Below are 72089 nucleotides of genomic sequence, written 5' to 3' on the forward strand. Positions count from 1 at the left end.
CGAAACCCCACCCCCCTAAATCTTACCCAATCTAAATTCCCAAGATAGAACTTTGACTTCTCACCTAGTGCGAAGCCTCTCAAATAACAACCCAAACAAACAAGACCATAGCACCAGAAAAAAGAAGAGGTTCAATTGGCAGCCTCTGACGAAGCACTAGCTAGATAAAGGTTTAATTTTCAATGCAAATTTCAACTTCTAGATACCCCATGTGAAGTATCGTAATGCTGATAACATCTCGACTCTAGTTCTTGGGGACCCGTAATTCTAGAGAAGTCTAACTTGGAGCTAAGCATGAGGTTTGGGGGCGGTGCAGTGTGTTAAGTGGACCAAAGCAGTAGTTAACTGTGGTATGGCCTCTCCCCCTCTTGCCGCTGCCGCCATCGCCGGCGGTGGTAGCGGCTCGCTTCCCATCAAGCGGCGGTGGGGATGGAGAGGTGCTGCCCGATTGCTTCTCTCGGGAGTTGGGGCGTCGCTGGTGGGGGCACAGAGCGGCGAGGTAGTCGCTGGCCGAGGCCTAAGGTTATCCTTCAGGGGTTGACGAGGAGGAGGCGGTACATCGGTGGTGCGACTTTGGCAGGCACGGCGGTGATCTGCGCCGTCGGGACGAGATCTATGCTATGAGGCCCGATCTTGACTATATGGGTTCAGCCAGGCCGGTGTTGTTTGGTCTATGGCTATCCTCGGGACACCGTTGACTTGCTTCCTAGCGCTGTACTACCTCATTCCTCTTCAGTTCCATCGAGGAGACGACTAGCGGCATAGGGGCCTGCCAGTATCGCGGATAAATGCGGCGGTCCTAGGGTTTCTCTTGTGCGAATATGAAGAACTGTCTGAGGCTTGTCATTCTTGATCTAACTGGACTGTTGAGTTCCGGAAGGCTCCGTCGACAAATGTAACAGTGCACATATTGCCTGGAGTTTGCTGGATCGGTTGGTACGTGTGCACCCATGTTTTTATTCCGACAGTTTGGTTCTGCTGGGAGCGGCACAAAGCTCTGTTCTGTGTTGTCATCAGATGATATTCTGGTCCATGGTGAAATCAGAGGCGGAGAATATCATGAAGGCCGATGTTGAGGAACTTGCTTGGTGTTCTTGGTTTTCGCAGGTGAAACCAGAGTCTTACCTTTCAGGGTAAAATTCCAAGTTCAGTCTTAATTAGTTGTGTTTAACAATAGACTTGTTGAAGGCATTGTCTTGAGAGTGGAGACTATCTTCAGGGTGAAACCTAAGATCTTTTGATCGGGCAACGACGGCGCTTATGCACTATTCCCTACTTGGAGGTGTTTCTTTTGGAGAGCTTGGAGTTCAGGTGATGTCTTGGTGGTGAATGCATTGTTGCTGCTGAGGCTGGAATACGGTAGCGGGGTACTTTTTTTTAGTTTTCTTTCTCTTCGTTGGTTGTGTGCATCCGTACTAACATTAGGGTATTGCGTTGTTGCAAATGCTGGGTGTAATTGGTATCTCTCGATATTAATATATTCCCTGTATCGAAAAGTTAACAATGGTAAAGATTATTTCATGGTTAATAACATTTCAGGACCTTATTTTGAGCTGAAGGGCCTAAGAAAAGAGACCCTTTCTCTCGAAATGCACTTTTGATCTTAGATATATGTTCCTACCATCCAAAAAACATTTAAATATTAAAAAAATCTGAACAAAAAATTCGCGCATATATGTCAACATTCTATGTGCGCATACCAAGTTTTGCGGAAAACCGACATTTTTTCGCCTCGTGTAAAAAGACAAGAAAATGTCTTATGATGAGCGTATATTTAGCACTATATTTTCTTTTTTACACATGGACAATAAATATCGATTTTTCGTGAAACAAATTTGACAACACATAGAACATCAAGATGTATGCGCAGCATATTTTATCAGAATCTTTTGACATTTTATAATACGTTTTAAAATTAATGTAAAAAACCAAGAGCATATGCTCCCGGATGCAAAAAAAAAAAACGCCATGTCCCCCCTTCTCTCCCCATCTCTTTAATATTTGAAGTTTTGGTTGTGTTAATTAAGAGAGCTCAAGATAATGATTTAATTACTGGTTTAGCAACTAATTTCTTGCATGATTGAATAGCTATTATACGGTATGTGGATAATGCCCTTTTCATGTTTGAATATAGTTTAGATATCGCTAGAAACTTTAATTTAGGTTGTGTATATTTGAGCATCTTACTAGGATGAAAATAAATTTTCATGAGACAAAAGATTTTTTTGGTGACGCAATAAAAAAGGAAAATTCCCTTTTAGATATTTGGGGTTCCTTATGCATTATAAACGTTTGTGAAATAGTGACCAGAAAGATACTGAGGATAAAATAGAGAAAAATAATTCTTGTTGGAAAGATAATCTTACTTCGATAGGCATTAGGCTTATCGGGGTTCCCTATGCTGGCGTACTATATCTCGGTGGATTAGCTCTCCCTCCTGGTTTGTATCCAGAGCAATGAGGCGTTGCTTGGTCCATGAGACTGGCTTGCTTCCGACAAAAGGCGCCCCATCAGGGAAGTAAAATCCCCAGTCATCTTGTGGCTTCACGCTAATGCAATCGTTCTTGGTGATCTTCTTTGTTCTGGACGTGTGTGTGGTGGTCTCCTCATAGTTACATGCATCATCTTGTGGAGATCTCTAATGCTTTGGTAAAGGGTAGTTGGTGTGATGATCTTAACAGTCTCCACACGTCCTTTCACGTGCTTTTTTTTTTTACAGTTCTACCGTAAGGAAACCTCTATGGTGTGATTTTTATATTAAAAGAAGGGCACAAAGCCAACACAGTATAAAAGTTTACACGAAGGGTGCAAAGCAAGGAAAAAGAGAAAAAAAGGAGAGTTACTCTATTTTACAGGAAGAGCTAACAGCCAATCGGAGATAATTTGGACCAAAGGCATCCTAACTCTGAATTTATGGAGAAACATATCACTCTCGAACCTGACCTTTCACCTATCAAAAGAAGGAACAATCCCTTTAACAATTTGCTCATTTCTTTCTCTCCATACGTTCGAGGCAGCACAAGAGAAGACCTCCAAAAAACATGGACCTTGGAACCGATCATTACCATGTGAGATTCTGGATAAGATTGGCCTTGTAAGATCCCATTCAGTACTTAAAAAATCCCAGCATTGTTTGGCAAACTCACAACCGAAAAATAGATGATCTGTGGGTTCTCTTTGTTGCTCCTCGCAAAGCACACAGTTTAAACCCCATTCAACATTCCAGCTTTTTCTGTCCATGGTGTCTTCGGTATTTATTTCCATAAACAGAAGCCATGAGAAAACTTTCACCTTTGGCATTTCCTTAGACTTCCATATCGAGCAGAGGGCTGGCTCTTTCGGAATAGAGATGAACACAAAGCGATAAAATCTGGCAGGAGTATAAGCAGCACTTCCCCAGACAAAGTTTCTCTTATCCGTAGCTAATGGGTCTAGAATTATGTTGTCACATATGGCGTTAAGGACTTGGAGCTCATCGTGAGCTTCTACCGTAAGAGGCAAAGAGAATGTCGGGGGTTCTCTCCGGCAATTCCCACCATGAGGGCCTTAGGGTTGACGGAATCCTGCAGGCTAGCACGAGACATCGATGATCAAACAAACGTGGAAAGAGATTTACCCAGGTTCGGGGCCCTCGGTGAGGTAAACCCCTTACTTCCTGCTTGTATGATCTTGATTATCGAAAAGTATATCGGGTTACGATGGGGTAGCCGAAGGACTACGGTGGATTCGCTGAGAGGCTAGGGTTCTAAACTCTAAGCGATGCGATGGTTCTATGCATGTAATTTGTGTTCTGGAAGATTCTCTCCTGGCCTTTATATACTAGGCCAGGTTCCAAGAGATATGTCCGGATTTGACTAGGATACATAGAGTCATAGTCTAAGGTTTCCTTGTTTCGTCATCGTCTTTCCTTGTCCTTCAAGTATTTTCCTTCGTGCGAGTCCTTTCCTTTGACGTCGACGTGTAGGCCTTCTTCCGATATTCGGCAATCTTCATGGGCCTCTGGTTGGGCCGGTGGAGGTAGCCTAATATAGGTTACCCGCATGGTAATGCCCACATCAGTAGCCCCCGAGTGACTGGCCGAAGCGAAGCTTTGGGCAGGGACTTTAATTTCCTTCATCTGAATATCTTCATTTGTCAAAAGAATGTGAATCTTCATGCCCTTTTGTCGTTTCCAAGTCATTTTTATCGGGTGGGCGTCCATCGCTCCCGATGAGGGTAGTGACGAGGGATCACCTCGCCAATTCCTACGTATTGTAGACTTGGGTTTCGGGAGAGAGCGACGATGGAGATTCCGAGAGCGAGATTAGGCACACGACGTACCCAGCTTTGGGTCCCCTCGGTGGAGGATCCCTACGTGCTGCTAGCAATCCAGTATATGATCATATGTCTGTTTACATGGTGTCGCCATAGGCGGAGCTATGTTGTCTATCTGTTATCTATCTATTGGCCTCTTTCTATCGGGTGCCCTAGCTGGCTTTATATATGCAACCAACCTAGGGTTTTACAAGAGTCCTAGTCGACTACTCCTTCGGGTTGCCTTGTTGGACCTTCTCCATATTGCGCCTTCTTCATATTGGGTCTTCTCCATATTGGGCCGAGCCATGTATACTAATAATGGGTACCCAAAGGGTATACCCATGTTAGTAGCCCCCGAGTGTCTAGGGAAGTCGAAGACTTGCGTAGAGACTCCAGCATAATCATCTTCGAAGTCGAAGAAATACAAGGCGAGGTCCATGTCGTCGATCATGCGTATCGTAGATGATGTCAATGATTCCTGAATTTTTTTTTCTATCGGGTGCGCGTCAGCGCTCCCGATGTGAGTAGCCCCCGAGTCTATGGGTAAGTGTTTGCACTTAGGCATAGACTCAAGTTGTACTACTCGATGAAGAACTTGACTATATTTCTAGGCGCAACCCCTCTTTTTATCGACTCCTGTTAGAGGACTTAATAAAATTCAGCACTCCCGATGGGAGTAGGCTCCACTCGAGTCGCAGAGTCGAGTTGAGTCTACAAACCTTTATATATTTACCTTCAAGACAAAAACACGAAAACTCGGGTCGAGTAAACTATTTTACTATCTTGTCTTTTTTATATACATTTTTCTTCATGAAGCCGAAGCTTTGGGTAAACAACTTTTCTATATTTATTTGAGTCGCAGAATATGATGAAATCGGATGAAATCTCGAGACTTCATTTCTTTGTTTTTCATATATTTTGAGTGCACGAAAACACTATATTTTTCTTGACTTCTATATTGTACAGGGATATTGGTAAATAGGGCTGGTTCATCTGAAAGCTCGGGTACCAGTTAATCTACTTGTGGCAATCCGTATAAACATACTTCAAACTCGCGTCCCCGGACACGAATTCAGGATACTAGCGTAATTCGACATGTGCCGCTTAAGGTCTTACCAGATGCCAAATTCCAGTCATGCTTTATCAGGTACCTAACGCGTCCGTTAGGATTTTTCTTCGTATCTGTTGATACGGAAAAAAGTAGCAAACCGTCGTCAGAGGCGGTGCCACGCCGCGCAGGACGGATCCTGGGTACTTACCTTCGTAAAGTATTGCGGCATTCAAAGATAAATTCGCGACTGAGGCGCTCTGAGAATATATTGTCGAGTACCCGTTTTTCCGGGTTGCTATCTTTTGTCGAATTGGATCTTGAAGCTCCTTCTGTATTGACTTGCTATATTGATTTCATTTCTTCGGGTGCGCGACCAGCGCTCCCGATGGGAGCAGCCCCCGAGGCTACAGGCGAGTGTTTGCACTTGGGTGTAGGCTCAACTTTCTTTATCGACTTCCTTGAAGTATGCTTTTCATCAAATATGCTACTGGAATAAATGACGAGTATATGGACTCGAAGATTTTTCCATTCTCTTTTTTTTTGTCGGGTTCCTCCTTAAAGAGATTTTCGTCGAGTTCCTCCTGGAAGAAAATTTCTTCGGATCATCCTTGAGGAAAATTCTTCGGGTCCTCCTTGAGGAAAATTCCTCGGATCCTTCTTGAGGAAAAATTTCTTCGAGTTTCTCCTTCAAGAAAAATTTCGTTGGGTCCTCCCTGAAGAAGATTTCTTCGGGTTCTCTCTTGAAGATATTTTTGTAGGCACAGTTCTTCTTTTGTCAACCTGAGATGTATAGTGAAGAAGTATGGCGCAGCCCCCGAGTGTCGGGTACGGCGAAAGTAAATGATAATCAACTTTTCGTAAATTAAACCAAATACTTAGCTTATTTGGTACAACGGAGTTAACGGAGGTATGCCATGCAGCTAAGTCAATGAAGCCTAGGAGTGCAGCGAAGAAGTCAAGCCGAATTAGAAACCACCAAATAGCGAAAATAAATGGCACCAAATTGTTGATGAATAAATAGTCGAGCCCCCGATCGCTGCTGGGGTGACATCATGATTGTTGTTTAGACGCCGTGTCATAGTTGTTACTCGGGGCGAAGTCGTTGTCGAGCCCCCGAGTATTATCCGTGTCACTGAAAGAAGGCCATTAAGGATGAAATACTGAAGATGAATCCGAGATGAAGTACTTGAGATGAATCCATATTAAAGATTACACCATCAAATATGAATCATATATTGAAGATGAATCCGCCGATATCATAGAGGATCAATCCATTGACCCGAAGAATCCAGTAATAACCATAGAAGATGTATCCGAAGATATCATAGAGGATGAATCCATTGAGCCGAAGAAAATAGTTCCAGTAATAACCATAGAAGATGAATCCATTGACCCGGAAACGCATCGGCTAATACTGTATAAGTGAACCAATAATAACCCAAAGAAAACCAATCCAGTAATCCGAAGAAAATAAATCCACTAAGCCGAAGAAGATAAAGCCACTAAGTCGAAGAAAATAATTTCACTGAGCCGAAGAAAATAATTCCACTGAGCCAGCAAATATAATTCTACTGAGCCGGAGAAAATAATTCCACTGAGCCGGAGAAGATATATCCAGAACCGAAGAAAATAAATTCACCATGTAACCGAGTATATTTGTGGTAACGAAGTAATGGCACATCCACGAGCGTTGGGTGTATTTGCTGCAATGAGGTAATGACGTAACCCCCGACTATTCGGGTGTGGCGAAAGTAAATGATAACCGACCCTTGGAAGAGGTACACTTAGCTTTTTTATCGAATGTGGCGGAGCCGATATGGAAGCAGGTCATATGGCAGACGCAGTCGATGTGGTCACGCGACGCCTGGCTGGGAGTAGTCGATGAAGAGGACGCAGTCGATGTAATGGATCCTCGACGGACGAGCATCCAAATATATTGAATCCGTAATGTAGGGTCTGTGACACGCAAGCCCCCGAGTACGGCAAGTGTGCGACAGCGGGCGCAGTCGGCCGAACAGAGTAATCGAAGTTTTGCTTCAATCTGCAGTTATATTACGGCGCAAAAAAGTCTGCGCGCAAATAATAGTATGAGCCAAAAAATATTTAGCGAAATAAATTTCACGTAATTGAAAAAATAGCACCTAATATTTTTGTATCGGATGTAGGGGAGTAGCGGTCGATGAAGAGGGCGCAGCCGAAATAGTCACGCGGGGCGCCTCGCCTGATGATCTTTGTATCCGAGGGCAAGTTCGTAATGGCAAAGTTGAGTAACCAATGTGGAGCAGATGATCGGAGTTGGACGTAGGGATTCTATAGCCTGTTTGTCCTTCCATCTTTGATTTTTTTTTTTCAAATTGGATCGCTTGGTTTATTCCTCGCAAAACAGGGCAAAGCCATCAGGTTATCCTCCATTAAACGTACTAGAATTAGGCAAAGTTGATCGTACGGAAACTGGGTAAAGTTACTAGCAGTAGACAGTAGTTATTGTATGGATCAAATAAGTAACTTGCAATCGTATATGGAATAATTTAATAGTAGTGGGTACGACCTGATTTTGCCAATGGAGAAGGACATGCCTTTACGTGATGGAGTAGTAACCAATCTCAACTTTTGCTTCGTAGCCAAGAAACTACACCAGTTGGTATACCAGAAGGAAATGTTAATGAGATTGAAGTCTTTGGGCGCACTCGCGAAAAACCGTGCTGACGCTGGCCACAGTAGGCGCTGATTTTGTCGCTGGCTATGAAAGACTTTGCTTGTAGATGTTGTTGACGAAGATTTGATCTTAATTTTTTTTTTCTGGAAGTGATCTGTCTGCCGACGCAGATGAAGTTTAAGGGCGTCGGCGCAGATGAATCAACTGATGATGAGCTTGACGATGACGTAGAGGAATCCCGCCCAGATAATAAAATCCAGTCGCCGCAATCCCCACGGTCGGCGCCAATTGACGAGAGATCACCTCGCCAATGCCTACATATTGTAGACTTGGATTTTGGGAGAGAGCGAAGATGGAGATTCCGGGACCGAGATTAGGCACACGACGTACCCAACTTCGGGTCCACTCGGTGGAGGATCCCTACGTGCTGCTAGCAATCCAGTATATGATCATATGTCTTTTTACAGAGTGTCGCCATAGGCGGAGCTATGTTATCTATCTGTTATCTATCTGTTGGCCTCTTTCTATCGGGTGCCCTGGCTGGCTTTATATATGCAACCAACCTAGGGTTTTACAAGAGTCCTAGTCGACTACTCCTTCGGGTTGCCTTGTTGGGCCTTCTCCATATTGCGCCTTCTTCATATTGGGTCTTCTCCATATTGGGCCGAGCCATGTATACTAATAATGGGTACCCGAAGGGTATACCCATGTCAGGTAGCCCCCGAGTCTAGGGACGGATGCTTGCAACCGTGCGTAGACTCAAGTTGTACCGCTCGTAGATTTTTGCTGTCGATGCTTTTCTTGCTAAAAATTCTTGATATCGGGTGCGTGTCCAGCGCTCCCGATGGGAGTAGTCCCCGAGTCTTGAGACGGATGTTTGCAACCTTGCGTAGACTCAAGTCGTTCTACTCGAAGATTAAGATGCCGATGTTTTCTTTAACGTTAGCAACATCTGATATCTTTTTTATATCGGGTCTTCTAAGTCTTCGAATGCAGTTTCGATAGTACATAAGGGATAGGAGCAACGTGCCCAGATTTACTCGATAGATAGATGTTGGTTAACTGCCGATGACAAAACAACGTTGCCCTACTCAAGATCGAGTCTCAGGGCTCGATCCTGGATTTTTTCTGATCTTCAGATTTTGCTCTTCTCTGTCTTCATAACTTTTATCGGGTGCGGGTCCAGCGCTCCCGATGGGAGTAGCCCCTGAGTCTAGGGACGAATGCTTGCAACCGTGCATAGACTCAAGTTAAGCAACCCAACCTTTTGAATTCTTTCAGATGCTCCAAAAGTGTAGAGTCGATACTTTTGTTGACGTCATCAGTGACGCGGCCTCTACGGCGATTCGATTGACAGGACGTGACCCGACGGGCCCACCCTACTTCTGCGCGGTCAGTTAAGAAATGACTAGTCTTTGTGTGTTCACCGAGGCGCCTCCTCGATTTCCGCGCGTAGTGGGGGTAATGGGCCGTTGGTTTCTCTCCCTCCTTGACACGTGTATGACCGGATCTTTGTCCATCTCCCCACGATGCAAAGCTAATTGCCACGATCTTCAGCCAATTCTTGTTATAAATGGAGGGACACTTAGGTTTTAACCTTTTACACCTCCCATACTGCTCATCTTCTTTCTCTGCTTCCTCCTCGCCATTGTCCCTGCATCTACGGGCTCTCAAGCAACCATGGGCAAGAAGAGGGGAACTGCCAGCTCCGGCGCTACTACAAGCACACCCAAAGCCAGCCTTGATTCGGCTACATCCACCATTTCCAAGCGCGATGAGAAGAAGATGAGGTCGCTGGGACTCATCTCCTCGGTAGAATCTGACTTTGTTCATTCAGGTTCCGTTTCTCGCCCAAAGCCCCCGAGGGCTTTATTTTTTATGTTCATTGCCTTTCTACAGCGTGGGCTTTCCCTTCCAGCCCACGATTTTCTTCGTTTCATGCTCTTTTCCTACGGGATCCAGCTCTGGCAATTGACCCCAAATTCTATTCTCCACCTCTCCATCTTTATCACTGTGTGCGAAGCCTACCTCGGCATTGATCCCCACTGGGGTCTGTGGAGGAAGATCTTTTATGTCAAACTCCCACAGTGGAAATGATGTCCCTCACATGGTCGGCGGCGTCGGTTTCATCGTCAGGAAGGAAGTCAATTACTTCAACTTTCCGATGAGGGAGTCTGTCCAAGGATGACGGCAGAAGTGGTGTTATCTTCGGGACATCCCGACATTAGGCCGCCGATCTAATCTTCCACCGTTTGAAGATGTTCTTGTTGCTGTGCCGATAAAGTCTTGGCAAAACACCCTGACTGCTGAGGAAAGCAAAGTAGCCAACCAACTGTACAAAAAGATCTTAGATCTGAAGAATGCAGGTGGTCAGACGATGTGCGGCACAGAAGTAGCTGCATTTTTCCTGAAGCATCAAGTGCAACCAGCAATGTCGAGAGACCATCAACTTCGTGTCCTTTCAACTGGTGCCAAGGATAAATCGAGAGTCGGTCCGAACGATTTTTTGAGGAGGATCTTCGGGACAAGGCGAGGCGTCTGACTTGCTATAGCCAGAAGGACATCATAGCCATGACTTCGGCTCGCCCTCCTTTTGATTTAAAACACCTTCATTCCAAGTTAATTACTTAATTTCCTTTGTATCCGATGTCATTTTTTGCTCCTCAACTCAAAATTTGTCTTTTGCTTTCAACAGGCTTTTGCCATCGCTCAATGCTATCATCCAACACCCGAAAGTGGAGAACTTCCGGAGGATGATGATGCTTCCAAAGAAACTGAGGACAACCGGAATGCTCTCAAAGATAGTGATGCTACGGGTGATGAAGCCCCTGAAGATGATGCACTTATCGATTCCAAGCGTCGTAGAAATATTAATGAAGATCTAATTACAACCATGGAGTCGAGTCCTAGCGGATGGGATGACAATGATGCTGATGCAATTCCTTCTCCTGCACCTTCCCGAGAGACTTCGGCTCCTTTGGTCACAAAAAGACCATCAGGATTCTTCGCAGAAGTCGATGACTTAGTTTCAATTTCGTAAGTTCCTTTTTTCCTTCTGGTTCTTTTTACTTCTTCTTGGTTTCTTTTCAGCTTACTAGAATCCATATCTGCCTTGATCAGTTCCGAGGAAGATGACGATGTTCCCCTTTCTAAGAGGGCAATAATAATTTTTGATAAGACAAAGTCAGCAAAGGAATCGATGCCTTTACCTGCCAAAAGTGATCCTACTGCTACTCTGCCAAGAAAAACTATGGCCAAGGTCAAAGCTTCCATATTAGCTCCTTCAGCAAGTACTTTCATTCCCCCTCTGTCGGACACTCATGTGAGTCTTCCTCCTTGTAATAGTCTCATCTCGGAAGCCCCCGAGTCAATGTTTTATTTGTTTGAAGCCAAATCGTCGATTCATGATATTCTTGTAGCATGATCCTTTGATTTCCTTGTTGCAGCCAATTCGCGCTGCAGTTGATATCATGGTTGATTTTGCAGATCAATTTGTTCGCCTGGAGGTGGAGAATGCTCAAATTCGCGAGGCTGTCAAATCTTTGTCTGATCAATTGCAACAGGCAAAAAGTTTGGCAACTGATGCTCAGAATGAGAATAAGGGCCTGAAGGAAGAACTGAAGACCTTGAAGAAGAAGCTAAAAGAAGAGCAAGAGTCCAAGCTTAAAGCTGATGCTGAGGCAGACAAGAAGGAAGGCGCCCTTCGTAAATCCCTCGACTGCCTTCTGAGTAAGATTTCTTCACTTCGCTTCTCCTCTTTTTCTAGTATATTATTGGCATAACGAATTTATTCTCCCTAAAACTCCTCAGATGCTGCCGACATGCCCATCGATCGTACACACAAGCTTAGAGTGGATTCAATGTCGGATGCCTTAACGTTTGCTGTTGAATCCTGTGAGCAAATTGAAGGACTTCTGACGAAGGCCAAGGGAGCATTGTCGAAGCTTTTTTCGTTGTTGTTCCCAAAGCTGGATCAGAACAAGACTCTTGGAGACATGGAAAATACTTTCTACGTTGAATCCTCCAATGCCATCGAAGTATTGAAGCGCCGTTCTCGCCTCTATGGAGCAGTCCTCACTTTTCAGCTTTTTAGTGGGGCATGGATTTGGTTCTGACCTGGAGCAACTATCCAAATCACTACCAATGGATGCAAATGGTTGCCCTGTCGACCTTGACCCTTTCAAGCAATCATCACAAGTGTGCGCCAATCGGCTCCTTAAACTGTTTGACGATGACAAGAAGAAGGCTGCATCTGAGGCTGCACCAAGTTCATCAGCACAGACTTGATTGAGCTGGGCCTACTAATTTGTTTAGTTGTAACTTGAATAAATTCATCCCATGTTCTATAATGAATTAAGCTGAGTCTGTTGTCAGGACTCAACTTTTATCATTGCCTTTTGAATGACAGTGCTTTTCTTCTTGTCAATCCTTTCTAAGTAAGGGTAGTTAGCATAGATAGGGGTTGTAACATCCCAAAATTTACCAAATTTTGAAATGTTAAATAAAATAAAATATGTTGATTGAATTTCTTGTGTTTGTTGAAATTTCTGAGGAAATTGAAACTTTTGAGGACTTGCTTAAACTTTTGTCAACCATGATCAAAAGATTATACATGAGCGGATTAAGATGACTATCCAAAAGTATAAATCTTGGTTGAGTAAACTTTATACAAATCCAACTTGTGTATATTTGTCTTGTTTCCAATCATTTTTTTTAGTGTCATTTAAAATATATTTCCAAACCATGTTGAATTATTTAGAGAGGGAATAATATGACTTTCCCAAGAGAGAGGAAATAACATGACATTTCCAAAATATATAAATGGTCTGGGAAGTATTCGATTTGTGGTTTTATTTGACATTTATTGCATTTTATATATATCTTATTTCATTTCTAAAACAAAACAAAGTATTACGAGATGGGGATAACATGACATCCTCAAATATAGAGTTGGAAATAAATTAAATATAACACATGTGCATGTTGTTGATTTATCAAAAATAAATTATTTGTTTACAAGAAGGGCTGGAAATACCTTTTCCTAAAGTCCAATATAACTATTTTATTTTATTGGAATTTTCTGGATTTGGTTTGAGCTTATATAGAATCAAATCCTAAATAGAAAAAAAAAAACTAGGCAGCCCACCACCGTGTCCTCCCTCCCTCTATTTTTTCTTTTCTTTTCTTTCTTTCCTTTACTCCCTCCTTGGGTTGCATTTATTCCTGGCCCATCTAGGCCGATCGACACACACACCACCGGTTCATCTTCCTCCTCGAGAACAGGTACAAGCTGCACGTTACAAACCATGGCTGCCCTGTCTTCCCCACCTCCTCTAGGACGTTCTAGACCTCTAAACGCCTCTCCTTAAACACAAAAGTTACTCTCCATGAACCCATTGTTCCATTCAGGAGATTAAAACCCTGTTTTAGTGCACATTAAATCGCCACTTATGGCTATCGTGGACATTACCGACCTGGGTTGATCCCCTTCGTATCCTCATTCTCTCGGCCTCCCGATTCTATAAAAGGGCGCCCAGAACTTGCCCTCCTCACCCCGCACCTTTCTCCAACTCCACGCCAACGCTTCAACTCCGTGTGTGGAGTAGTTTGTCGCTGAAGTTCCGCCGATCGCAGCAACGGCGGCATCGTTTTCGTCGGGTACTAAGGGATCAAGGCCCTGTTTCTTCTTCTCTCTTTCGGCTTCTCATTACATCGTAAATCCGTTCTGAGTACAGAACTATCAGATTGTGCAGCTGGCGATCTACCACCACGACCACCAGAGGCGACTACCGCTAGGTGCCTACGACGATGCTGCTAGGAAAACACCCAAGGACGAGCCCATCATCTCCTAGGAGACGCATGCTACATCTTATTATATGCCCCACACTCCAGAAGTCTCTTCCTCGACGAGTACTTCAAATCCCATACCTGCACCGCCGTCTTCTATATCAGCGTCAATCATCTGCGCCATTGTCGGGTAAAGAGTTTCCTCTTGGTTGAATATCTTCGTGGACATTAGAATTAGAAGAGAGCAAAACCTGTAAGCCACGATATGATTTTAGATAGCATGTCCCTGATAGTTCAGTTATCTGAAACTGTATTTGCCATTGAACATGCCTCGTGGCTAGCTGTATATCATGTTTGTGTTTTCCGTCACTTTGGACTGAAAAATACCATGAACTTCCAAATATAATATCTTGAGTTCTATTCATCAAAATTTTGCAAGTTTGATATCCATAAAATTCTTAGGAACTATATAATCCAAATGAACCATCCGTTTCAAGTTTTGACTAATTGTAAAATATTCGAATTTCATTTGAGAAATCTTGAGTATTTTGTCATAACTTAAATTCTACAACTCTTTTCAGTATGATTCTTTTGGCAACGTTGACCCTCATGTTGATACCCATCTGTTAGTACCCTGACGCCTTAGTTCCAATCTTGTCCATGACCTTGTGCATATTATCTTAGGATACAATCTTAACTTTCACAAAATTCTAAACTGGAAACTACGCAAATTTAATTAGGATTTGTCCGTAATAAAATTAGTGTTGCTAGTGAATACTAAATAAAGTAATTTGGTTTTATTTGGAGTTTATTTATATTTTCCATATTTCATTTTTGTTGGATATTTCCTTTTGAGACGTGTGTTAGTATTCTTTCCTTTTCGTTGCGATAGATTTCACAAAGAGTGACGGGATAGTTTATCAAGGATATAATATGAGTTGCTACGTTCACAAGATAACTACTCTTCGCCAAAGAAAGGCAAGTTACACATGACATTTTGTCCTAGTATTTTTGATATGCATGTTTTACAAATATTGTCGTAGAAATGCACATGTAGGAAAATTATGCTTTGCTATCCTAGTAGAGAGCCATAGGAATTCTTACCATGTTCCTTGTAGCCATTTTATTAAAATGCGTATATTGTATGAGTGCTTAGCCAATTGCATGGTAGACGTGAGATATGGGTTTTCGAAGAACAAAACCTTTTATGAAAGTTGACATGCGCCCATTCTGGGGTTGTATGGTGAAAATATTTCTGAAATAAAAACTTATCAAAATGTTTTCCTCTGGGCGGAGTGGTATGTTGGGAGCGTCTACAAGAGCTGCATCCAGTGAGTGGCTCTGCAGACTCAGGTTTTGGTGGGGACCGCCGCCCAGGGTCAAAGAGATCTTCAAAGTTTCAGTTGAGGAAGCTTCCAGTACAGCCACATGCTATATGGGCTCTGGCTTACTCGTACATAGAGGGAAACCCTTGCATCGGTACCGCCATTGGAGAGGGGTCTTCGGATCATAGTTGCGGGCGGACTGGGATTATGTATAGGGGGCTTCTATGGAAAACTTCGTCATGATCCATGCCCGGTTAAGCCAAATGAAGGATACAACAAAAAGGATGGATTGTGACATGTGGGGAAAGTGTACAACCTCTGCAGAGTGTATGATCTAATCGATTAGCCGTGCTCCCGGATATGAGCAATTTGAGCAACTGAAGATTGAAGCGGATGAAGGATCTCCTATGTTTTCAAAACCTTTTCAAAATTGTTTTAGCATGCTAAGTTTATCCAGTGAGTGGCTCTGAACTTAGGATTGTCTGAACTATTTTGCAACTACTACTTTCATCCAGCGAGTGGCTCTGAATTTAGTGTTGCCTAAAAATTTAATGCATGCTAACTCTATCCAGTGAGTGGCTCTGGAGTTAGTTTAGCTTGTTTTGCGGATGGGATGTAGGATGGTGAACCTTGGTGGATTCCTTGTGTTTGTCCAGCCCTATATTATTTTGTTAAAAATATATAAAGACAAAGAAAGTTTCTAAAAATGATTTTCATGAAACAAAATTGGCTTTACGCAAAATAAACCCTGAGCCTTCCTTTGACATACCTTTGCATGTATATAATTATAAACCACCTTTGCAACTTGTGTAACTTGCCAATACATTCAAAGTATTGACCAAATGTTTTTGGCTGTAACTTTACCTATTGCAGATGATGAGTGAGGACGACTAGGATCATGGGTCTATACTCAACAAGCCCTGTGGCGTTGATGAAGCCCAAGACGTGCCTTTATGTTTCTGCTGTAATGTGAGCCAGCCACTATGCTTTGCAAGGATGTAATACTCTGGATCTTTCGGTTGTAATAAAATGACGTATGTTATCTTGATATTCATTTGTTACTGTGTGTGCTAGCTACGATCCAGGGATAGCACTGTAAGCACAGAGATTCGAACCCTACCAGGTTCGGGTCGCTACAGGGGTGTGGGTTAGTTTTTCCGACGGTTGAAAATCAACTGTTAACAGGTTTAACTTATCCAATTAGCTAGCAGTTAGTATTTTATCGGCGAGGTAGATGACGGTGAAAACATCTTAGGGAGGCTTCCTACGCTGGGTTATCTCACTAAGAGTGTTTTTCAGACCGAAAGGCTAGGAAAACATACATACAACAAACAGATAAAGGATACTCCAGGCAGCACACTTAGGGAACTACAAGAAATCATCAAACTAGACAGGGTACCTTAAGTACCCATGGATGCCTAATACGCGGGGGTAACTTAATCAAAGTGATTGAGTTTGTTCTTTCGATCCTATAGGTCCGGGGTTGGTCACATATGTTGTCGTCTTTATTTTGTTCTTGTCGACTTCAACATGGATTTACGGAGCATTTGGAGTAGGCCTAGTGTTGAGTCATCGATGTTGAGGTGGAGGAAAAAATGGCATAAACTTATGGTCCCAACATCCCTAGGATGTGAGGTCTGCAGAGGGGTAGCTTATGAGGTACTCCCAAGATCTTCTCGTGGCTGGCCTAAACACTACTAGTCAAGAAACTGAGGACTTGATCCCTGACGACTTCAAAAGGGCAAGTCCACGGAGGAACAAGGTCAACTCCTTGACAGACTTTGGTGACAACCAAAGACATGATGTTATTATCCATTTATGTGCACGACTAAGTCGGCATCCAATCTTCAATAGCTGCCGTTAGAGATACTCGAGTTATCCTGAAGGATTTATCCATCTTTGAGTTCGAGTCTCCAGTCTGAGTTGGGGACATCGTCCAATATATTGGTTTGGAAGAGGATGAGGTAGTAGAATCAAAAGCTTTCAAATTCTTTGGAAATTCGAGAGAGGGAGAGGTAAGAATTTGAAGTTTTGACGGGATAAGAGCATTGGAAGCTATTCTTCTGTCTACTCAAGAAATAATTTGTTTCATAAATAGTTTTTCCCCAAGTATTTGTTTCCTAACTAACGTCCATGCTAACTAAGATCTCCTATTGTCAGGATGGCTCTGATACCAGCTCTATGGAGACCCCGAACTAGCTGTCCGAAATACCCGTTATGTATACAATTCACGATCCCATGATCAGTGTGCCATGAACACATAACCGAACCGATATAAAAGTTACATCATCCATTACAAAACAAAATAAGAATATTACAAATAGGTTACATGACCAATACTTACACAATAGCCTCAAAAGGGCCTAATTTAACATCAGAGTAGCGGAATCACTTCAACAGCGTAGAGCCCAAGTCATCTGCCATAACCCTATAGGCAACTGACTGGGAGAACGTTCCTAGCTCGCATAGACGTCGCCAAGTCCTTCTTCATTTTTCGTATTCCTCCATGTATGGCAATGTAAATAGCAAGGGACAAAGTCGTGAGTACATTGGAATTGTACTCGCAAACCATCAAGAAGATACTTTGCAAGAATGCAAGATAACAAGTGCTAAACTAAGTTGACAAGAGGGAAAGAACTAGTTTCTGTTGTGGATATAACATGTGGGAGAGAAACAGTTTCTCTTGTGGATATGGCATCCCTATATCTTTGTTGAAGAAGATACTTCAAAAGAGGGTCTACGACATCTCTATATCTTTGTTGAAGAAGATACTTCAAAAGAGGTTCTACGACATCTCTATATCTTTGTTGAAGAAGATACTTCAAAGAGGGTCTACGACATCGATATATCTTTTCTGAAGAAAATACTTCAAAAGAGGGTCTACGACATCTCTATATCTTTGTTGTAGAAGATACTTCAAAAGAAGTTCTACGACATCTCTATATCTTTATTGAAGAAGATACTTTAAAAGAGGGTCTACGACATCTCTATATCTTTGTTGAAGAAGATTCTTCAAAAGAGGTTCTACGACATCTCTATATCTTTGTTGAAGAAGATACTTCAAAAGAGCGTAAGACATAAAACCACTAGGATGGGGTGAACCTGGATTTTTCCTTTCCTGGCCATCTCCATATGACCAACCAAACCATTCCCGTACCCTTCTGGTACTCCTAAAACAAGTCCATTTTTCCTTTGGTAAACACTTTCTCAAACAAAACTCATCAGGCTAAGCAACGGCCATTCTAACCGTCCATGACCACGGACGCGGCTATTCGAATAGATTTGACTCTGCAGAGTTTGCACACTTTCCCCACAAGATCCGTGAGTTTATCATGTGGGAAACTTCCCCCGCATATCAACTATGCCATGACAAAAACTCGGACATAACCTTTCGCCTATTCACCTTAACATGGGAACCTACCCTATGGAGTGTGTACCTCCCCGGCAAACCATGGCAGCTCACCTCACTTTGAGAGTGACTCCATTGCCAGGACGGGAGACCCATAGTATTTTTCGGACGGGTAGCCCCAAAGGCATCCCATTATACTATTGTCTCCACCAACGACAACTCGAATTCAGGGGTAACCTTACCCTTATATAGTTGTGAGTTTCCCACATTAATTTGAACAAACAACGAGTTAAGCCCCGTGCCCATGTTGGGGTAATGTGGTCGCGCGAGTTACTTTGCATGGGTGAATACTTAGGCGCCAAAGTTTTCGAAAACAAGATTTCTCCTTCCAACCATATTTTTCAAGATCCTTTCCTTTCATAAATATACACTTGGGTAAAACCAATTCACCCAAGGTTTTGAAAGTTCTTTGGTTAGGAGCACACAACATTGGGGCGTGCTCGATGGTGCTAGATGCGGCTATATAGACATGTGATAGGCATCGCGGAAGCGTCGCAGAAAAAACAAATCATATTTTTTGACATAAAATTTCATCGGGAAGACAAGGGTGCGCGCAGGCGGCGTGCAAGGCAAGGCATCGATATGACCGGACGTACTTATTTGGGGCAGGTGAAGCTGCTTGTTGCGAGAACTCAAAGTCCTCTCCATCGTCTCTCTCTCTATCTCTCATTGTTGAGTGTACCAGCGTGCGTTCATATGCTCTCAAAGGATTTTGAATTTTGACGGTCAGCAAGAAGAGTAGCAGCCCACTCTACCAGAAGGGGATTCTCTGACTTTGGGTCATTGACATCTGGGTCCCCCATCTAGTGGGCCCCACATTTCAGTGACTAGTAAGGGTAATGTTAGAGACGCAAAGTAAGAGAATATTTGCCCTGCTCTGCCTATATATACAAGTATAAAGCCACTTCACTCTATCCTTAGAGATCCTATCCTTATCCCCTTCCCATCCACAAAGTAAGATTCCATTTATAACAGTTGGGCATGGAGTTTCCTGGTGGAAACGGGGAGCCAGCTCAACGATCTATGTTTAGAGCTTTTTCGACCCGAATGAACTGAGAAGAATCTTAAGCTGCAGTTTTTGCTCTCAATTCGTACAACGTCCAATATACGAGGTTAGTACTTTTCTTCACTAGGTCCATCTAGCTGTATTGTTCTTTGGGCCAACAGTCATGTTAATTTCCTTGTATTAAGCAGTGCCTTGGCAAGAATGGGTACACGCACATTGCATGTGCAAGCCGCGCTAGAAACCTGCCAGGTGGCCAGTGCCCGGGATGCGACGACGTCTTCCAAGATGAAAGTCTTTCGTTTGAAAGAGTAGTCTCTGTGCTTAAGATGGAATGCGGCAATGATGGTTGCCACATGAGCGGCGACCAAGTTGAATTCTTCGAACACGAGTGGACGTGCCAGCATGCGCCAACAGGATCATAGGTGGTTGTTCTTTCCGGTATCGATGGAGAAGAACCGATTTCCCATATATTATTCTAGACATGTCGTCTATTTACGTGTGCGATGTCGTATCTTCTAGTACCGTGTTTAGTTTGAGTGTCCATGTCCTGTACAAAACTTCGGTATGATGTAATTGTATGTTTAATTGAAATTCGACCATGTGCTATGTGGAATCGGTTCAAATGGAAATGTGTCAAATTTTGGAATCACTAGTGTTTTGCTTATGTATTTAGTTGTATGTGGGCTCCACACATGCAAGCTAGTCTCTACTCATTCCAGCCTTTCTCTCTCACATTTCTGCCAAAGGCCCCACGCGTACATGCAAAGAAGCGCACCATGAAGGTGGTTCGTTTTTATTGTCATCAGGAGTGCATGAACCCGTTCCCTACTATGTGTTGAATCGATTCTTTGGCCTTTTTGAACCGCTTTTCGTGTACATACATACTACATTACTAGTACGTAGCACGTGCTTTGCACGTTAGCAGATAAAATTGGGGACTGACATCTTTTTTTAAGCGCCACGTATTAGTAAGTCCAAATCTTGTAGGACGATGTGAACCCAAACTTGATCTGGTGCATACTAATAGTTTCTGTGTCCTGTGCCTTTTGGTTACCGCACTTACTACAAGGGCACCAAACTATTATAGGTCTGCTAGGGATGGCAAACGCCCTATCCACAAACTGCTCGGTCTTTTCTTCCCATTCATCAGTATAGTTCCACTGACTGATTCTGTCATCGTACATCTAGCCACAATTATACATCCTCTAATTAGCACCAAAATAGACAAACATAGTATTTATATATCAAATAGGAAATAAATGCATCATATCTTTATTTTTCTTACGCGTGCATCAACCTGAAACGCTACTAGGTGGGCTCCTAGCAGCCGTCGGATCCGTAGATTGAGTACGTTCTCCCTGCTCTACCCCGATCCGAGAGAGAATTTCAGCAGCACCTCCCCGCTGCTCTCCCGATACACGTCTCGGCAAAAAGCCGAGAGGGGTGTGCATCCGGAGAACAACGGGGAGGCGCTACCGAAATTCTATCTCGGGTCGGGGTAGAGCAGGGAGAACGTACCCAACTACGCATCCACCGGCTGTCCTGATAAATGTCATAAGAGTTACAGTTCATAATATGTGAGACCACTAATGCATATTTATCCGTGTAACCCTTACGGTCGGGAAGAGACGCCTAGGTATCGCGACAGACTTGGTGATCTAGACACACAAAAAAACTAGGTACAAGAGAGGCGAATGGATTCTCAACCTCGAAGCGTGATCGACAGCCGGCGAAGAAGACCAACGACCCTCCGGCAAAATCCCCTCTAGTAAAACGGTCCCTCTGAGCAACGCTACTCAAGCACCCGATGACGCCGGCCCCTGTGTCCACCTCGAAAGATCGTCTGCATAGCGAGAAAAATAATTAGTGATAAAGACCTTTTTTATAAGTAGCATTTGACTGCTCAGGGTTCTAAAATTATAAATGTTCCGTCTGATACTCGGAATTTATTTATATAATCATGAGATCTTCAGATTCACATCACAAAACATCATTTGGGGCACCGCACAATTGCTAGCCTAACAATACTTATCTTCGAGCGTGATGTACAAATCCAAATAGTTCGTGTGTCCGGGATCTCCTCTAGTGAACGAATCGCCCAACCGAATACTATTAAGCTCTACCCGCATCTGCGCTAGCGGGACACTCGCAAAGCAGCTTAACGAATCGACCGGACAAATTCGAAGCCTGTCCCCCGACAACACGGGTTCTCTCGCGCATTAGATCAAGCAGGCAAGCTACACGACAACCGCAGTAGCTAGGGATTCTCGGTAGGCCGAGGCGAGAGAGGAAGCAGAGCACTTACCTCGGGTGCAGCGGCAGCGGGGGAGAAGCAGCAGCAGCGGTGGGGGAGAGGCGGCGGCGTGCGGGCGTGGCTGGTGGCAGTGGGGACATGGTTGGTGGCGGGGGGAGAGGCGGCGGGGGAGAAGCAGCAGCATCGGCGGGGGAGAGGCGGTGGAGTACGGGCGTGGCTGGTGCCGGTGGCGGCGTGGCTGGTGGCGGGGGAGAGGCGGCGGCGGCATGCGTGCGAGCTAGCTCGATGCGAAGAGAAGAGAAGATCTGGCCGGCCGATCGGGGCGCGATGCAAAGTTAAGATCTGGTCCTTTGCCGTGCACACTCCTTTGCCATGCGGCAAAGGTCCTTTGCCGTGCAGCCAGGCCTTTGCCGTGCGCAGGGGCACCTTTGTCGTGCGGCTGGACTTTGTCGGGCGCTTTAGGGCCTTTGCCGTGCGGTAGGGTTCTCTGTCGTGCGTTTGTGCACGACAAAGGTTTTTAAATTTTTTTAACATTTTAATTATCAAAAGCATTTAGTTTTATTTCAAAAATATATTAATCCTCTTTTTTCAACATGTGTATTATTTAATAATGTATGTATCACGCTTATCAATTTCAAAAAAAATCACCATTGCACAAATAGCTCCCCGGTACCCTAATTAAACCCTAAATTGGGGAGGCGGGAAGGAGGGGGAGAATGAGAACTGCAACACCGGAATCCCATCATAACCCCTAACCCTAACCCTAAACCCTAAAACTATACCTAACCTTGACCCTAAACCCTAGCCCTACCCCTAAATCCTAACCCTAACCCTAAACCTAAACCTAACCCTAACCAGTAGATCAGGCACACGATTGTGTGATAATGGCTCTAGTTGCGGTATGCCGGAGGCTACCATGTGCCAAAGGGTCCCAATCTTGGTTCTCCATGTGTATATGTCCTAAACAAACCTAACACAATGAAAAGGTACATTGGTTCACCCTCGCGCGGAGAAATCTAGGGGTAGACCCACCGGGGCACACATACCGCTGTTTTTGGGGGAAGGAGGGGGAGATCGATCGCCGGAGCACCGGAATCCCACCAAATCTTGCATGTGGACCTATGATATGTGTGAAAGTGTGGTGGAAGCTGCAATCGTGCAAAAGTAGCTCCCCTAAATCCTAAACCCTAAACTGAGGAGGCTTCGAGCCCTAAACCCCTAGTCGACCCTAAACCATTAACTACACGTGCTGACACGGGAGCTGCAAAACCCTTCATCATAAACCCTAACCCTAAACTCTAAACCTATATCTAACCATAAATACTTACCTTGACCCTAAACCCTAGACCTACCCCTAAATCCTAGCCCTAACCCTAAAGCGAACCGTAACCAGTAGATCAGGCACACCCTCGATCGTGTGATAATGGCTCTAGCTGCGGGTATATGTGCCAAAGGATCCCAATTTTGGTTCTCAATGTGTATATATCCTAACCAAACCTAAAACAGTGAAAAAGTACATTGGTGCACCCTCGCGCGGAGAAATCTAGGGGGGGTAGACCCGCCGGGGCACACATACCGCTGTTTTTGGGGGGAGAGGGGGAGAACAACCGCCGGAGCACCGGAAACCCACCAAATCTTGCATGTGGACCTATGATATGTGTGAAAGTGTGGAGGAAGGTGTAATTGTGCAAAAGTAGCTCCCCGGTGTGACCTTCCTCACATTTGGGCGATAACACTTAGCAGATTTTTTGAAGCGTGGATTGCTCCGAAACCCTGATATATGTGGGGGTGAACATGGAGAGTAATTTTGTATTGCACATTGTCTTAAGTAACACTAATAAATAATCATAAAAAAGTAAAACTAATTAAAAAAATAAATATAAGTATTAGATGAAATAAAATAGAAAAAAAAAGTATGACGGCGCACTGCAAAGAAAGGAACGCATGGCAAAGGCGCCTTTGCCGTGCAACTTGTCTGGCCGCACGGCAAAGGGTGTGCCACGGCAATGTCCAGAGCCTTTTCCGCTAGCATTTCTTTGCCGTGCGGCATGTAGGGTCTTTGTCGTCATCGTTTCTTTGCCATGCGCTTTGGTTGGACTTTGTCGTGCACAGGTTCGTTGTCGTGCGCCACTGCTGACTTTGTCGTGCGCTGCTCTCAGACTTTGCCGTGCGGTTTGTACTTACCGTGCGTGCTACTTGATGCTCACGGCAATGATTCGCTAAACAGCAATGTCGTTTTCTCCCGTAGTGATCTAAACAAAATTATATGGTTACTTTATTATATAACTAGGAAAAATACCCGTGCGTTGCACCGGGAGAGAAACATAAACCTCTGGCCAAATATTCGAAACTATTTGGTTGACGTATTCGTCGTGTGACCCTCCAGGGCGAATGCAACTGCTTTTCACCTTTTCAGCTAGAATTATATTATGGAAATATGTGTTACTACGCCTTAAAGAAATGGTCAACATTCAGTGTCTCGGAAAAAATCTGACAAACAGCACAAACCAAAATTAAAATCTTGAACAAAAAATAGTGGATTTTGTTATTTTTTTAATTAAAGTGGAACCAAATTGAATGAAAAATAAAAAATACTGAATTTTGTTAATTTTTTATTAAAGTGGAGCCATATTTAAGAAAAATCAAATTTGAGTGGAGAAAATTGTAGTATGCGTATAGCAGAACCAATGCATCTAAAAGAAATATACAGATGAATTCTATCTTGCCATGGAGAAGGTTTATATAAGTGTCAGAAGATAATATTGTATTTCTTGCTTCTTATCTCATTTAGATAGTCTATGAACTTCGGGGATCGGTGTTTTGGAACATGGGTCTATATGCTTTCTATATTTCGAAATGCATCTTACATACATTTTAAATTTTAGAAAAATTGAAACTAAAAGTTCGCATGTACATCTTCACGTGCTACATGCTCACAAAGTCGTTTCATAAAAAATCGACTTATCATGTGACGTTTGTAAAAAAGACAAAATCCAGTGCTAAAAATAATGCTTTTCGCAGGATAAACTTTCTCTTTTTTATATAGACCACACAAAATATTAGTTTTTCGTGAACTTTGACGAACGCACGTATATTATGAAGATGTGCATGCAGAATTTTTTATCCAAATTTTCGACATTTTGAAATATAATTTTTTAGTAGAAGGAGCATACGCACCCGGGAGCCGAATTGAATTTCCGATGCACTCTGCCCCCACAATATTCTGTTGCATATACAACCTTATGAAAATTGATGCGTTTAGTGAAACATAAGATACATGCCCGACTGATTTCAGCCATGGAATCTCATCAATCTTGAACCAAAATATACGAGGATTATTATCGGTAGCTTTGTTTATCCACGTAAACTGGAGGCTTGGCTGAACCCTAGTGCTCCTGTGTTGTTTCATTGTGTGAGTGCGTAAATTATTTAACTATACTGAACCCAACTGTCCATTAAAGAACAATTAATTCTCTTCTCCCTTCTCGCTCTGGCGGTCAGTAAAATATTATGGTTGAACCACCAAATCGGGAAGACGATGACTACACGGAGCTGGCACTTGTCAATCCGCTATCATGTATGTTGCCGCGATCCTCGAGTGTAGGCACCGGTGGATGGATTGGCTCGCCGTGGGGCCTAGACTAGTTGTCCGAAACACACATTATGTATACAGATTCACGATCCACTGGTGGAAAAAAGGTCTTTTGTCGCGGTTCGCAACTGCCATTAGTCGCGGTTGCGAAACCGCGACCAATTAAGCGCGACTAAAGGCCCCCCTTTAGTCGCGGTTGCTTACGAACCGCGACTAAAGGCCCGTTTACGTGGGCGCCAGGCGACCGTCGGGGCGGAGGACCTTTAGTCGCGGTTCTTCTGGCCAACCGCGACTAAAGGCCGCCGCAGGTTTAGGGTTTTAGGCCCCCCTAAATCTGCCCCCCCCCCCCCTAAACCTGTTTTCTGTTTAATTTGTATTGTTTTATTTTTTTTGTGCTTTATTGTAATTTTGAAGGAGTTTCACATATTCTAAGGTACTACATATATACATGCATATGAATGTACAATTTCAAACAAATTTGAAATTAGAACCAAAAAGAATTCAAGAGGAATATACAATATATATTCAATATCATCGGATGACCATATACAAGTTTGAACAAGTTTCCATACATAATTTAATGCATGTATAGTTCTACGTCCTCGCAATGGTGTTCTCCTTTAGGATCGAGGACTTCCCTCCTGAACCATCCAGCTAGTTCCTCTTGAAGTGGTCGGAAGCGAGCTTCTGGACTAAGCATCATCCGGAGGTTATTCCTCTGAGCATTGAGATCACTCGGAACGCGCTCAGAGGTGTATCTCCGGATCATCTCACAGACATAGTATCCACACAGATTGGTTCCCGGTGGCTGAATATCGCCACCATTCTTAGCCTTTGACCGCATGAAATGTAGCTCTTTTTTGAATTCACCGACCTTTGTATTTGAGAACCGTCTCCAAACCCTACGAGGCAAAGAAAATTAAATGAATAAGAGAGTTATTAGTTAATTACTTGAAGCTTAATTAGGAAATGAACGAAATAGGCCGATCGATATAGAGCGCAAATGAATGAAAACAATTACTTTTGAATTATTTGTCTCATGTCGGCCCAAAGCGTCTTATCCATATTCAGAGAGTCGTGGACGAGACATTCTGATTTGTCAACTTTAATTACTAGCAGAATCCAGTGGAACCTACGGACACGATACATGCACAGTACGTCATGCATAACTCATCGATTAGTCAGCCACATACCATGCATGGAGTAAACAAAAGAGAATGTGCTCAAGACATAAACACTCACCCAAAATGGTAAGGAAATAGAATATCACTTTTGAGTTCCTGCTTATCAAGAAACCGCCACAGGTCTTCCTCCACGTCGGCGGGGTGATGCTGTAACGTATATCCATTAACGATGTGTGGGTCAATGAACTCAACATCATGGATGTTCCTTACTCTGCATTCCTTAATCTTCAATCTGCATGTATAATAGCGGACACAACAATATAGTTAGGACATATATATATATAGTGCAGGCAATATGAACGAGATGGGGTAGAAATAAATCACTTACAGAACGTAGCAACTGATGATAGATTTGTCGAGCTCGCGCAGATTGAAAAGCTGGAACAATTTACTCAGATGAATTTGTACAGAGTAATGTTTGAAGTGATGCTCATATCCAACTTCCGCATAAATATAATCTTTGGCATTTTTATTTTCTATGTAACCCTTGTACCATTTCAGCAGACCTTTCATTTGTGGAGGTAGATCCTCTTCCTGCGCAGGCTCGACGAGAGGCCCATTCTTCACATATGTAAGTACTACCTCCTTCACTGGCGCCTCATCAAGGCCTAACAGTTCACGAAGAGTAATACCTAAGTTGGCCGCTTGTTCTCTGGCACTCGTTACAGTAAATCCCTGTGCTTCCGCAGCTTCTATGATATCGGGGGCATCCGGACCGGCGGCTGTCACTATAAGCGGGGCAATCGATTGTTTACTTTGTTCCCCGAGCTGGGCAACTCGTTTCCCGCTTTGTGCACTTTGTAATTCCGCTTTCTCGGCCTCCTCTTTCTTCTCCTTGAACATGCGTGCCTGATTACGAAGTTCACGTGCATAGTCGTCAGGCAGATTCTTCGCGGCTTGGGACGGTGTGTTCAAAAATGACTTAGCCCACTTCTTTTGCTCATCAGAAAATACTGGCTTGGGCTCGGGCTCTCTTTTCTTCTTGCAGTCCACCTTCCATTTCTCATATTCAGCAGTCGCGGCCGCCTCGACTTCCTCGGCACTACGTTCCCAAGGCCTCGTGGGGAGAGGCTTCAGTGATGGCTCCGGTACCTTTGTTATCTTAGGTACATAAGGGTCCGGGTTAATAATCCAGGACTGCTGCTTCTGCTTCTTCGCCGGAGGTGGAGTGGGGCGGCGTCGCTACCGCCCGGGCGGACTAGGGGGCGGCGGCTGCTTACCCGCCGGAGGTGAATTGGGGGGCGGCGTCGGCTGACGTGAAGGAGGTGTAGGTGAAGCACCACCACCACCACCGCCACCGCCGCCACCACCACCACCGTAGGGGGGTGGACTTGTTGGCGCCTCGCCTGGAAACTTGATAAACTTCTTTTGCCATAGAATGAACTGGCGCTTGACATCTCCAAGTCTTCTCGCCCCTTCAGGTGTAGCAATGTCAATGTCCAGGTCCTCAAACCCTTGGACTATGTCCTCCACCGTGACACGAGCATAGCCATCTTGAATGGGGTTGTTGTGGTGGAGTGGTCCAGGTGGTAAAGCACTGCCGATGGCTACCTTCATGGACATGTTCCCGATAGGATAATACAGATGACATTCTTTCATCTCCTTTATATCGTCCACGGGGTAGCGAGGAGGCTCCGGTGCAGTAATTTCGACCACCAGAGGCTCCGGTGCAGTAATTTCGATCGTCGGTGCACCAGCCGGTGGGGCCTCCGTGGAAGCCACGCTGCTTCTCCGCTGGCTTCCGAGATCCAATGGATGATCTTCATGCTGCGCCCGAGCTGCATCTCTTTAGGCTACTAGTACACTCACGGTTTTCTTCATCACATCCATTTCCGATGCCAACCGCGCCACAACATCTGCTTCCCGATCCATCTTTCTCTTACGGCTTCTGTAACCGTACGGGTCATCGTTCTGGGGGAACCCTACTTTCCACGGAATGTGCCCCATGCCTCGTACACGTCCTCCGTGTTCAGGATTCCCGAGGGCTTTTGTCAGGGCGTCGTTCTCTCTGTTGAACTTGATCCTCCCCTCTTGAGCATCCCTCATTGCCTCAATAAGCTTTTGGGTGGGTTTAATTATTTTGCCCTGGTAAACACACTCCCCTGTCTCCGGGTTCAGCGATCCCCCATGCCCGTACCACCAGCTTTTGGCCCTTGGGTCCCATCCCTCCGTACCTGGACGGATTCCTCGCGCCCTCAGCTCGTTCTCCATCTTCTCCCACCTAGGCTCCCAAAGGCGATACCCTCCTGGCCCCATAATATGATTGTACTCCTTCTTAGCCGCATTTTCCTTATTTTTTCGATATTTGAAGGAACTGCTCCGATTTCTTTTGCTTCACAAATTCTGGCCAATCATGTTGCAGTTTCTCATATTGTCCTTTGAAATCCGGAGTCTTGTTTTGCTTGACAAAGTCATGGGCTAGATTTTGCTTGTATTTCCGGAATGCGTCGGACATCTTATGAAGAGCGAACTGTTTGACTAGCCTCCTCCTCTCCTTGTTTTCCTCAATCTTGTTACCCTCCTCATCGAATTTTTGGTATTCCGGAGGTAGAACGAAATGTTCCATAAGCTTGTTGAAGCAATCTTTTTTTGTTCTCTTATCGACAAAAGTGAAACCAAGACGTGCCTTCTTTGGCTGATTCCACTCCTGGACGGTGATCGAGACGTTGTCTCTAACAATGGCTCCGCATTGGCTGACAAACTTGGTGGCGTTCTTGCGGGGCTCCAGCGGCCTGCCGGTTGCTTCCTCGACAACCTCGATGGTGCATGTTTCTCCCGGTTTCATCGTCTTGGTTGCGCCACGCTTTGACGACGTACTCGATTGTTTCGACGATCCGGCCGAGGGCTAAAATAAGAAAGAGAGCCGCGCGCGTTAGTACACACATATTTATTCAAATCAGTTAGTTTGTATCACCAGAGGCTCAATGTATATATATACCTCGGCGCCGGAGGTGGTTGCTACTTCCAATTGAAGATCGTCGTTTATCGACGTTTCTTCGGCATCATCTTGCTGACGGCGCCCTTCATCTTCACCCTAAGGTTCAGATAAGAAGAGATATCATCTTCTTCTTGTCCGGTCGGCACATATAGAATATCGCCGTTTATGATGCCGAACATATGGTCTTCAGTGTCCGGATCATAGTTCTCCATAATCGGGTCAGCTCTATCGTCCGCCATATGTCAGTCCTGAAAACATGTAGTAAAAACAAATTAATTAAGTGAAGAAGGGGGGCGGTGGCGGTGGCGAAAGGGCGGTGCCAAAAGGAGGGGGCGAGCTGGAAGGGGTGGGATAGGGTGTCGCAGAAGAGCGCGTGTGTGCGCCGGCAGAGATTGGAGGGGTCGGGGCGCCGGCGGGCGCCGCCCTAGCTATTGCATGTGTGCGTGTGTGGCGCGCGCCCCCGGCCGGCCGCCGGCCTCCCTCTCCCCCTGTCTATGTGGCGCGCGCGCGGCGACTCCGGCGCCGGTGGGGAAGGACGACGGTACGGGGACGAAAAGTCGACGAGCACGGCGGGTCCGCGCGTGTCGAGCACGTACGGTGGTTTTTTAGTCAATTTTTAGTTTTTTTAAGTCAAATTTTAGTTCTTTTTTGAGACAAAAATTTTAAGTCAATTTTTAGTTTTTTTTAAGTCAAATTTTAGTTCTTTTTTTACACAATTTTTTTAAGTAAAATTGTAGTATTTTTTGAGACAAAATTTTAAGTCTCAATTATTTGTTTTTTAAGTCAAATTGTAGTTCTTCTTTTACACAAACTTTAAACTCAAATTTTAGTTAATTTTAATTTCAAAATTAACAAGAACTAAAACTAAAAAAAAAGAAAAAAAAAGGCAGGGGCTCTGCGCGCGCTCCTCCCCTCTCTCTCTCATGCGCGCAGTACACGTATCGCGCGGCCACACGCGGCGGCCGCCGGCGAGCAGAGCACCGCCGGGGCGAGCAGAACGGCGGCTGCGGCCCTGGCGCCTCTCCTCTCTCTTTCTCTCGCGAGCGGCGGCGGCACCGGCGACGCACGCGCGCGCGACGATACGATACACGCGGAGGCGCGCGCGGCAGCGCCGCACAGCGGCGGTACACGCGGAGGGCGGCGGCGACGTACAGGGCGGCGGCGACGGCGAGGCGCGGTGACGGCGAGGCGCGGTGCGGCGAGCCCGATCGATCGGCAGAGAGACGGAGCGAGGCGAAGAAGACGATGTGTGGAGCGACGGTTCGGGCAAAATATTTATAGCCCCCCCTTTAGTCGCGGTTGGGGAGGAGACCCGCGACTAAAGGGTACCCTTTAGTCGCGGTTGGCCAGACCAACCGCGACTAAAGGCTTTTTTCGCCGGGATTTTCGTTCCCGCGCGCACAGACCTTTAGTCACGGTTGGCGAGGCCAACCGCGACTAAAGGTATTTTTCAAATTACTTTTTGTTTTTCAAAATGTTAAAAATACAGAAAAACTCAGAAAAATAAAACTAATTCATTTCAAAATGTTTAAAATACATATAATATATCAATAAATTCAGAAAAATAAAACTAATTCATTTCATAAATCATAAAATAGAAATAATATATCAAAAAATTCAGAAAAATAAAACTAATTCAATTCAAAATTTTAAAAATACAAATAATATATCAAAAAATTCATAAAAATAAAACTAATTCAATTCAAAATTTAAAAAATACAAATAATACATCAATAAATTCAGAAAAATAAAACTAATTCAATTCAAAATTTTAAAAATACAAATAATATATCAAAAAATTCATAAAAATAAAACTAATTCAATTCAAAATTTTAAAAATACAAATAATACATCAATAAATTCAGAAAAATAAAACTAATTCAATTCAAAATCTTAAAAATACAAATAATATATCCAAAAATTCAGAAAAATAAAACTAATTCAATTCAAAATTTAAAAAATACAAATTATCAAAAACTTCATAAAAATAAAACTGATTCAATTCAAAATTTCTTCCCGGCCGCCACTGTCTTCTCGGTGGCCCCCTCTTCCCGCTTCTGTCTTTCCGCCGACCCCCTCTTCCCGCCTCGTCTTCCCGCCATTTCTTCCCTGTTTTCCCGCCTCTTTCTTCCCGCCAATTTCTTCCCGCCCATTTCTTCCCGCCTCTTTCTTCCCGCCAATTTCTTCCCGCTTCGGCCGGTGATCTGCCTTGCCGTTGTAATGCTTGTCATTCTTTCTTACTGGATGAATTTTCGGAAGAAATCGACGATGCCCAAGGTACACGTTCTTCTTACAATTTGGCAAATGTACACTTTCAGTCTCATGTAAGCAGTGCGTGCATGCATTGTATCCCTTATTTGACAGTCCCGAAAGGTTACTAAGAGCAGGCCAATCATTGATGGTTACGAAAAGCAACGCTCGTAGGTCAAATTCCTCTTCTTTGTGCTCATCCCACACACGGACACCAGGTCTGCCCCACAGCTGTAAAAGTTCATCAACTAATGGTCTTAGGTACACATCGATGTCGTTGCCGGGTTGCTTCGGACCTTGGATGAGCACTGGCATCATAATGAACTTCCGCTTCATGCACAACCAAGGAGGAAGGTTGTAGATGCATAGAGTCACGGGCCAGGTGCTATGGCTGGAGCTCTGCTCGCCAAAAGGATTCATGCCATCTGTACTTAGACCAAATCTTATGTTCCTTGCGTCAGCTGCAAAATCTTTGAACTCTCTGTCGATCTTTCTCCATTGCGTTCCATCTGCGGGGTGTCTCAACTCCCCGTCCGACTTACGGTCCTCTTTGTGCCATCGCAACAACTTGGCATGCTCTTTGTTCCTGAACAGACGTTTCAACCGTGGTATTATAGGAGCATACCACATCACCTTGGCGGGAACCCTCTTCCTGGGTTTCTGGCCCTCAACATCGTCACCAGGGTCATCGCCTCTGATCTTATAACGCAATGCAGTGCATACCGGGCATTCATTCAAATTCTCGTATTCACCGCGGTAGAGGATGCAGTCGTTGATGCATGCCTGTATCTTCAGAACCTCTAAACCTAGAGGGCAAACAACCTTCTTTGCTTCGTACGTACTGGCGGGCAACTCGTTATTCTTTGGAAACATATTCTTCAACATTTTCAGCAAGTTTTCAAATGCCGAGTCAGCTACACCTGCCTGTGCCTTTCATTTCAGCAAATCCAGTGTGCAGCCCAGCTTTTTCAGACCATCATCGCATCCGGGGTACGAGCGCCTTCTGTGATCCTCTAACATGCGATCCAAATTCTCCCTCTCTTTTTCAGTTTCGCAGCGTCTCCGTGCATTAGCAATGGTCCGACCAAGATCATCAACGGGATCATCACGTGCCTCTTCTTCACCTTCCCCTTCACCTTCCCCTTCACCTTCAGCATCCTCCATGAAAGTATCACCGAAATGAGCAAGATAGCTTTCATCGATGAAATCATCCCCTTCTTCATCTTCTTCCACTATAACCCCTCTTTCTCCATGCTTGGTCCAACAATTATAGCTTGGCATGAAACCGTGCCGAAGCAGGTGCATGTGAACATCTCTTGAGGAAGAGTAACCCTTCTGATTCTTACAGTTAACACATGGACAGATAACAAAACCCCCCTGCTTGTTCGCATTAGCCACTACGAGGAAATCTTTCAAACCCGTAGTGAACTCGCCGGAGAGTTGGTTACCGTACATCCATTGCCGATTCATCTGCATTATTATAATATAAAATATATAATTAACCATCATGCATTTGTTAAACTAACTAGCTACAAACAATATAAATTAAACAATGAACTACACACATGCATATTTTATCAATGACACATGAAAGGTTCAAGTTGCTAACCGCGATCGAGGAGGAAAAAATAAATAAGGAAGCTCAAGTGTGGCTCCAACACTTTATATCATGTTTGTTTCATGCTCTTGGGGCATTTTATCAAACACCTTGTGTGCATAAGAGGAACCAAAAGCAAACCTACACCCCCTTGTGAAGCTTGTGAAGAGAAGTGGCACCAAATGGCTAAGTGCTGTGAGCTGAGGCCCTTTTATAGGGATGGGCCTTTAGTCCCGGTTGGCCTGGCCAACCGCGACTAAAGGCCTTCGGGCACCTTTAGTCGCGGTTGGCCTGGCCAACCGCGACTAAAGCCCCTCACGTGCACCAGCTGGCCACCGAGCGCCCTGGGCCCAGGCCTTTGGTCGCGGTTCGCCTCCCGAACCGCGACTAAAGGTCCCATTAGTCGCGGTTCCTTTAGTTTCGCGACTAATGGGGCTGGACGGAAGCCTGTTTCTCTACCAGTGATCCCATGATCAGTGTGTCGTGAAGGCATAATCGAACCGGTATCAAATACAACATACGGTCACATGACAAAATACTTACATAAGAGCCTCAATGGCAGGATATCAACAACCACACAACGGAAATACTTCAGACAAAAACGTTCACAAGGCCCAAGTCATGCCATAACCCTACAGGCAACTAACTGGAAAGACGTTCCTAGCTCGCATAGATGTTGTTGACTCCATCTTCATCTGTCGGATTCCACCAAGTCTGACCAAGTAAATGCTAGGGACAAAGCCATGCGTACATTATGAATTGTACTAGCAAACCGCCTTAGAGAGAAAGTAAAGGATATGCATATTTGGCAGTAGCAAGGAACATGCACTATTCTAGGGTTACAAGAAGTGAGAGGTAGTTTCTCTCGAGAGTATGACATCTCTACATATTTGTTAAACACCTTTTTGAAAACAAGTTTCTTTTGAAGACTAACAGGTAAGGATGACCCATTTTCCTTTCCTGCCATCATAGCATGACCAAAACAACTTTCAACTTTCCTCCGTACCTCCTTGGTACATCTCCACCAGTCCCACTGGTACCATTTCCGAAACTCATTTTGGAAAACTCTTTTTAAAACCAAAACTTTCTTTAATGCCAAGAAGCTTCCATTCCCATGTCCATAACCGCGGACACGACTATTCGAATAGTTTTACACTCTGCAGAGGTTGTACACTTTTCCCACAAAATCCGATAAATCCGTCGGGATCATCCCTGGTTCGCCAAGCATCAAAACGCGAGGCTCGGATAATCGATTGCAGTTTTTCGCTTGCTCGCCATAGCCTAAGACATGCCGCCTAGAGTTGTACCTCCCAACACCAGAGTCCGATGGGTCGTTTACCCAGGAGTAGCAAATTCCCCGACCAGCTCGACCCTCCGGAATGCCGTGACCAACTGCAGGGAATTGTTCAATGGGAGCTCATAGGTTGTACCTCTGCCATCTGAAGAGAAGGAAAGGCGTCCCCAGTACGTTGGGAATGCCCGATCGATAGGTGCCCATGCTCGGACTACCTCTTACACTTACAGGACGCAAACTAATGCGAGACAAACTACTACGCTACGCCCCGTCCCATTTAAGGGTAATGTGGTTGTACTGGCTGGGTTTGGTTCAGGTACTCAGTCACCAAAGGTTTTCGAAAACATTTTTATCTCCACTTGCCTCCAACAATTTTCTTCCCAAAAACCTTTTCCTTTTCATAAACTCACACTTGGGTAGAGCTACCCTATTCCAAGGTTTTCGATGAATTTCTTTTCTTGAAAACTTTTTCTGAAACCTTTTTCAAAAGGGCTCCAAACCTATAGTATAGATTTTCTTGAAAAGCGGCGACAAGAAGGATAGGGTGTTAAGCACCATATCACTAACAGATATTTTTTTAGTAGGTATCAACGAGGGTTGCACCCGTAAGGGTGGAATAGTAGAACACCGAGTGGCGGGACCACTCACATAAATAAATAAAGCATGCAATTTATAAAACCAGTAATAATGCAAGAGTAAGATAATTAGGTCAAGATATGCAGCAAGAGGTGGCTTTCCTTGGTTTTCTATTTGTCCCTGGACTTCATCTTCACGAATCATCTGCTCTTCCTCCTCTTTGAAATCATCACCAAGATCCTCTCCTTTTTCGGTAGCGTTCGCATTCTAACGTCGCAAAATAAAAGCAAACAATCAACACATAGCCATAGCATCAAACCACACAACAACATACAACAGCCAACGACTGAATTAGAGACACTAAACACATCAAATAATAGCACCTAGGGCAAGATGGTCATCTTACTTATAAAGGGGCTGATTTTACCGCTACTCGAAAAGGCCTTAGCATAATGGTTATTAGCTAAAAAGGCTCTAGCTCACACCAAGATATAATCCGCACAAGTATTGGTAGGTAATGAATCTTGGAAACCACCAGAAAAGGTCTGGTGCCAAAGTTTATCACAAAACATTTTAAACAAAGACAGCCCAATTTCCTTATGGGTAAATAAGCACTAGAATCCAATTAACAAGACACTCTAGAAGAGTGCACGTAAAATTTTGGTAAAATCACAGAGAGTAAAGCTTTACTCTAAAAAGCTACAGAAACTAGATTCACTAAATTTGGGTTTTTAAAACAATAGAAAAGATTTTTATAAAACCAGAAATGACTTAGGGACCAAATAATTGGCCTAAATCTTCATGTGTGTCACAAAAATACATGCAACATATCCACTGGAAGCTACTAACCTGTAGAACACACATGCACTGGAATCAAACACAAATAAGTTTTTAAATATTTTGAAACATTTTAATAATGCACAAACTAAAGCAATCCATTTTCAAGGCACATAGAGATCAGACCATAACAAGCCAGTAAAAAACCTACCAACAGATAGCTAATGAAAAATGTGATCCACTAAAATTGATTTGGCATTTTTCTGAGCTATAAAATAATTATGACAATTTATATACTAGAAAGGTACCATGTTTTGGTTATAAAATCCCCAGAAATAAAATATTGCTCACAAAAATATTTCCTCTGACCTTGATGTACCGTAGAATGATATTTACCAAAGGAATTCGGTTTCTATGCAAAAGCCCTTTTATTTCTGAAAATAAAAATCCAGAAAGGGCTCTGATAACCCACAAGTATAGGGGATCGCGGCAGTCTTCGAGGGAAGTAAAACCCAAATTTATTGATTCGACACGAGGGGAGGTAAAGAATACTTATAAGCCTTAACAACTGAGTTGTCAATTCAGCTGCACCTGGAAAAGCACTAGCAACAGGGGTGATGTGAAAGCAGCAGTAATATGAGAGCAATAGTAACAGTAACACATCAGCGGTAACAGTAACACAGAGGCAATGACACCAGAAAATAGTTGATACTACTTCCAATGACATATAGAACGAGTATATGATGATGAGAGATGGACCGGGGTTCCCAGCGATCTACACTAGTGGTAACTCTCCAATAACAAGTGACAAGTGTTGGGTGAACAAATTACAGTTGGGCAATTGATAGGATTCAAAGCATTAAGACAGAATATCAAGATCATTAATCATGTAGGCATGTTTTCCATATATAGTCATACGTGCTCGAAATGAGAAACTTGTACAACATCTTTTGTCCTACCAGCCGGTGGCAGCCGGGCCTCAAGGGAATCTACTGGATATTAAGGTACTCCTTTTAATAGAGCACCGGAGCAAAGCATTAACACTTGGTGAAAACATGTGATCCTCATACCTACGCCTTCCCCTCCGGTTGTCCCAATTTTCTGTCACTTTGGGGCCTTTGGTTCCGGACATAGACATGTGCATACAACTTGTAGATACAATCTAAGCAATAATTATAGAGCTTAAATCTAAGATCATGCCACTCGGGCCCTAGTGACAAGCATTAAGAATAACAAGATTGCAGCAACAATAACTTCACAAACTTTATAGATAGACTAATCATAATGTATCATCCATCGGATCCCAACAAACACAACACCGATTACATCAGATGAATCTCAATCATGTAAGGCAGCTCATGAGATCATTGTATTGAAGTACATGGGATAGAGAGTACCAACTAGCTACTGCTAGAACCCGTAGTCCATGGGGGAACTACTCACGGAGCATGATGGAGGCGGTGGCGTCGATGGAGATGGCTTCCGCGGGCACTTCCCCGTCCTGGCAGGGTGCCGGAACAGAGACTTCTGTCCCCCGAATTGGAGTTTCGCGATGGCGGCGGCGCCCCTGGAGTCTTTCTGGGGTTTCGTCAATTGGTATCGCGTTTTTAGGTCGAAAGGGCTTATATAGGCGAAGAGGCGGCGCAGGAGGGGCAACATGGTGCCCTCCCCATAGGCCGGCGCGGCCAGGGGCTGGCCCGCGCGGACCTATGTTGTGGGGGCCCCAGGCCTCCCCTCTGACTCCCCTTCGGTGTCCTGGTCCGTCTCGGTGAATTATGATGTTTGGTCTTCATTTCGTCGAATTCCGAGAATATTGCCCGAACAGCCTTTCTGGAACCAAAAACAGCAGAAAACAGGAACTGGCACTGTGGCATCTTGTTAATAGGTTAGTTCCGGAAAATGCATGAAATCATCATAAAGTGCGAGCAAAACATGTAAGTATTGTCATAAAACAAGCATGGAACATCAGAAATTATGGATACGTTGGAGACGTATCAGCATCCCCAAGCTTAGTTCCTACTCGTCCTCGAGTAGGTAAACGATAAAAAGAATAATTTCTGTAGTGACATGCTACTTACATAATCTTGATCATACTATTATAAAGCACATGAGATGAATGAAGTGACTCAAGGCAATGATCTATAGTTGCTAACAAATAGATAACATATAGCAAAACTTTTCATGAAGAGTACTTTCAAGACAAGCATCAAAAGCCTTGCATAAGAGTTAACTCACAAAGCAATAGATTCGAAGTAAAGGCATCGAAGCAACACAAAGGAAGATATAAGTTTCAGCGGTTGCTTTCAATTTTCAACATGCATATCTCATGGATAATTGTCAACACAAAGTAATATGATGAATGCAAATAAGCAAGTATGTAAGAATCAATGCACAGTTGACACAAGTGTTTGCTTCTAAGATGGAAGGAAGTAGGTAAACTGACTCAACATAAAAGTAAAAGAATGGCCCTTCGCAGAGGGAAGCAGGGATAAAATCATGTGCTAGAGCTTTTTAAGTTTTGAAATCATATAGAGAGCATAAAAGTAAAGTTTTGAGAGGTGTTTGTTGTTGTCAACGAATGGTAGTGGGCACTCTAACCCCCTTGCCAGACAGACCTTCAAAGAGCGGCTCCCATGATGTAGTTTATTTTTATTTTTTGGGTGACACTCCTTCCAACCTTTGCTTTCACAAACCATGGCTAACCGAATCCTCGGGTGCCTTCCAACAATCACATACCATGAAGGAGTGTCTATTTTATTTTAGTTTTATTTAGTGATGACACTCCTCCCCACCTTTGCTTTCTCAAGCCATGGCTAACCGAATCCTCGGGTGCCTACCAATCATTCTCATACCATGGAGGAGTGTCTATTTGTGATTAATTGGGGCTGGGAACCTCGTTGCCAGCTCTTTTTGCAAAATTATTGGATAAGCGGATGAAGCCACTAGTCCATTGGTGAAAGTTGCCCAACAAGATTGAAAGATAAAACACCACATACTTCCTCATGAGCTATAAAACATTGACACAAATTGAGAAGCATTTTGAATTGTTTAAAGGTAGCACACGAAGTATTTACTTGGAATGGCAGGAAATACCACATAGTAGGTAGGTATGGTGGACACACATGGCATAGGTTTTGGCTTAAGGTTTTGGATGCACGAGAAGCATTCCCTCTCAGTACAAGGCTTTGGGCTAGCAAGGTTGTTTGAAGCAAACACAAGTATGAACCGGTACAGCAAAACTTACATAAGAACATATTGCAAGCATTATAAGACTCTACACTGTCTTCCTTGTTGCTCAAACGCTTTTACCAGAAAATATCTAGACCTTAAGAGAGACCAATCATGCAAATCAATTTTAACAAGCTCTACAGTAGTTCTCCACTAATAGGTTTAAACTACATGAAAAAACTTAATCATGATCTACTTGAGAGCTCAAAACAATTGCCAAGTGTCAAATTATCCAAGACATTATGAGGCATTTTCTGTTTCCAACCAAATAACAATAAGTATTGTAGCTTCCAACTTTTATCATTGAACATTAAAAGTAAAACGAAGAACACAAGTGTTCATATGAAAAAGCGGAGCGTGTCTCTCTCCCAAACAAGGATTGCTAGGATCCATCTTTATTCAAACAAAAACAAAAATAAAAGCACACAGACGCTCCAAATAAAGCACATAAGATGTGACCGAATAAAAATATAGTTTCAATAGAAGAAACCTGATAAGTTGATGAAGAAGGGGATGCCTTGGGCATCCCCAAGCTTAGACGCTTGAGTCTTCTTGAAATATGCAGGGATGAACCACGGGGGCATCCCCAAGCTTAGACTTTTCACTCTTCTTGATCATATATCATCCTCCTCTCTTGACCCTTGAAAACTTCCTTCACACCAAACTTCTCATAAACTTCATTAGAGGGGTTAGTACTCAAAAAATTTGAATCCACCTTGGTCCTGTAGTGACACATTGCAAGAACTCAATAAAACATTAGCTACAGCTCTCCACGTCTAGAAAGCCTTGCTTAAAGTCCACAAGAGACAATGCAAAAAAACAGAGAAAGAATCTGCCAAAACAGAACAGCCAGTAAAGACGAATTTTAAAGAGGTACTTCCCTTGCTCAAATCAGAAAACTCAAAACTAATGAAAGTTGCGTATATATCTGAGGAACACGCACGTAAATTAGCAGATTTTTCTGAGTTTCCTACAGAGAATCCTACCCAGATTCGTGACAGATAGAAATCTGTTTCTGCGCAGAAATCCAAATCTAGTATCAACCTTCTATTAGAGGCTTCACTTGGCACAACAATGCAATAAAATAAAGATAAGGAGAGGTTGCTACAGTAGTAACAACTTCCAAAACACAACAAAACAGTAGCAAAATAAACACATGGGTTATCTCCCAAGAAGTTCTTTCTTTATAGCCATTAAGATGGGCTCAGCAGTTTTAATGATGCACTCGCGAGAAATAAGAGTTGAAGCAAAAGAGAGCATCAAAAAGCAAATTCAAAACACATTTAAGTCTAACCCACTTCCTATGCATAGGAATCTTATACACAAATAAATTCATGAAGAACAAAGTGACAAGCATAAGAAGATAAAACAAGAGTAACTTCAAAAATTTAAGCATATAGAGAGGTGTTTTAGTGCCATGCAAATTTCTACAACCATATTTTCCTCTCTCATAATAATTTTCAGTAGCTTCATGAACAAACTCAACAATGTAACTATCACATAAAGTATGTTTCTCATGATCCATAAACATATAATTTTTAGCAAGCTCAAAAATAGTGGGATTAAAACCTTCAAATCCACTTTTATCAATAATATAACAGGATGATTGATCAATCTCAAGAGATATGGGACTCATACATGAAGTCAAGAACTCTCCAATCCCATTTTCATTAGTAGTACAATTAATAGTATCAAGTAACATAGGACCATCATCTAGAGCTTTATCATAAACATTTGCTAAGCAAAATTATTTAGTACCATGTATTTCGACATTAGGCACAAACAAAGCATTATCATAAGATTTATCAAAGTAGCATGGATTATCATAGATAATAGTAGCATAATTATTTTCACAAGTTTTACTCATAGGGAATATTTCAAGAGAATCCACAGGAACATAACATTCAACCTCCTTTGGTAAGCATGGAGGACAATCAAATAGTGTAAGAGATAAAGAGTTACTCTCATTAGAAGGTTGGCATGGGTAGCTAATCCATTCTTCCTCCTTTTGTTCATCACTCTCCTCTTCTTTTTCATCCAATGAGCTTTCAGGTTCATCAATTTCCTCCTCTTTTTCATCCAATGAGCTTTCAGGTTCATCAATTTCTTCTTCCACAGGTTCCCGCAAATTATGAGTGCATTCTTGTGCATTAATGAGTCTCTCTTTATAATCAATGATATAAGGGTTATCACTGTAACTTTCATTGCAAAAATTAAGGATAGAAGAGACATAATCTTTAAGGTCCTTACAAACAACACAAGTTTCATAATTTTTAACCATGAAGGATTCTATCTCAGAGGCTCCCATAAATATGACAAATTGTTCTACCTCTTCGAACCCAAGATGTATATAGTTATTCCAATTATAGTTCTTAATTAAAACTTTTTCACTGAAGCCACATTGAAATTTCAGATGTTTAGTATCCTCTTTAGAGCAACAATTTATATCATGGCGTTTAAGCAAAATTTTAGCAATTGTATTCAATTTTTCTATCATAGCACTCGTTATTTTACCCGTTCTTGATTCTCTATAATTATTATAATATTCTATAAGCTCCAAGTAGGTTATAGGTTCTCCCATAATAGAAGTTTTTAACTTTTCGATTTTTCAAATTTTTATGGATTTTTGGGTATATGAGAAAAATAAAACAAGACAAAAACAAACTAAGCAAAAGTAAACTAAGCAAAATAATACTAGACAGAAATAAACTAAGCACAAATAAACTAGACAAAAGTAAACTAAGCAAAACAAAATAAAATAAAGTAAAAACAGAGAGAGAGGTAGAGTGTACTCCCCAGGTGAACTTATGAGTAGAGCTATGCCTCCCCGGCAACGGCGCCAGAAAACAGTCTTGATAACTGAAAGGATACGGATGTCGCCTAGAGGGGGGTGAATAGGCGGTTTAAAACTTTTACGAGATGGGCTTAACAAATGCGGAATAAAACTAGCGTTTACTTTGTCAAGCCCAAAGCCTATATACTATGGTTCACCTATGTGCACCAACAACTTATTCTAAGCAAAGGTTCACCTAAGTGCACCAACAACTTATGCTAAGCAATACAAGCAAGTATGTGATAGCAAGATATATATAACTTCAAGCACGATGGCTATCACAAGGTAAAGTGCATAAGTAAAGAGCTCGGGTATAGAGATAACCGAGGCACGCGGGAGACGAAGATTTATCCCGAAGTTCACACTCTTGCGAGTGCTAATCTCCGTTGGAGAGGTGCGGTGGCTTAGTGCTCCCGAACGCCACAAGAGGCTCACCTTGAGGTGTGGTTGCTCGATGCACACCAACGCCACAAAGGCCTCACCCCAAGATGCGGTACTCACACCACACACCGAACGCCACGAAGGCGCCTCACCTAAATCTCCGGTGACCCTTGCCAGAAAGGCCTAGGTCACGGTTCCACTAAGGGATTTCCTTCGAGGCGGAAACCGGGCCTTACACAAAGATTGGGGCACACATCCACAACTTAATTGGAGGCTCCCAACAAACCGCCACAAAGGCCTAGAATCCGTCTAGGGTTCCAAGAACCCAAGAGTAACAACCTTCTTGCTTTCACCACCACGAATCACCATGGAGAACTCAAACCGATGCACCAAATGCAATGGCAAGAACACCACAAAGATGCTCAAGTCCTTCTCTCTCAAATTCCAACAAAGCTACAAAAGCTATTGGGGGAATAAGAGAGGAAGAACAAAGGAATTCACAAAGAACACCAAGATCAAGATCTAGAGAGTTCCACTCACAAAGAGATGTATTTGATTGGTAGAAATGTAGATCTAGATCTCCTCTCTCTTTTCCCTCAAATGGGGGCAAGAATCATGGAGGGATTGAGAGATAGAGCAAGCTTCTCTAGTTCAACAATGGAGGAGAGAGAGAGTGAGAGAAGCTACAGCCCAAGGAGGAAGAAGGGGGGTATTTATACCCCCCAAGAAAATCGAGCCATTGGGCAAAACCAGGGCCGGATATTCCGGCCCAAGTTGGGGCCGGATTATCCGGGGGGCGGATTATCCGGCCTCAGGGACAAAACCTGGTAAAAATCTGGCCAAAAGTCCGGCCCCTATCCAGAGCTGCTTTTCTTCTGGTCCTTAGCCAATTTCGAGGGGGCCGGATATTTCCGAAATATCCGGCCCGGAAAATCCGGCCTGGCAAACTGCACAAACACCAAAACTAAAACGGGCATAACTTTAGCATCCGGACTCCGATTTTGATGATCTTGGGCTTGTTTTGAAGCTAGGAACAAGCTCTACAAGATCATGCAGGAAACCATCATAGTCCAACAAGGGAGGATAGAAACAAATGATGAAAGGTTTGACCTATCTAAAAAAGACATACCGGTAAAACCTGCAATCTCAAAAATGCAACAAGTTGCCCGTGCAAAAATCATTCTTGATGAACTAGAGATTGTCATGATAATAAGCACAAGCTCTAAATCATCACATGGATAAGATCCAAATAACAACCAAGAAAGATGATGAATCAAACTCGAAAACACAACAAGTGATCTATGCGAAATCCGTTTTCGATGAACTAGAGCTTGTCATGAGAATAAGCACAAGCTCTAAAACATCACATGGATAAGGTCCAAATAACAACCAAGAAAGATGATGCAAGGATGCAAAGGTTTGAGCTCTCTCCGAACGATACGATCGAGTTACTCACTCGAGAGCCCTCTTGATAGTACGGCAACTAAACTATAAACCGGTCTCCAACTACACTATGAGACCGGTGAGAAAGAAACCCTATCAAGAGCAAACCTTATACTTGCGCATTCCACTTGAGCTTGATTACGATGATCTTGACCTCAACAAGAAGGAACGCCTTTCTTGCTTGTGCTTGCTTGACGAAGTCTTGTGAATTGCTCCCCCATAATCCACCATGGGAGAGCTTCTTCTTCGGCGCATCTTCACATAACCATGACCACCATGTGGATTGCTCCCCCATAATCCACCATGGGAGAGCTTCTTCTTCGGCGCATCTTCACATATTCATGATCACCATAAGGATGGCAAGACTCAAGCAAAGGATCTCTTCGAGATGGCTCATCTTGAACTTGCACTTCATTCTTCATTCTTCATCATATTGATGTCTTGAAGTAACTTGAGGGATCACTTCATCTTCATCTTCAAGACATACTTGACACTTGATATCCTTCATCAAATTCTTCTTATTGCAACCTTGAAGCCAACATATGGTTCAAGAATTGCCTATGGACAACTCCTACAAATATAACTCAAATGCAAACATTAGTCCATAGGGATTGTCATTAATTACCAAAACCACACATGGGGGCTCCATGCACTTTCAATCTCCCCCATTTTGGTAATTGATGACAATCTCTTTGAGAGGGTTTATATAAGGAATTTAAGTAACAATAAGTTGAATATATAGAGCAAACTCCCCCATAATATATGCATGTGTGAATGATCTTGACTTTCATTGCATATATTGGCATTCAAAGCCTAGTGGATTTTCCTCTAAATATTCAACTATGCAAAGCAACAAGATGCAATGCAATAAAGGCACATGCTTAAGCACAAAGCAAAGACATAACCAAATTCCCTTAAACCCTCCAAACTTCTCCCCCATTGGCACCAATTGCCGAAATGGGTGAAAAATTTAGAAGGCCAATATAGTGAGAGTTCCTCCATAGCGTGTGCATTTCTCATAATTTGAGTGGAATCAAATGCACATATCCAATGACGAATATTCGGAAGGAATCACACTATAGGTAGGGTCAAAGATTGCAAAAAGATAACAAAGTCAAGAAGCTTCAACAAATGAAGCAAGCAACCAAATGAACCACAAAGAAGATACCAAAAGAAAGATAGATATTATGATAAGATCAAGAAGATTGCTCTAAGTAATATGAGGAAGCTCCCCAAGGTTTGTGCACAAAACTAGACAATTTGCATTGGAGTATAAAGTGCACAAACATGGAATCATCACTCCCATAATATCATTCAAAAACAAAAGATACCAAGTGAATCAAACTCTAATGATCACCAAAAGATAGTGCTCTAAATCAAATGAGGAAGCTCCCCAAGGTACATGCATAAATTAAAATGTTGTAGTTGAATACAATATGCATAACATGGAATCCTCACTCCCTCATTACCATTTAAAACACAAACATTTGCAATAGATCATAGATAGAAAAATAAGCTTAACACTTGCAACAAACAAATAGTTGAGCAACAAGTAAGAGGCACCATAATAAAAAGGCTCAACCAAGAGGATATGTGAAAGGCATGATAAAGCATATTATAAGATTATTACAAGGATGAGCAAAAAGCATCATCATAGTCTTCAATGAATTATATTGCTTAGCATGACCAATCAACATGCAATAAATAAATAAGATATCAAAAAGGAGATGTATCATTTCTTATGTGTATAAGTTTCTCTAAGTGGGCAATATCACAAAGATATTTATCCACAAAGAAACATGCACACACAAAATAGATATGCAACAAATATAGCATGATATCCAAGACGAAGTCATGCAATATACCAATAAGAATTTTTGCTTAATAGCATGGCCAAAGGCTCAATTTTATCTTATTGTACATTCATGAACTTCAACCACAAACAACTAAAATACATCACAAAAATCAACAAGGGATAGAAGATAGTTGGGATGCATTTGAGAAAGGCAACAAGTATCACAAACGAGGATACTAAAAGAAGTAACTAAATTTGCATTTTCATCTATATTGCACATGTGAGAGCCTTGAGGAATTGATATGCAATAAAATTGCTAGATAGGCATAGTTGGGATGGATGAATCATGAGCATGATTTAAAATACTTCCCAACAAATGCACTCATCTCAAATTACTCACATTCACAATAAAGATGTTTCATTAAGACTTTTGCAAGAAGCACAACATTTGCAAATCAAGAGATTCATGCCAAGATGCAACCATAAGGTTGGATACAAGAAAAGTATGCATGAGAAGATACTTGTTACCAAGATAGCATTGGTGTGGTTGTAGTAGATATATGTTCGTTGACCATCCTAGCTTGCCTCAAGTTACCATTGAGTCACCACTTATTTCCAAGAGTGAGACAAGCATTAAATTCATATCCATTGTACCTAACACAAAGGTAATTACAAAATGGTCCCCAAACTAATTGGGTCCGAAGTAGTTAGACACACTACAACATATAGGACAAACTCCACAATTCTATGTGCATATAGATATGAAATTGAATTTCATGCACATCTTAGCCAAATTAGGATTTGATGGAGTTTACCCTATATATTGGATCAAAGAAAGTGACACATGCCATAAGATCTACATATATTAAATATGCATGCACAATACTTTCAAGGACCAAAGGAAGATACAATTTGGACAAAACACCAAATAAATCAAGAGACAATGGTTGCCCAAATTATATCAAAGAACCAAATCAACACAAGATTGACTCCAAAGACTTATCTCATTATAAGAAGCTAATTAAGCCTAAGCACAAAGGAATGAGATAACCAACTCCCAAGAGAGCAAGGTTCCAACAAATAAACCAAACCCTCGACACTTTTTATGATGACACAAAGTACCAAAAAGAAAATTTATGTCTCCCAAAACCAAATTTTTGATAATGATCAAGAGAAGTTTAAGAATTATAACAAATATAGGAGAGCTCCCAAGGATTTAGAATATGGATGCAAAATGCACAAAACTAGGATCATCACCCTACCTATATCTACTAAAAATGCTAAGAAAGTTTGATAGACAAATTAGATCCATGAGATGCAAGGAAGACACATGGGAGTCAAAGCACAACAAATTCATGGCAATAAATAAGGCAATTTTAAACACAAGAGCCAATGTAGATATGATCAATAAATATCTACCTCATAATTGATTACCAATTGTCCTAGGACAAGAGGTATTAGGAAATATTTCCCGGTGGTAGTTTGTAAGTATACATAAGATCATATTTACAACGAACAAAGCATATGGTAAAAGATAAGAGTTAACCATCATGAAAAGATAGTTTCTTGATTGCTTCATTTAGTCATACCAACATGCAAAGCAATTAATAGTATTCATACCAACATGCAAAGCAACTAATAGTATGACTTGGAGCACATGGTTTTCCAAAAATGTATTGAGGGACACGTTGTGAAGAACCATGCCAAGAAAAACTTTCACAAATAAGATCCACAAAGATATTAGCAATGAAGCCATTTAAGCAAATTGGAACTTGTTTGAGCAAACATGCCACATAGGAGAGAGATATATTACGGTATCAATTCTATGTGACACAACCTCAAATGTTCACATTTTCTAGGCTTGTAATATGCACAAAGCTTATTACTCCCCCATAATTTGATAAGGAATTTATTTTCACAAGAGGCAAATAAGATCCAAGTAGAGATATTAATGGACATTAGAATTTGAATTTCTCATGAAGATGACATACCACATAGCGACTAGATAATCTCGCAATATTAATTCTAAGTGATATTCATCATGTACACACATTGTTTAGGATCATGAAATTCCCAAAGGAATATCACTCCCCCAAAATGGGATTGTCCATTAATCGCTCATAAGAGCCATATAAGATACAACAAGATGCAAAGAGGCTCCAACACAAACACAAATACATGGTGTGCAACCCAATATGCATAGACTTGATTTCTCAAGCAAAACAATTAGGAAGCAAACATTTACAAACACATGTTAGGAACAAAACTAACACATGCAAAGGGGCGAGTAACTTTCAATATAAATGAGTTGAGAACATGTTACCGCAAGGAGGAACATTGGATATATGATAGTAGCAAGATATTCAAAAGACTTGGCTTGATATAATATAAATGATGAAGATCCCTTAATTCTTCATGATGTAGCCAAGTCTCCAATGCCCTCCAACAAGCACCTATTGATCAAGTTTTGGATTGTTGGTCCCCAACTAAGTTGGGTCCTAAGAGATTAGTCACAATAGGCTTGGCAACCCAAATGGTTCTTTTCTTGACACCACTTTGAGCACCAACATATTTGGCAAACACATTGCCACCCTCATCCTTACGAAGAGAATAAACATCATCAATGGAGATAGAGTTGGATGAGGTACCAATAGTGCAAGAAGAGGAGATGTGGCCCTTCTCACGGCATATGTAGCAAGTTCTTTTCTTCTCCTTCTTACTAGATTTCTCCACAATGGGAGCATTGGATTGATTCTTCTTGGGAAGTGGCATTTCTTCAACTTGAGGTTGAGTATGAGTTTGAGCTTGAGGCCGCTTCCTTTTTTGCTTCTTCTTCAAAGGGCAAGATCTAACATGATGCCCTTCAATTTTGCACTTGAAGCAAACAATCTTGGCCGGGTCTTTGACTTGTACTTGGCCCTTCTTCTTATTGTTGTTCTTGGGCTTGTTCTTGTTGTTGGAGTTGAATCCAAGTCCACTCTTGTCATTGGGGGATTGTTGCACACTCAACATCTTGTCAAGTTTGCATTTCCCTTCATGACTCTTTACCAAGTCGTTCTTCAAAGAAGAGACTTGGGCCTTGCGCTCTTTGATTTCCTCTACATGGTTAGTAACAACACAAGTACTAGAGGAAGTAGAACCTTCATTGTTAGAGAAACAAGGCAAGGAAGATAATTCATCACAAGATTTAGCAATATTATGAGTGGATGAATTACTAGAACTAGCACATGGCAATATAACATTTTGAGTAGTAGTGCTAGTACCCACATGACGCTCATAAGGTGTTTCCTTAGATATTATAGCCTCATGAGCTAACTTTAGCCTATCATGAGAGGCTAGAAGATCCTCATAGGAGCTAGAAAGCTTTCCATGATTTTCTTCCAATTTCCCATAATTGCTAGTTAGCAATTTAAGTTGAGCCCTTAGCTCAACATTCTCCTTCAAGATAGATGCTTCACAAGAAGTAGAGTTAGTAGCACAAGCATCATTATTAATAGAAATGGGAGAAGGCAAGTTGTCATGCACTTTTATATAAGAAGCTTTAAGTTGCTCATGCGACTCGGTGAGTTTGGTGAGCGCACTCTCAATAACCCTTGAGCCCTTTTTGATTTGCTCAAAATCCTCAAGGAGTTTAGCATTAACAAACACAAGCTTATCATTTTTTAGCTTTAGTTCATTTGCCACCTCAAGAGCTTTATCATGGGTTTCCTTTTCTCTAGACAATTCTAGAGCAAAGGTTTCCTCAAGAGCTTCCTTGGTGGTTTGTTCTTCTTCAAGTTCATCCTTTAGAGATGCCACATCATTGGCGTACTCACGTTCAAGAGCACCCATTTTATCAATGGTGTTCTCATGCATCCAAATAAGTTTTTGGCTCTCAATAGCGGTAGTCAAGATTTCAAAGAAGTGAGTGCTAGCAATTTTATCTTTGCAAAGAACCTTGAATACACTCTTACCCTTATCGCGTAGAGAGACAACCCAATCCTCTTCTTCATATTCATACTCATCCTTATCACCACGAGACATATTAGGTTCCATGGTAGGAGGTACCGTGGAACCCTTGGCCATAAGGCATACATGAGGACCGTGAGATAAAGATGAGGAGTTACTTGAGGCTCCTTTCAAGATCTTGTCTTGACCAATAGAATCTTTGGTTTCCTCTACATTGTTAGACACACAACAACTAGAGGAAATAGAAGCATTTTTATCATGGCCACAAGATAAAGCAAGCATATCATCATTAGATTTATTCAAGCAACTTACACATGATATGCAAGGACTATCAACACAAGCATGTAAATCATTTCTAGTGCTAGATGTGTTTGAGTCCGTAGATGAAGCATTGCAATGAGATAGAGATGAAGAATCATCAATAGTAAGCTCAACATCAACATTGCAATTTTCATCACCACTCACCATATCATTACCTTGTGTCTTGACACACTTTGGTGAAGTGGATGAAGATGAGAACTCATCACGGCCAGAAGTGGAAGCAATACAATCATTCTCAATAATATTGGACACATCATATTTGTCTTGAAGCTTTGTCCATAATTCATGAGAGCTCCCAAAAGGCATGATTGACGAAGTAACTACATTGCTCACAACAATGGAAAACACATGAGAAGCAAGAGCATCGAGGCAAGAGTTTTTCTCCTCCTCAAGAGATAAATTTTGAGGATCCTTAGGCGAAGAAAAACCCATGCCAAGATATCGCTCCATGTCCGGGGACATTCCCCGTAAGATTTTAAGCACATAAATGTTCCATAGATCATAATTTGTGCCATCAAATATAAACAAGTTATTGTGCGCTAATCCCCTAACCGACATCTTTACTCTCAAGGCGGTGAAGCCTAAGAATGAGAGACCTTGCTCTGATACCAATTGAAAGGATACGGATGTCGCCTAGAGGGGGGGTGAATAGGCGGTTTAAAACTTTTACGAGATGGTCTTAACAAATGCGGAATAAAACTAGTGTTTACTTTGTCAAGCCCAAAGCCTATATACTATGGTTCACCTATGTGCACCAACAACTTATTCTAAGCAAAGGTTCACCTAAGTGCACCAACAACTTATGCTAAGCAATACAAGCAAGTATGTGATAGCAAGATATATATATAACTTCAAGCACGATGGCTATCACAAGGTAAAGTGCATAAGTAAAGAGCTCGGGTATAGAGATAACCGAGGCACGCGGGAGACGAAGATTTATCCCGAAGTTCACACTCTTGCGAGTGCTAATCTCCGTTGGAGAGGTGCGGTGGCTTAGTGCTCCCGAACACCACAAGAGGCTCACCTTGAGGTGTGGTTTCTTGATGCACACTGTCAAACACCCGGATTTTTAAGTCCAGATGCCTGTTATGCCATACATCGCAATCCCAGGAATATTGTTGTTGCGAGACATAACAGTTGAATACCATAAGTCATCATTCATTACATATCATAGTCGTCTTACAAATAGATCACATGATCCAATATTACAATAATAGTTGAACTATTGTTTCAACACACATCACAAATACATAGCGGAAGCGTAGATCGAAAGGGACTCTATAGTCCACAGGCCAACGCTTGACGTCAGGAGTGATCCTAGTTGTCGTAGACGTCCTGCTGTCCTTCTTCCGGGGTCTGGTACTCCTCTTCATAGTCTGGCCATTTGAATAGCCAGGGACAAAGCCATGAGTACTTTAAAGTACTCGCAAACTAATACTAAGGTAAGTATTATCAACTATAGTAAGGGGGTGCTAAGCTCTAGTTTCATTTGCATAAAGCTAGTTTTATTTCATAAACACCTTAGGTAAACAAGACCTCTTCATTTGCCTAACTTACTCAGGTGGGAACATTAGTGTCATTCCCACAACTCAGTTGTGATTCAAAGTCAAAGTCACCTTTCAATTCAAATCACAAGTCACCATTCATATTTTTGGAAAAGTTCTGATGACGGAACAGTATGGCCTTTCCAACCGTCCATAACCGTGGACGCGGCTATTCGAATAGATCTACACTCTGCAGAGGTCGTACACTTGTGCCACAACATTTGCAATAATCCGTCAGGGTTAACTGGCCCTGATTTACCACACTCCGTGTGCGGACTACCAACCATAACCTTTCACTTACATATCCTAGTATAGGCATCTCTCCCCATGAGCTTGGCCTCCCGGTGAAAACCAACTGTTAACCCGGGAACTGCACAGGGCTTGGGCCGGACATTCACCTCATATTCACGTCATGTCACATCATCTCCTTTGTTGTAGAGGCAGCTTTCGGCATAACCCCGATGACGCTTGTTTAGAGGGAACCCATACTAAGACACATAAATTTCCAGCTAAGCCCTACCCATAATCAGGTATTGTGGGGGTACTCAAAAATTGGAATGGTATCGCATCCCACTCAATCATCAGTTTTTAGCCAAAGTCACCAAGTCAACTTCAGTGTCATATTCACCTTCAAAATCTTTCAATAGAATGACTCATCCTTCCAAGGTTTTCAAAGTCATTTCAATTCACAAGTTCCCAACTAGAGTAGTCACTTTTAATATTGAGCACTAGCAACTAGTCATGAGGGGTGCTAACTTAGCTTAAAGCTTTCTAGGCTAAGTTTGATACTCTTGTACTAATCTAATACTAATCAAGTAAATCATAAATCAAAAGTACTTTGACAAAACAAAAGTAAATGAAGCTTGTAAAGTAAAACTGGGAAATAGGATCATAAGCATAAAGTAAAAAGTGGTAGTGCCTTGCTCTTGTAGAGCTTTGCACTTTGCAAGAGTTTTATCTTGCAAGAATATCAGCTTGCAAGGGTGTTAGCTTGCCTTGGTTGTTGAGGTGATCAAAGTGGTCTTCTTCTCCTTGAAAGTAGACTTCCTCCTCCTCTTGATACTCCTCGGTACTAGCGTCTAAAATACGAATACGAGGATACAATCACCAAACAATTCATTGGCTATTCCAAACATCACATATATTCACACAAACTATTCTATTCACACAATTAATACAATTTGGTGCATTGGTGGTCTTGCTTTGAGGAAAAATAATTTCCTCTCATTTTATATGTAAAAGATAGTTTCCATATAATTCTTGAGGAATAATTTCCTCTCATTGAATCTTCTTTAAGATTTAATTTCTCAAACCTTCACACATGAATTTATGTTGACCTAAGTCAACCATTCATCATCATCATTTGAGAAAATGATTTAAATGAGGTAGGGATACCTCATACCATTTAATAATGCCTATTATGATTTAAAATCTCCAAGTATTTCATGTGAGAGTATTTGACCAGGGGTTCAAACTTCATATGAAAGTACTTGGGACAAGATTTAAATGAGGTGAAACACCTCATATAATTTACACAAGTAAACTAGCATCACTCATTACTATTAAGTGGGTAAATGTGTTGTTTTCTTATTTAGGAAAAATAATTTCCTCTCATACTAATTAAGGTGTTACTTTTAATTACTTAGAGAAATAATTTCCTCTCATTATCTTATTAAGATTTAATTTCTCTTATGAACCATATATGACCTAGGTTGACCAAAGTCAACCTCTTCATACTTATCATTTGAGAAAATGATTTAAATGAGGTGAACACCTCATACCTTTTAATCCTAACATGGTAAAGATTTAATATCATCAACAATTCATGTGAGACCTAAATGATCAGAGTCTCTACCTCATTTTGAATTGTTCATGGCAACATTTTAAATGAGAGAAACACTCCCATAAGATTTATTAATTTGTTGGAACAATTTAAATGCTACTATGGCAAACATTAAATATTCTTAAGTGAGCAAAAATGAGACCAAGCAACCAGGGTCATCACACTACTTCATACAACTTGAGAAGATGATTTAAATGAGGTGCTACACCTCATAGATTTAAAAATCTTAAATTTGGAAAAAAAATTTAAATGGGCTAGTAATGGCTACATAGCCATTATTTGATTCTAACCCATGATCATATACAGTACCCATATCATATTTTTACATAATCAATTAGAGTATTTGAAATGTGAATTTTGAGAGGTGGAAACACTTCAAAATTCAAAAGGGTTGATTTTTAATAATTATTCTAAGGCAGGAAAGTCTCTGCCTTGTTTATTTTACCACTTTAATTCTATAACAGATATAGGTTTGAATCCAGTGTGGTTGGATGGGGCCTTTCATGAGCTTTCTAAATATATAAAATTTGCCAAATTTGGTGTGGTAGAATTGCCCCTATTGATTTTTGAAGTTGTCATCAGATTGCAAATTAACTGAAAAAGAAATAAACAAGTTTAAATTCAAACGGGGGCGGGAACTTAAACGGGCCGGCCCAGCTTCACTGGCGATGCGGGCGGGCCGCCTGACAGTGGGGTCCACTGTCAGGGCGTTTTAAAACGCCGAAGCGGTATGCTGTGTTGTGGACCGTAGGATCAAAAGAGGATCTAACGACGCAGAGTCGTCGTCGACGTCGACGAGCGGCGGCACAGGCATAGCAAGGGTTTGGTGCTGGCGGCTTACCGGAGCTCCAGCGAGGCACAGCGAGGGTTCGCGGCGGCGTTGTCAAGGACGAGGAGGCAGAGGGTGGTCGCGGCAGAGCTTGGGGTGGAGGAAATCAACGGCGGCGCTGAGCTTCTGTGGCGGCGGACTCCGGTGAAATTCCGGTGGCCTCGGGCTTAATTGGAGAGGGGAAGGAGTCAGGGAGGTTCAGGGATGAGAGGAGAAGCAGGTGGAGTGAAGAAATCGTCCGAGGGGTGCCTTCTTTTATAGCGGGCGAGGGAGGGCAGTGCGGCATGGTTCGGTCGATCATGGCGACGACGGTAAGGGGTCGCAGGGGTACTGGCGATGATGCTCTCGTGCAGGCGACGTCATGGCGGAGCTGTAGAGCGTGATTTCGGGGAAAACGATGCACTGGCGCGTTCGTGAGCTTGATGGGAGCGGGCAGTGCCGTGGTGGGTCTCGTCGACGGTGACGGTGGCCACAGCGTTCCCTCCGTCCATCGGCCATGTCCTGGCGTTTCCTGGAGGCAGGGCGCGTCTACTGGCGAGCGGTGGTGGGAAGTGGAGGCGTGGTGCGTCGGGGCTTCGTCATGCTCTGGCGTGCCCGTGGCGTCACCATGCGCGTCCTGTCGCGCATGGGCGTTTCTGGGCGCGTCTGGGCACGGCTCGGGCCGGTCAATGCCGACGTCGTCTTGGTCAAGGGCAGGCATGGTCAGCTTCAGGAGGGTCAGGGGAAGTCAGTTGACATGGTGAGGGGAGATGGATGTGAGAGGAGAGTGGAAGAGCATGGGGAGTGACATGAGGCCGGCATGGTTGGGCTCTGGTCAAACATGGTCCAATGCCAGGGCAGGCAAGTGGTGGCACTGGTGTTGAAAGGTGAGAGGAGGTGCCAGAGCATCTGAGGAGGGCCAGGGTTGGACCAAGTCCATGCCAAAAATCAGTATGGGCTTCAAAGTTCACTCTGCCCACAAGGTGTTTGTAAAAATGGCCGAAAGAGAAAAGTTTTCAAAATTTTGAAAATCCTTTGGTGGATCTCATTCATATATTCATAGAGATGGAATGGTGGTGGTGGTGTTCATTTTGGTGAAGATTTGCAAGTTTTCAAATTTGGGGTTGATCTTCTCTTTATTTCAAGGTCTCCACTTGTCAATTTATTTCTGGTCAACCTGGTCAAGGTTAGGTATGGTGGTCAACAAGAAAGTTGTTCACCTTGACATTGTCTTGGATGACATGGAGAGAGTTGGTCAAGTTTGGTTTAGGAAAAGTCCAAACCTGGGGTGCAAAGTGGTGAAGAAAATATAAAAGTGACATATGACCATTATCATATGTGAATTGGATTTGAGATTTCCTTTGATTTGATTCTTGTTTCTTTGATGCAATTGTGTTTGTTTATCATATATAAGTATTCTACAAGCAATAGATCAAGCAAAGGTGGCCTTGGTTGAAGATTTGCAATTTTGGCTAAGTGTGTATGTGAGTGAAAATGGGATTTTCTCACCATTTGATTTCTCTCCATTTGATTTGAATTTTGTTGACTCTAATGTGATTCTTATTAGTTTAGAAACATTTTCAAACCATTGAATCCATTTCAAAAGGTCTTGATCAAAGATTTGCAAAATTGGCCATAACACATAAGAGGTGAGGTTCAAATTTTATTATTTTTGTAAAGTGTTTCCCCTTGCTTCACTTGGACATGGGTTAGGGTCAATTTAGGGTTATATTAGGTTTGGAGATGGTTTCGCACCATTTGGTCAAGGTAGGAGGGCATAGGGCAAAAATTGGATGTTATGGCTATGTGTCACATATGCCCCTATGCATATGTTGCATTTGATTTTTGAATTGAGTGTTCTTGGCCCATTTGATGTTGTTGAGTGTTGAAATGGTATTTGGAAGTGATCCAACCATTCACAACAAGTCCTAGGGTCAATCTTCTCAAATTCACAAATTTGCACTTTTCTCTCATATGCCTCTATGGCATTTTTAGTCTCTTTTTAATTTCTTTGGAAACCACTTGGAATTGGTTTGATAGGTACTAGGTAAGGTGTATGAAGGTTTTCCAAACCTCTAAGCAAAGTAGAAAGTCTTAGGGTAAAGTTTTATAAATATAGCCATAGGCACATATGCCTCTTTCTTATTTAATTTCCTTTTATTTTAAAAATAACTAGGGGGGTGAAAAGAGGGGTGAGGTTTGGGGTTCACAATGGTTCACCACCATTTAGCATAGAAAATAAAGGTAGAGTTCAAGATTTACCTATTAGGGCTATATGCCCCCATATGTCTTTTATTTTATTTTGGGTTTCTCAAAATATATCCAAAATGATTTCTGGAGAAGATTATGGTTTAAGGTTTTTCTTATTTGATTTCTTTCTCTTTTATTTTATTGGGTTGGTGACCTTCACTTGATCACTTTAGGGTTTTAGGGTTTAGCACATAATCATAATAATACTCATCATGGCAAAACACAAGATTTAAACAAGATCTATATGTATCAATCTTATTTTAATAAAAGTTTTTGTTGGTTCCAAAATTTGGAACTAGGGAAATTCATTTTGTTTGTTTTGAAATTTTTGGGTTGTTACAAACCCTTCCCCCTTAAACAAATCTCGTCCCGAGATTTTAAGAAAAGTTAGGTTCCTAAGAGAGATTGAGTATTTTCTTAACAGGAAGACATACTTGGCATAGTCTGGGGTGCTTCCTGAGCTTCAGTGGCAGTCATGTGGTAGAGACGGCCATTGTTGTTGTTCTGGTTCCTTCTTCCGGCAAAGCGGCGCTGTTGCTGAGAAGGGGCAGCGGTATTAGCGGCAATCCTGGCAAGCTTTTTGGGGCACTCATTGGAGAAGTGACCCACAACTCCACATTCGTAGCAGTTGACTGTGGATTTGTCTTTGGGGATTACGGGGGTAGCATTGCTTCCAGTTCTTGGGGCAGTATTGGGGTTGTTGTTGTTTCCATTGTTGTTGCTGTGGTTGGGGCGGTTGTTGTTGTTGTTGTTGTTCCCTCCGGGCTTCGGGGGTCCTCCGTTGTTGGTGGTGTAGTTGGGGCGATAATTCTGGGCAGGGGGCTTGTTGTATCTTGGGGTGAATCCTCCAGAGGAGTTATTGCGGTACTTCTGGGTATGGTGGGGTCCATTCTGATTCATCATTCTGCGTTTGCGGTTCTCATTGGCTTGATGTAGCTTTCCTTCCATCTGTATGGCTGAGTCTACCAGAGCTTCTAAGTCAGCGAATGGGATGTTCACTAACACAGTCTGCATCTCGTCGTGTAGTCCGTTCAGAAATCTCTCCTTCCTTTTCTCGTGAGTGTCGGTCTCATCCGGGGCGTACCTTGACAGAGTAAGAAACCTGTCGCGGTATTCCACCACGGACATTCTTCCTTGCTTGAGTTCACGGAACTCGTCTCTCATTTTCTTGATCAGTCCTTGGGGCACATGGCACTTGCTGAACTTCAGCTTGAAGTCTTCCCAGGTCATCATCTGTCCTGCATTCATGGCACGGGTGCTGGTCCACCAAGCTCTGGCTGGTCCTGCTAAGTAGTGCGTGGCAAACAGCACTTTTCTCTGCGGCTTCAACTCCCGCAACTTCGAGGTTGTTCTCCATGGTCTGGAGCCAGTCATCAGCATCAAGGGGCTCTTCAGTCTTGTTGAATATCGGAGGGTTGGTGTGCTGAAAGTTCTTCAGCTTTGACCCCGGGTGATCGTGGTTTCCATGGCCTTGGTTGTTCTGAGCTATCTGTTGCAGTGCGGTAATGTTGGCTTGGCGTTCAGCTCTTTCGACTTCTCGGTCTGCCATCATCGTCTGCAGCAGTTGCATCATGGCATCTGGGGTGGCGTTGCGGGTTGGTGGGGCCATCTGAACATTGATGTAGATGATAAGATAAGAGGGAAATTTCTATGGTTTGTTTTGTTAAATTTCTAAAAGTTCACATATTGAAAATTTTGAGTAGTGTTGCGGGGGTAAAAACCAACAACACTTTTTTCATTCATACCAAGCATCACATATTACAAATCTAACACACCGTTGGTTTGAAGAACCATTCATCGCTCTACGATACAAGGGGGATCCTGATACAACTCACACCTACTTAAGTGCTGGGGTGATACTACTCTTCAGGGTGGATTCTTCTTCTTCACGGGTGAGGTGCTTGGCGAGAGGCGAGGGCGTTGTCCAAATCCCTGCGGGTTTTGTACTGCCTGAAGTCCTGAGGTGCTTCATAGGGGTTCATCTTTGGTTGTGGTGGGGGCATGGTCATCGGTCTTCCCATGGAGTCATGTCTTGGGTAGTAGATGAAGCGAGTGTTCTTGATCTTGTCCTCATTTTGTCCACACAGACGGAACATTGCTTCTTGCATAGCTTTGTCTAGTCCTTCCTTCCAAGTGTTTCCCGTTACAAAAAACCATATGGTTTCCCATACCGGGGCATCAAGCTTCCTTCGTAGATCAGTAGAAACGTCCCACTGAGGTGGTTCTCCTAACTGAGCTTTGAGGGGTATTCCGAAGAACTCGGGATACGGGTGTCCTAGATAGTCCACTAGTTGCTTCAACTCCTTTTCAAACCCTTGGTCGCTTCCGGGACCAAGCTGATAGGACTCCCATTGGTACGTCATCTGTGAACAAAGAGGAGGAGTAAATTAGAGAAGTAGTCAGGGGTGCAAAATTTTATGTAGGCTTGCAAAGAAAGTAGAGTATATATTTCTCATCTTTTTGAAAAAGGATTTCAAGGGTAAGAGTGAGAATAAGTTTTTCACAAATATTCACTTCTTTGGTTTTTGAAACTAAGTTTTGCAGACGTCCATTCTAACTAGGGTCTCCTAAGGTCAAACAATGGCTCTGATACCAACTTGTCAAACACCCGGATTTTTAAGTCCAGATGCCTGTTATGCCATACATCGCAATCCCAGGAATATTGTTGTTGCGAGACATAACAGTTGAATACCATAAGTCATCATTCATTACATATCATAGTCGTCTTACAAATAGATCACATGATCCAATATTACAATAATAGTTGAACTATTGTTTCAACACACATCAAAAATACATAGCGGAAGCGTAGATCGAAAGGGACTCTATAGTCCACAGGCCAACGCTTGACGTCAGGAGTGATCCTAGTTGTCGTAGACGTCCTGCTGTCCTTCTTCCGGGGTCTGGTACTCCTCTTCATAGTCTGGCCATTTGAATAGCCAGGGACAAAGCCATGAGTACTTTAAAGTACTCGCAAACTAATACTAAGGTAAGTATTATCAACTATAGTAAGGGAGTGCTAAGCTCTAGTTTCATTTGCATAAAGCTAGTTTTATTTCATAAACACCTTAGGTAAACAAGACCTCTTCATTTGCCTAACTTACTCAGGTGGGAACATTAGTGTCATTCCCACAACTCAGTTGTGATTCAAAGTCAAAGTCACCTTTCAATTCAAATCACAAGTCACCATTCATATTTTTGGAAAAGTTCTGATGACGGAACAGTATGGCCTTTCCAACCGTCCATAACCGTGGACGCGGCTATTCGAATAGATCTACACTCTGCAGAGGTCGTACACTTGTGCCACAACATTTGCAATAATCCGTCAGGGTTAACTGGCCCTGATTTACCACACTCCGTGTGCGGACTACTAACCATAACCTTTCACTTACATATCCTAGTATAGGCATCTCTCCCCATGAGCTTGGCCTCCCGGTGAAAACCAACTGTTAACCCGGGAACTGCACAGGGCTTGGGCCGGACATTCACCTCATATTCACGTCATATCACATCATCTCCTTTGTTGTAGAGGCAGCTTTCGGCATAACCCCGATGACGCTTGTTTAGAGGGAACCCATACTAAGACACATAAATTTCCAGCTAAGCCCTACCCATAATCAGGTATTGTGGGGGTACTCAAAAATTGGAATGGTATCGCATCCCACTCAATCATCAGTTTTTAGCCAAAGTCACCAAGTCAACTTCAGTGTCATATTCACCTTCAAAATCTTTCAATAGAATGACTCATCCTTCCAAGGTTTTCAAAGTCATTTCAATTCACAAGTTCCCAACTAGAGTAGTCACTTTTAATATTGAGCACTAGCAACTAGACATGAGGGGTGCTAACTTAGCTTAAAGCTTTCTAGGCTAAGTTTGATACTCTTGTACTAATCTAATACTAATCAAGTAAATCATAAATCAAAAGTACTTTGATAAAACAAAAGTAAATGAAGCTTGTAAAGTAAAACTGGGAAATAGGATCATAAGCATAAAGTAAAAAGTGGTAGTGCCTTGCTCTTGTAGAGCTTTGCACTTTGCAAGAGTTTTATCTTGCAAGAATATCAGCTTGCAAGGGTGTTAGCTTGCCTTGGTTGTTGAGGTGATCAAAGTGGTCTTCTTCTCCTTGAAAGTAGACTTCCTCCTCCTCTTGATACTCCTCGGTACTAGCGTCTAAAATACGAATACGAGGATACAATCACCAAACAATTCATTGGCTATTCCAAACATCACATATATTCACACAAACTATTCTATTCACACAATTAATACAATTTGGTGCATTGGTGGTCTTGCTTTGAGGAAAAATAATTTCCTCTCATTTTATATGTAAAAGATAGTTTCCATATAATTCTTGAGGAATAATTTCCTCTCATTGAATCTTCTTTAAGATTTAATTTCTCAAACCTTCACACATGAATTTATGTTGACCTAAGTCAACCATTCATCATCATCATTTGAGAAAATGATTTAAATGAGGTAGGGATACCTCATACCATTTAATAATGCCTATTATGATTTAAAATCTCCAAGTATTTCATGTGAGAGTATTTGACCAGGGGTTCAAACTTCATATGAAAGTACTTGGGACAAGATTTAAATGAGGTGAAACACCTCATATAATTTACACAAGTAAACTAGCATCACTCATTACTATTAAGTGGGTAAATGTGTTGTTTTCTTATTTAGGAAAAATAATTTCCTCTCATACTAATTAAGGTGTTACTTTTAATTACTTAGAGAAATAATTTCCTCTCATTATCTTATTAAGATTTAATTTCTCTTATGAACCATATATGACCTAGGTTGACCAAAGTCAACCTCTTCATACTTATCATTTGAGAAAATGATTTAAATGAGGTGAACACCTCATACCTTTTAATCCTAACATGGTAAAGATTTAATATCATCAACAATTCATGTGAGACCTAAATGATCAGAGTCTCTACCTCATTTTGAATTGTTCATGGCAACATTTTAAATGAGAGAAACACTCCCATAAGATTTAATAATTTGTTGGAACAATTTAAATGCTACTATGGCAAACATTAAATATTCTTAAGTGAGCAAAAATGAGACCAAGCAACCAGGGTCATCACACTACTTCATACAACTTGAGAAGATGATTTAAATGAGGTGCTACACCTCATAGATTTAAAAATCTTAAATTTGGAAAAAAAATTTAAATGGGCTAGTAATGGCTACATAGCCATTATTTGATTCTAACCCATGATCATATACAGTACCCATATCATATTTTTACATAATCAATTAGAGTATTTGAAATGTGAATTTTGAGAGGTGGAAACACTTCAAAATTCAAAAGGGTTGATTTTTAATAATTATTCTAAGGCAGGAAAGTCTCTGCCTTGTTTATTTTACCACTTTAATTCTATAACAGATATAGGTTTGAATCAAGTGTGGTTGGATGGGGCCTTTCATGAGCTTTCTAAATATATAAAATTTGCCAAATTTGGTGTGGTAGAATTGCCCCTATTGATTTTTGAAGTTGTCATCAGATTGCAAATTAACTGAAAAAGAAATAAACAAGTTTAAATTCAAACGGGGGCGGGAACTTAAACGGGCCGGCCCAGCTTCGCTGGCGATGCGGGTGGGCCGCCTGACAGTGGGGTCCACTGTCAGGGCGTTTTAAAACGCCGAAGCGGTATGCTGTGTTGTGGACCGTAGGATCAAAAGAGGATCTAACGACGCAGAGTCGTCGTCGACGTCGACGAGCGGCGGCACAGGCATAGCAAGGGTTTGGTGCTGGCGGCTTACCGGAGCTCCGGCGAGGCACAGCGAGGGTTCGCGGCGGCGTTGTCGAGGACGAGGAGGCAGAGGGTGGTCGCGGCAGAGCTTGGGGTGGAGGAAATCAACGGCGGCGCTGAGCTTCTGTGGCGGCGGACTCCGGTGAAATTCCGGTGGCCTCGGGCTTAATTGGAGAGGGGAAGGAGTCAGGGAGGTTCAGGGATGAGAGGAGAAGCAGGTGGAGTGAAGAAATCGTCCGAGGGGTGCCTTCTTTTATAGCGGGCGAGGGAGGGCAGTGCGGCATGGTTCGGTCGATCATGGCGACGACGGTAAGGGGTCGCAGGGGTACTGGCGATGATGCTCTCGTGCAGGCGACGTCATGGCGGAGCTGTAGAGCGTGATTTCGGGGAAAATGATGCACTGGCGCGTTCGTGAGCTTGATGGGAGCGGGCAGTGCCGTGGCGGGTCTCGTCGACGGTGACGGTGGCCACAGCGTTCCCTCCGTCCATCGGCCATGTCCTGGCGTTTCCTGGAGGCAGGGCGCGTCTACTGGCGAGCGGTGGTGGGAAGTGGAGGCGTGGTGCGTCGGGGCTTCGTCATGCTCTGGCGTGCCCGTGGCGTCACCATGCGCGTCCTGTCGCGCATGGGCGTTTCTGGGCGCGTCTGGGCACGGCTCGGGCCGGTCAATGCCGACGTCGTCTTGGTCAAGGGCAGGCATGGTCAGCTTCAGGAGGGTCAGGGGAAGTCAGTTGACATGGTGAGGGGAGATGGATGTGAGAGGAGAGTGGAAGAGCATGGGGAGTGACATGAGGCCGGCATGGTTGGGCTCTGGTCAAACATGGTCCAATGCCAGGGCAGGCAAGTGGTGGCACTGGTGTTGAAAGGTGAGAGGAGGTGCCAGAGCATCTGAGGAGGGCCAGGGTTGGACCAAGTCCATGCCAAAAATCAGTATGGGCTTCAAAGTTCACTCTGCCCACAAGGTGTTTGTAAAAATGGCCGAAAGAGAAAAGTTTTCAAAATTTTGAAAATCCTTTGGTGGATCTCATTCATATATTCATAGAGATGGAATGGTGGTGGTGGTGTTCATTTTGGTGAAGATTTGCAAGTTTTCAAATTTGGGGTTGATCTTCTCTTTATTTCAAGGTCTCCACTTGTCAATTTATTTCTGGTCAACCTGGTCAAGGTTAGGTATGGTGGTCAACAAGAAAGTTGTTCACCTTGACATTGTCTTGGATGACATGGAGAGAGTTGGTCAAGTTTGGTTTAGGAAAAGTCCAAACCAGGGGTGCAAAGTGGTGAAGAAAATATAAAAGTGACATATGACCATTATCATATGTGAATTGGATTTGAGATTTCCTTTGATTTGATTCTTGTTTCTTTGATGCAATTGTGTTTGTTTATCATATATAAGTATTCTACAAGCAATAGATCAAGCAAAGGTGGCCTTGGTTGAAGATTTGCAAATTTGGCTAAGTGTGTATGTGAGTGAAAATGGGATTTTCTCACCATTTGATTTGACTTTTGTTGACTCTAATGTGATTCTTATTAGTTTAGAAACATTTTCAAACCATTGAATCCATTTCAAAAGGTCTTGATCAAAGATTTGCAAAATTGGCCATAACACATAAGAGGTGAGGTTCAAATTTTATTATTTTTGTAAAGTGTTTCCCCTTGCTTCACTTGGACATGGGTTAGGGTCAATTTAGGGTTATATTAGGTTTGGAGATGGTTTCGCACCATTTGGTCAAGGTAGGAGGGCATAGGGCAAAAATTGGATGTTATGGCTATGTGTCACATATGCCCCTATGCATATGTTGCATTTGATTTTTGAATTGAGTGTTCTTGGCCCATTTGATGTTGTTGAGTGTTGAAATGGTATTTGGAAGTGATCCAACCATTCACAACAAGTCCTAGGGTCAATCTTCTCAAATTCACAAATTTGCACTTTTCTCTCATATGCCTCTATGGCATTTTTAGTCTCTTTTTAATTTCTTTGGAAACCACTTGGAATTGGTTTGATAGGTACTAGGTAAGGTGTATGAAGGTTTTCCAAACCTCTAAGCAAAGTAGAAAGTCTTAGGGTAAAGTTTTATAAATATAGCCATAGGCACATATGCCTCTTTCTTATTTAATTTCCTTTTATTTTAAAAATAACTAGGGGGGTGAAAAGAGGGGTGAGGTTTGGGGTTCACAATGGTTCACCACCATTTAGCATAGAAAATAAAGGTAGAGTTCAAGATTTACCTATTAGGGCTATATGCCCCCATATGTCTTTTATTTTATTTTGGGTTTCTCAAAATATATCCAAAATGATTTCTGGAGAAGATTATGGTTTAAGGTTTTTCTTATTTGATTTCTTTCTCTTTTATTTTATTGGGTTGGTGACCTTCACTTGATCACTTTAGGGTTTTAGGGTTTAGCACATAATCATAATAACACTCATCATGGCAAAACACAAGATTTAAACAAGATCTATATGTATCAATCTTATTTTAATAAAAGTTTTTGTTGGTTCCAAAATTTGGAACTAGGGAAATTCATTTTGTTTGTTTTGAAATTTTTGGGTTGTTACACACACCAACGCCACAAAGGCCTCACCCCAAGATGCGGTACTCACACCACACACCGAACGCCACGAAGGCGCCTGATGTCTACGGGAGCTTCTATTCTTGTAGACAGTGTTGGGCCTCCAAGAGCAGAGGTTTGTAGAACAGCAGCAAGTTTCCCTTAAGTGGATCACCCAAGGTTTATCGATCTCAGGGAGGAAGAGGTCAAAGATATTCCTCTCATGCAACCCTGCAACCACAAAGCAAGAAGTCTCTTGTGTCCCCAACACACCTAATAGGTGCACTAGTTCGGCGAAGAGATAGTGAAATACAGGTGGTATGAATATATATGAGCAGTAGCAACAGCGCCAGAAAAGTGCTTTGCTATCCAGGACTGGCGTGTGGTTGATGGTGGTAATATTGCGGACAGTACAGATGCAGTAGAACAGTAAACAAGCAGCGGTAGCAGTATTTAGGAACAAGGCCTAGGGATTATACTTTCACTAGTGGACACTCTCAACATTGATCACATAACATAATAAATAAATAGATGCTAGACTCTACACCCTCTTATTGGATGATGAACACCACTGTGTAGGATTACACGAACCCTCAATGCCGGAGTTAACAAGCTCCACAATATTCAATGTTCATATTTAAATAACCTTAGAGTGCAAGATAGATCAACATAACCAAATAGATCACATCAATACCATCATAGTAATAGTTAACTTCATAATCCACAAGAGATCACAATCATAAACTACGCCAAGTACTACATGATGCACACACTGCCACCTTTACACCATGCAGGAGGAATAGAGTACTTTAATAACATCACTAGAGTAGCACATAGATGAATTGTGATACAAAACTCATATGAATCTCAATCATGTATGGCAGCTCATGAGATCATTGTATTGAAGTACATAGGAGAGAGATTAACCACATAGCTACCGGTACAGCCCTGAGCCTCGATGGAGAACTACTCCCTCCTCATGGGAGACAGCAGCGTTGATGAAGATGGCGGTGGAGATGGCAGCGGTGTCGATGGAGAAGCCTTCCGGGGGCACTTCCCCGTCCCGGCGGCGTGCCGGAACAGAGACTCCTGTCCCCCAGATCTTGGTTTCGCGATGGCGGCGGCTCTGGATGGTTTCTCGTACCGTGGCTTTTTCGTATCGAGGTTTTAGGTCGAGAGGGCTTAAATAGGCGAAGAGGCGGCGTCAGAGGGTCAACGAGGCAACGACACCATAAGGCGGCGCGGCCAGGGCCTGGGCCGCGCCGGCCTATCATCTGGGGCCCCTGTGGCCCCCCTCTGGCGACTCTCGGGTGTTCTGCATGCTTCCGGGGATTCTAAGATGATGGGCGTTGATTTCGTCCGATTCCGAGAATATTTCCTTACTAGGATTTCTGAAACCAAAAACAGCAGAAAACAGGAACTGGCACTTCGGCATCTCGTCAATAGGTTAGTTCCGGAAAACGCATAAATATGACATAAAGTATGCATAAAACATGTAGATATTGTCAATAATGTGGCATGGAACATAAGAAATTATCGATACGTCGGAGACGTATCAGCATCCCCAAGCTTAGTTTCTGCTCGTCCCGAGCAGGTAAACGGTAACAAAGATAATTTCTGGAGTGACATGCCATCATAACCTTGATCATACTATTGTAAGCATATGTAATGAATGCAGCGATCAAAACAATGTAAATGACATGAGTAAACAAATGAATCATATAGCAAAGACTTTTCATGAATAGTACTTCAAGACAAGCATCAACAAGTCTTGCATAAGAGTTAACTCATAAAGCAATAATTCAAAGTAAAGGCATTGAAGCAACACAAAGGAAGATTAAGTTTCAGCGGTTGCTTTCAACTTATAACATGTATATCTCATGGATAGTTGTCAATGCAAAGTAATATAACAAGTGCAATATGCAAGTATGTAGGAATCAATGCACAGTTCACACAAGTGTTTGCTTCTTGAGGTGGAGAGAAATAGGTGAACTGACTCAACATAAACGTAGAAGAAAGGTCCTTCAAAGAGGAAAGCATCGATTGCTATATTTGTGCCAGAGCTTTTATTTTTGAAAACATAAAGAGAGCATAAAAGTGAAATTTTGAGAGGTGTTTGTTGTTGTCAACGAATGGTAGTGGGCACTCTAACCCCCTTGCCAGACAAACCTTCAAAGAGTGGCTCCCATTTAATTTTTTTTTGGGTGGCACTCCTTCCAACCTTTCTTTCACAAACCATGGCTAACCGAATCCTTCGGGTGCCTGATGACCCACAAGTATAGGGGATCGCAACAGTCTTCGAGGGAAGTAAAACCCAATTTATTGATTCGACACAAGGGGAGACAAAGAACACTTGGAAGCCTTAACAGCGGAGTTGTCAATTCAGCTGCACCTGGAAACAGACTTGCTCGCTAGAGTTTATCAGTAGTAACAGTTTTATAGCAGTAGCAGAAGTGAAATAACAGCAGCAGAGTAACAGAGACAGCAGTAGTGATTTTAGTAAACAGCAGGATTAAAATACTGTAGGCACGGGGACGGATGACGGGCGTTGCATGGATGAGAGAAACTCATGTAACAATCATAGCAGGGCATTTGCAGATAATAATAAAACGGTGTCCAAGTACAAAGCAATCAATAGGCATGTGTTCCATATATAGTCGTGCGTGCTCGCAATGAGAAACTTGCACAACATCTTTTGTCCTACCAGCCGGTGGCAGCCGGGCCTCAAGGGAAACTACTGGATATTAAGGTACTCCTTTTAATAGAGTACCGGAGCAAAGCATTAACACTCCGTGAACACATGTGATCCTCACATTGCTACCATCCCCTCCGGTTGTCCCAATTCTTGTCACTTCGGGGCCATTGGTTCCGGACAACGACATGTGTATACAACTTATAGGTAAGACCATAAACAATGAATATCTTGATGAAGCTATAACATGTTCAGATCTGAGATCATGGCACTCGGGCCCTAGTGACAAGCATTAAGCATAACAAGTTGCAACAATATCATCAAAGTACCAATTACGGACACTAGGCACTATGCCCTAACAATCTTATGCTATTACATGACCAATCTCATCCAATCCCTACCATCCCCTTCGGCCTACAGCGGGGGAATTACTCACACATGGATGGGGGAAACATGGCTGGTTGATGTAGAGGCGTTGGCGGTGATGGCGGCGATGATCTCCTCCAATTCCCCGTCCCGGCGGAGTGCCGGAAACGGAGACTTCGACTCCCGCGACGGAGTTCCGCGATGTGGCGGCGTTCGGGAGGGTTTCTGGCGACTTCGACTTCTCTCTGTGCGTTTGTAGGTCGAGGCCGATAAGTAGTCCGAAGGAGGGCGTCGGAGGCCGGCCGAGGGGGCCACACCACAGGCCGCGCGGGCCCCCGGGCGCGCCGCCTATGGTGTGGGGCCCTCGGGCCTCCACCTGACTTCTCCTTCTGGCTCCGTTAGTTTCCTGAGAAAATAGGGCCTTCTGCATAAATTTCGAGGATTTTCCCGAAAGTTGGATTTCTGCACAAAAACGAGACACCAGAGCAGTTCTGCTGAAAACAGCGTTAGTCCGTGTTAGTTGCATCCAAAATACACAAATTAGAGGCAAAACAATAGCAAAAGTGTTCGGGAAAGTAGATACGTTTTGGACGTATCAACTCCCCCAAGCTTAGCTTATTGCTTGTCCTCAAGCAATTCAGTTAACAACTGAGCGATAAAAGAACTTTCATGAACACATTTGCTCATATGATGTATATATTCTCATGCTATGGCTAATACGTAAGCAGTTCATAATGAGATACATGCAAATAAGATCATCTAACAGCTATGTCGATCATGGAGAGGTACCAACAATTAATAATAAGCATCATGAATCATGTATATAAGCAGGATTGCAATGTTCATAAGAGAGTATGATAAAGTGGTATCTCGCTTGCCTGTATTTGATTGGCAAAACATAAATGCCCGGGCACCTCTGGAGTTCATAGAAAGACTAGAAATAGTGATTGTCAAAAGATAAATGCATCAAAGTTATACCACAATCAATCATATTTTGAGACAAGCATATTATACTAAGAATGACAGTTGTGCTCTCAAGATAGTGCTCAAAGAAATAATGGAGACACAACATAAAAGTAAAAGATTGACCCTTCGCAGAGGGAAGCAGGGATTAACATGCGCTAGAGCTTTTTATTTTTATAAAGACAGGAGTAAAATTATTTTGAGAGGTGTTTGTTGTTGTCAACGAATGGTAATGGGTACACTAACTACCTCGCCAACCGGACTTTCAAGAGCGGCTCCCATGAATTATTGCATATTTATGTGGCACTCCTTCCAACCTTTCTTACACAAACCATGGCTAACCGAATCCTTCGGGTGCCTGCCAACAATCACATACCATGAAGGAGTGCCTTTTTATTTTAGTTTTATTATGATGATGACACTCCCCCCAACCTTTGCTTACACAAGCCATGGCTAACCGAATCCTTCGGGTGCCGTCCAACAATCACAAACCATGGAGGAGTGTCTATTAAGTTAATTAATTCGGGACTGGGAATCCCATTGCCAGCTCTTTTTGCAAAATTATTGGATAAGCGGATGTGCCACTAGTCCATATGAGAGTCCGTCAAAAGTAAATGACAAGGTTGAAAGCTAAACACCACATACTTCCTCATGAGCTATGAAACATAAACACAAATTGAGAAACATTTTGAAGGTTTTAAAGGTAGCGCATGAGAATTTACTTGGAATGGTTCAAAATGCCATGCATAGGTATTTATGGTGGACACTTTGGAACAACTTGGTTTTCAGGTGTTTGGAAGCACGAGCAGCGTTCCCGCTCAGTACAAGTGAAGGCTAGCAATAGACTAGGGAGCGACAAATCAAGAGAGCAGTAACTGTCATAATCATGCTTGCGGCAAAATAAATTAACGGAGGCATAAAAGTGATACAAGAACTCTGAAGCAATATAGATCATCGAGGCTTAATTGACTTTTTGTTCAGTCATATGCATGCGTGAGCATGTGCCAAGTCGATATAAATGAATTATTCAGAGGAGGATACCACAATGCCATACTTACTTATAAATAAAACAATGCAAGCAAACATCCATGACATGCTACTCATATTAATAGATTGGAGCTAAACATGAGAGATCATGAACTACTAGACTTTCTGAAATAACATATACCTCACATGAACCAACTAAGCATGCTCACATGGATGAGTATATGTACAAAAATGAAAACAAATAGAGTTCATACCAGCCTCTCACCACAATCAGATTGCCGTAGATCGTCATTATTGCCTTTTCACTTGTGTAGCTTGGATAATATGAAATGAAAACCACGCTCCAGCCACCGAAGACCATTGAACTCATAAAGAACTTTACAAAACAAAGAAGAACAGCAAATATTTTTGGTGTTTTCGAATTTGAGAACAAGAGCAAAAGGAAACAAGCGAACAAAGCAAAATCTTTTTGGATTTTCTTATAGCAAACTAGCAATAGCAAATAAAGTGAAACAAATGCAAGAAACCAAAGCAAACAATTGGTGAAGAGAAACAACAGAAATATTTTTGGTCTTTTTGTGTTTTGGGAAGGAAACAAAGCAAAAACAAGAAATAGCAAACTAAAAGAAACACAGAAAAGCGAGATGGCAGAAATCTGCCAAAACCTGACAGCAGTACAGAAATCGATTTTTACAAAAATCTTAAGTTGCTCAGATCGCAAAGTGTTCAACTAATGAAAGTTATATAACAACCTGGGGAACCTGCACAAAAATTGGCAGCTCAAAATGACGCTCTGGATATTTTTGAGAATTTTTACGGTAACGTTCCAGAATCTGTTTTCAGGCAGCACTTCCCCAAATATTATCTTCTTCTCATTAGAAAACCACTCAAACGAACAAAACAAGTATGTACAAGTATCCAGCAACCATAATATGCAAAGAATGAGTGATGCCGGTATACCTCCCCCCAAGCTTAGGCTTTTGGCCTAAGTGGAGTTCAATCCCATCGATCCCATGAAGTAGTGTCTCCGTAGTATGACGAAGATGGATCGTATTCCGGGTATGTGCTAGAAGAAGCACCCGGATATGTGACGGTGTGGTCGTAGGAGGCCCCGACGTCCTCGGAGTCATGTTGCTGGTGGAAGTCTTTTATCTTCAAATGCTCATCCACTTCCTCCTTAGTGCACGACCATGATTGCCTGTCAATACTTAACAAACCCGGTTGGGGAAGAGGAATTTCTTTCTCATCCCCGTCAGAAAACAACATTCTATACACCATATTATCTAAAGTAGAATCAGTGGTAACAAAATGATGACTCTTCATAGCAACAATATCAAGTTTCCTAGGGGCCAATGGCACATCATTAGGATCAATAGGAAGATTTAGATATGTTAAAACACGCAGTGCGATAGTTCCTCCAAAAATAGGCCCCCTGGTAGTCAGGCGGCGGGCAATAAGAGCACCAAGGTGATAAGATGTTTGACCAGTAAGTGCAATATTCAAGAAAGCAAGATGGTAACTAGAAATGTTGCTAGTGTTCTCCCTACCAAGAATGCTAGTAGCAATGTAGTATGCAAAATACTTAATGGCGGGGAGTTGAATATTCCTTATCTTGCCACGCTGAATGGTGCGACAATCATCATCGGTAATCCCTCGATAGAGCTCCAACAAGTCCCGGGGGTTGTCATCAATCCTACTTGCTGTACCTACAGGGGCAATATCCAAGGCACGACAAAAATCCTTCAATGGCATAGTAACAGGATTACCATAGATCCTGAATGCAACCGTTGGCTCATATTGTTTGTTGTTGAACTGGAAACTCTCGACGAAGATTTTGGTGAGCAAGTAGTATTGCTCCCTTTCATCTCCCATATAGGTGGTTAACCCTGCCCTGTTGACAAGGGTTAAGAAATCCTCCAATATCCCTGCATTCCTTAGAAAATCATAGCATGGAAAAGTAGAAGCATTAGGAGGCCCGTTGTCCTCTTCGGGCGCGAAGCTAGGCGCGATGATGTCTTCATTGTATGATCGCCTAATCCGGGTGGCGGCCCTAGAAGGCCTCCCGGTGCTGGTTGTCCCTTTCTTGAACAACTCTCCAAAGCTGAACTTCTTCATAGCTTCTCTGAAATTTTCAACAAATGATATAAAAATTTGATTTGGTGACATATAATTGAGGGAAACTACCATAGGAACTTGCTAGAGTACTAATCATGCATCAAAACTAGTTTCTACCACTTAGAACAAACATGCAAGCTCACTAAACATGTTACCTACAACAGCAAAATATTCAAGATATACTCAACCAAACAAAATTCTACTTGGATGGGTGGAGGAGTCACATACCGAAGAGCAAATGTGCCAAATTTCAGACAGAAATCTGGGCTG

The sequence above is a fragment of the Lolium perenne genome, chromosome 4 (assembly GCF_019359855.2).
Source record: "Lolium perenne isolate Kyuss_39 chromosome 4, Kyuss_2.0, whole genome shotgun sequence".
In the NCBI taxonomy this organism is placed as follows: Eukaryota; Viridiplantae; Streptophyta; class Magnoliopsida; order Poales; family Poaceae; genus Lolium; species Lolium perenne.